Source organism: Zingiber officinale, chromosome 7A, assembly GCF_018446385.1.
Source record: "Zingiber officinale cultivar Zhangliang chromosome 7A, Zo_v1.1, whole genome shotgun sequence".
NCBI classification, from domain to species: domain Eukaryota; kingdom Viridiplantae; phylum Streptophyta; class Magnoliopsida; order Zingiberales; family Zingiberaceae; genus Zingiber; species Zingiber officinale.
The window spans coordinates 107,182,808-107,254,896 of record NC_055998.1 but is presented as its reverse complement, the minus strand read 5'-3'; the positions used below and the strand labels follow the sequence as shown (position 1 = coordinate 107,254,896).

At 40.4% G+C, this 72,089-nt stretch overlaps 2 non-coding genes across 2 annotated transcripts; both read right to left on the bottom strand.

Moving 5' to 3' along the window:
- Positions 1 to 26,595: 26,595 nt before the first annotated feature.
- LOC122003231 lies at positions 26,596 to 26,701 on the bottom strand. The gene has a single exon (XR_006117884.1). It is a non-coding gene; the product is annotated as a small nucleolar RNA R71 (small nucleolar RNA).
- A 24,071-nt stretch (positions 26,702 to 50,772) lies between these two features.
- On the bottom strand, positions 50,773 to 50,878 carry LOC122003130. Its single transcript, XR_006117803.1, has one exon. It is a non-coding gene; the product is annotated as a small nucleolar RNA R71 (small nucleolar RNA).
- Between the last annotated feature and the right edge of the window lie 21,211 nt (positions 50,879 to 72,089).

The window sequence follows — 72,089 nt, the reverse complement described above, 5'->3', positions numbered from 1 at the left end:
GTGACCGAGTGGACGGGAAGCAGTCGGAGTACTCCAGTCCTTTGACCCCAAATCATAAATGGGTGAGCTCGATGCTCCCATCTCCCGGTACACGATGACGGGGAAGTATCTCTGCCAGCTACCACGTTGAGTCACCTGACCAACGGAGCCAAATAGAGTCCACCGTCTGCCGGCTACTACGCTGCTACACTAAATGCCAGCGGAGCCAAATAGAGCAGAACTGTCTGCCGGCTACCACGCTGAGTCCTCAGACCAACGGAGCCAAACAGCAGAACCGCCACACACCTGTCTGATATACCACTAATCCATGAGTGGTGGTATGTGCAGTATATGTATCTGTCGATGCGCTCTACCATAGTGGAGTCGACAATCGCACAGCATGCAATCATGATGCATGACACTAAGCATAACAATAAACTGATCAGCATAACCATATCTATATATATATAACATGAGTATTGTAGTATCGATGGTCAAATACGAAGAACTAAAGTACACAGGTCAGATAGGATATCAAAAACCTAAGCCCTGAACATAACAAGCATGATATATCACTACCTCACTGAGCATATAAATAATCATATGGATACTAGCATAAAATGTATAATAGGTGAGCAAACAAGCATGTAACGAGTATCCGGTAGTGACGTACCGAAATAAGGACGAACATAATTATTACTAAAGGCTATAACCTACTAGACATATCAACAAGACATATCAAAAAGATAAGTCAAGGTACCCGCCTCCAATAGAAGGGTCCAATCCGATCCAAATCCGACGTCGAGATGCTCGTCTCGCGTTAAAGTCCTGTAAATCATTTAATGTACAGTTTAGCTAATCTTATAAGCAACAACTAGATAAACTAAAAACTCAATCCTAATTCGGTTAGGTATTCTCGTTTAATTCCACTTAACAATCCAAATCAAATTAGATAATTGATCCATCCTTAATCCATCGAATAATTCCTTAACTTTCTCAAATTAATCACTAAATCAAATCTCAACATTCTATCACATACTCCAATTGAATTAATATAGAAGTAAACTAATAACCCAAATGGAAATATGTAAGGAACATATCACCCTCAATAGGAATTCAAAGAGAGATCACAGAAACAAACTCACCTGAATTTTTAAACCAGTATCGGATATCACACCTCAACAACAGCTTAGTCTCATAGATATCAAAACCTAGAAATCAAGCAACCATATCCATGACCTGCTTCCACATCTAAATAAGCGTAATTAAATTTATAAATCTTGGAAATCATAAACACAACCTACCCAATTCAGTGCGCTCTATTATTGACTTTTGGCTGGAACAATAGTTGCTGTAAACTCTGTGCCAAAGCTGTGGATCACCCACGTACAGAGATTGCCGAAGCTAGGTGAAAGTGATGCCCTCCTAATCAAATAACTCTAAACCCACATTGATCATGGATCAACCACTCAAACAATCTACCAGGATTAGTTGATTACCTCCAACATGACCGCAAGGTAGTGGATGCCTGGCCAAAGCTAGGGCACAGCGACATCAACGATCAACCGATGGGGAAGAGGGCTCCAACAACCAACTAGAGAGGCAAGTAGTCGACGGCGATGCCAAACCAGGGCACGAACACAAGAAGGGAACTCGGTAGCTAGGGCACAAGCGCTATGCAAAAGAGAGGTGCTCGGCTGCCGGCGCTAGGGCTGAGGAACCACGGCGGCGTTGCTCAGGTCCAGTGTCGGCGGCGGCATCGACACACAAGGGTGATAGTGGTCGGCGATGATGCTGCTCGGCGCTAGAGGGTGGCTCGGTTTCACAGAGAAGAGGAAAAGGGAGATAGCCGGCGCCGGTTAGATCGCGAGGAGAAGGAAGAGGCGTGAGGCTTGGCCACTGCTCTCGTACCGGAGGGGAAGGAGATGAAGGCTCGGCGCTGCACATTGGAGAGGATCGGAATGGAGAGGAAGGGAATAGGAAACTGCCGGTGTCGCATGGGTTAGGGCACGGGGTCGGGGGGAAATCGGGAGAGGGAAGCGGAGTGGGAGAGGAGAAGAAATTAAATAAAAAGAAAAAGGAAAAGTAAGGAAAAGGAAAAGAAAAAAATTAACTTTTCCTCACTTAAATGGGTAGCCTAAACAGGCTTTTCCCAGGACCCACTTTTATCCCCTTAACTCGTCCATACAAGCTCCGAAAATTTCCCAAAAAATTTCTAAAAATTCCAGAAATTTTCCTTTATCATTATTCGTCATTTTTTTTTGGTATTTTACATTTTCCCCCACTAATAAAAATTTGGTCCCCAAATTTCGTTATCTACCATCAGCAAGTGCTAGCAAAATCTAAACAGTATATATGCTGAACGGAACCATAACTTACATACACCAAGTGAAAAGATAGGGGTATCAAGCTCGGATCATATCTTCGAGCTCCCAAGTAACCTTCTCGTCCGAAAGATGTTGTCATCCAACTTTAACCAGCCGGATAGTCTTGTTCCGCAACTGACGCTCTTTCCGGTCCAGAATCCGTACCGGAATCTCCTCATAGGTGATGTCGGGCTATACGGAACTAAGATATCGATCAACACAAATGTCTAGTCAGATATATACCTCCTCAGCATAGACACATGAAATACGTCGTAAACACCTGCCAAAGCTGGTGGTAGTGCCGAACGATAAGCTACCGCTCCAACCCTCTCCAAGATCTGGAAAGGTCCAAAGTATCGCGGGGCTAGCTTACCTCTGAGGCCAAATCTCTTCACCCCATACGTGGGTGAAACTCGCAGAAATACATGATCGCCTGCAGAGAACTCTAAGAGTCTCCGACTACGGTCAGCATAACTCTTCTGGTAGCCCTGTGCCTCTGACACTCTCCGTCTAATAGTACGGACCAACTCTGCCTCATGCTGAGCTCTATGAGGTCCCAACAACTAGGCCTCCCCAACTACATCCCAGAGGATGGGTGTCCGACAAGACCTACCATACAACACTTCAAACGGTGCAATCTGGATAGCCGAATGCAAACCGTTGTTGTAGGCGAACTCTACCAATGGCAAATGGTCCTCCCAACTACATCCAAAATCCAATACACAAGACCTCAGCAAGTCCTTTAGAGTCTGAATGTCCGCTCTAACTGTCCATCTGTCTGCGGATGGAAAGTTGTACTAAAACAGAGCTGCATGCCCAAGGCCTGCTGCAGACTCTGTCAAAACGAGACGTGAACCGGGCCTCTATCCGGAATAATAGTCAATGGAACATCACGTGATCTGATGATCCCCCGGCAAAACATATCTACCAATCGATCCAGGAAATCCGTCTTCCGGATCGCTAACGAGTGCGCGGATTTGGGTTAAATAAATCAACAATTACCCAAATCGCGTTATAGCCTCGTCGTGTCCTAGGCAACCCCACCACAAAGTCCATAGTAATGTGTTCTCATTTCCACTCAGGAATAGGAATCTCCTGAAGTAAGCTAGCAGGTCTCTGATGCTCGACCTTCACTTGCTGACAAACAAGACATCTTGCTACAAAATCCGCGATGTATTCCTTTATATCGTTCCACCAATAGAAACACCTCAAATCTTGGTACCCACGGCTACCGCTTGGGTGGACAGCAAATCATGAGCGATGAGCCTCCAGAAGTAACTCCTATAAGACCGGATGAGACTGAAGTACGCATAATCTGCCTCGAAAGTGTATAACACCCTCCTCGTCTCGTGTGAACTCAGTCTGCTGCCCGGAAGTTACTGGCTACAAATAAACTGCAAATACTGATCAGCAGCCTAGGGCTCTCGGATCCTCGTCCTGATCGACGACCGAACTACCATGGTAACCAGATTACCCTGCTCTGTCTGTCCTATCCCCTCAAGGCCCAAATCGGAGAAACCTTGGATCAGGTCTGTGACCACAACTCAGTGGCAAGCTAAAGTCCCTCTGGACTTCCTGCTAAGTGCATCGGCAACCACATTAGCTCTCTCTGGGTAATAGCTAATTGTACAATCATAATCCTTCAGGAACTCCATCGATCTCGTCTGTCAGAAACAAAGTTCCTTCTAAATAAACAGATATTTAAGCTAAATAAACAGATATTTGAGACTCTTATGGTCATTAAGAATCTCAAATGTAATGCTATATAAATAATGTCGCCTAATCTTCATGGCAAAATAATGGTGACTAGCACCAGATCATGTACTGGGTAGTTCTTCTCATGCTCCTTCAACCGACGAGAAACATAAGAGACTACTCTATCGTGCTGCATCAGAACATCGCTCAAACCCTGAATAGACACGTTGGTGTAGAGCACGAATCCATCATCTCCAGAAGGTATAACCAATAATCGGAGCTGACACCAGTCTCCGCTTCAGCTCCTGGAAGCTGGTCTTGCAATCCCCAGTCCATGTGAACTTCACGCCTTTCCTGGTCAGGCGTGTAAGTAGCATAGCAATCCGTGAGAAACCCTCAACGTATCTCCGGAAATATCGAGCCAAACAAAGGAAGTTTCGAGTCTCCTGTATAGACTACGACTACTCCCAACGATAACAACCTCCATCTCCTATGGAACCACGGTACACTTCTACTGGTGCCCGTGTCTCAAACATCTCACAGGAGACTACCAAAATACGCACTACTGATCTTCACATATAGATGTTCCCATCGAAACATCTCTAGAACTATGCAAAGATGATGTGCGTGACTCACTGTGGATCCTAAATAGATCACAACATCGTCAACAAAGACAATAGAAACCGATCCAAACATCCTCGAAATACCAGAATCATCGAGCCCCTGAAACATCTAAGGCTCCGCAAGCCCTAATGGTAAAACCAAGACACATAATGTCCGTATCACAGACATTCCTAACCATATGATCCTCAACAATAAATAGATCTGATCACCAACGATATAAATCACCAAAGAATATATCCTCCAGTGTGAGAGCAACGCTCCATCACATGAAATACCATATATGTAGGAGCTACGCTCTACCACAAGAAATCCTCCATATGTGGGAGCAACGCTCCACCACAAATAATCCAAAATATATATCTACAATAAACATGAGAGCAATACTCCGCTACAAGCAATTCGCAATATGTGGAAGCAACGCTCCACCACAAAACAATCCCTAAATATGTGGGAGCTACGCTCTACCACAACAATCCAGAACACGTGAGAGTTACGCTCTACCACAACAATACATAAGTGCCCAAAGCACCTAACTATCTAGCTAGAGACTGCACGAGATCTCTCTACCACAGATCACTGTGGGTAGCCTAGGGTATAACCACACAGTAAGCAAATCAAATCCACAGTCAACTCAATCATCCTCCTAGTGGGTCGGTCACCCACTAATGGGTATATTAGTTGACAGGGTAAAACAACCAATATCATAATGTAGACATTTAACATTCAACATGTAACATAGGTAGAATCATCATGATGCTACCAACCATACATCTGACACACATGCACACACAACATATGTATGATTGACATAATCCTCCAATTAGTACACACCAAATATAATCACATCATAAGTATAAATCACCGTGATACCTCCAACAATGTATATCGAACCCGTGTGCATATATCATCGTAGGTAAAATCAACAATACCCCTCAAACAACACTCACATGACAAATATACACATATGCCAAGAGTATAATCAACATATACTTCCAACAAATCATAATAGACACTGGTGTACACTCAGAACAATCATATAATAAACAAGATACCTCAAATATTATATCAAACACATTTGCACATTTCACAACTCAGATTAAGTCGATAAGATACTTCCAACATGACACTCACACCCATGTGCACATACCACGACACAGATTTAAATCGATAAGATACCTCCAATATATCAATCAGACACGTACAACTATCTAAATAGCTATAATCCACAAGGAACCTACAATAACCATATATAGATGGGAATACTCACACTACCTGCAAATAAACTATCCATCATAGAACTCCTTCAACTCATAACAATCATATATACACGAAACAAAGATAGGAATAATCAACATAATTGACCCAATCAACCTGACATTCAGAAACGGTAGGGTCACCATCTAAGTTATCCAACTAGATACATACCGTCAAAAATTAAAGTACCCATAGAATAGGATACATCGATCCTCTATAGTCTGACCAAAATCGACAATGATATACGATCAACTCAATCTTTTCCACGTCAGTACGAAACATGTATTCATATGTGCTCTATATACCAAACTAAGTACAAACAACCCAAAGATTCAGATCGGACCAATAAAGTTAATCGGTCATCTACTAACTAATCAAGAATACCTTAATCCTCCACAAACCACTAAGGTATATCAATCCACGACTACCCAAGTCGACAAACGTAAATCAATCTTCTATTGACCGATCTAACAAGAGTAAATCAATATTTACTGATAAAATTACTAAGATAAAATGGTATACTACTGGCTAGGTCAACATGAAGATATAGATACTATCCACTACACAGCTAATAATAACAGAGGCTGGTATATGCCTCGATCTTCTAACCAACTAACCATGACAGAAGCTAAAACTACTAGGGTATGATATGAAAAATCACCAGAGACTGTAATCCTTGATCTCTATTCCGGTCTACCATGATCAGTGGTTTACGTAACACATAAAATATATGATATAACAACTAGACAGGCAGCAATAAATAATGCTAATACAGGTCATAAACTGTAATAGTGAACAGGGCATATACTAACAAAAAGGTAGGACATCAGTATACCAACCAACATACCTCCTATAGCTCGGAGATGTCCTACCGCCGCCAGGTCCCAAAACCCGAAAAGTCACATCAAGAAGACCAAATCACGAAATCCGAAACATCGAAAATAAGACTCATAAACCGTGCTCTGATACCAATAAATTGGTATCAGATAAATCTCGAAAATCCAAAACACATAACAAGTATCGTATACCTGCTCTGATACCACTTAAATTGTCACGCCCCGAGGGAGTCCATGTCTGAAGAAATTTCGGCAGCACCTCCCCTGTACGGCGGACAATCTGAAACTTTCTACATCCACAATATACATCAGCCACAGGCAGCTGGAATATACACACAACCACGCAGTTATATATATATTATCAGCCCACACGGCTGGAACGAAATATAAAACACAGCAGAAAAATGATAGAAATCCAAAATACATGATTGCTAGCCGGCTAGGCTTACACCACACAGCAACACAATACTCCGGAAACAAAACTGTAACACAAAGTCAAATACACACATACCATATACCACGATAAACATAAACAAAATTCGAAGACTGATCTTCTAATGTTATGTGGGGACCGGCAGTCAGGATACTCCAAGAGACTCCATAAACAACCTGCTACCTGAAAAAAAAATAGTGTCCACGGGGGTGAGTTCAACAACTCAGCGAATACCTACTTGACATGTATAGTAAACTATAACAAATAGTAATAACAATGGAGTACAGTCCCTTGAACAAAAGAAGGTAATGCATAATAGAAAAGGCTAAAGAGTACTGTACTCACCAAGGCCACCTATCAAAATAATTAGGTCGTCAGATCGGAAGTGTCATAAATCCTGTATGCATGTCAAACATATGCATCCATCCAAATGCAGCATATAGGTGCAGCAAACACAAGCAGTAAATGCATAAATGCGTGTGATGCCAATGATGCGTCCTGGTCACCCCTAAGTCGATCATCTCACACATAATAGTGAGGCGGTGGGTAGGGTGACAACCGCACTCTGCGTCACTACTCCGATGGTGACCGAGTGGACGGATCTTGCCGCGGTACTCTTGTCCTTTGACCCCAAATCATAAATGGGGAGTTCAATGCTCTCATCTCCCGATTACGATGACGCGGGAGGTATCTCTGCCGGCTACCACGTTGAGTCACCTAACCAGAGCAAGCGAGTCCACCGTCTGCCACGCTGTTGCTACACTAAATGCCGGTGAGCCAAACAGGAGAATCTTCACGCGCTACCACGCTGAGTCCTAAGACCAACGGAGCCAAACAGCAGAACCGCCACACACCTGTTTGATATACCACTAATCCATGAGTGGTGGTGTGTGCAGTATATGTAACTGGCGATGCGCTCTACCATAGTGGAGTCGACAATCGCACAGTATGCAATCATGATGCATGACACTAAGCATAACAATAAACTGATCAGCATAACCATATCCATATATATATAACATGAGTATCGTAGTATCGATGGTCAAATACGAAGAACTAAAGTACACAGGTCAGATAGGATATCAAAAACCTAAGTCCTGAACATAACAAGCATGGTATGTCACTACCTCACTGAGCATATAAATAATCATATGGATACTAGCATAAAATGTATAACAGGTGAGCAAACAAGCATGTAACGAGTATCCGGTAGTGACGTACCGAAATAAGGACAAACATAATTATTACTAAAGGCTATAACCTACTAGACATATCAACAAGACATATCAAAAAGATAAGTCAAGGTACCCGCCTCCAATAGAAGGGTCCAATCCGATCCAAATATGACGTCGAGATGCTCGTCTTGCGTTAAAGTCCTGTAAATCATTTAATGTAAAGTTTAGCTAATCTTATAAGCAACAACTAGCTAAACTAAAAACTCAATCCTAATTCGGTTAGGTATTCTCGTTTAATTTCACCTAACAATCCAAATCAAATTAGATAATTGATCCATCCTTAATCCATCGAACAATTCCTTAACTTTCTCAAATTAATCACTAAATCAAATCTCATCATTCTATCACATACTCCAATTGAATTAATATAGAAGTAAACTAATAACCCAAATGGAAATATGTAAGGAACATATCACCCTCAATAGGAATTCAAAGAGAGATCACATAAACATACTCACCTGAATTTTTGAACCATGATCGGATATCACACCTCAGTAATAGCTTAGTCTCATAGATATCAAAACCTAGAAATCAAGCAACTATATCCATGACCTGCTTCCACATCTAAATCAACTTAATAAAATTTATAAATCTTGGAAATCATAAACACTACCTACCCAATTCAGTGCGCTCTATTATTGACTTTTGGCTGGAACAATAGTTGCTGGAAACTCTGTGCCAAAGCTGTGGATCACCCACGTACAGAGATTGCCGAAGCTAGGTGAAAGTGATGCCCTCCTAATCAAATAACTCTAAACCCACATTGATCATGGATCAGCCACTCAAACAATCTACCAGGATTAGTTGATTACCTCCAACATGACCGCAAGGTAGTGGATGCCTGGCCAAAGCTAGGGCACAGCGACACCAACGATCAACCGATGGGGAAGAGGGCTCCAACAACCGACTAGAGAGGCAAGTAGTCGACGGCGATGCCAAACCAGGGCACGAACACAAGAAGGGAACTCGGTAGCTAGGGCACAAGCGCTATGCAAAAGAGAGGTGCTCGGCTGCCGGCGCTAGGGCTGAGGAACCGCGGTGGCATTGCTCGGGTCTAGTGTCGGCGGCGGCATCGACACACAAGGGTGATAGTCGTCGGCGATGATGCTGCTCGGCACTAGAGGGTGGCTCGGTTTCACAGAGAAGAGGAAAAGGGAGATAGCCGGCGCCGGTTAGATCGTGAGGAGAAGGAAGAGGCGTGAGGCTTGGCCACTGCTCGCGTACCGGAGGGGAAGGAGATGAAGGCTCGGCGCTGCACATTGGAGAGGATCAGAAAGGAGAGGAAGGGAAAAGGAAACTGCCGGTGTCGCATGGGTTAGGGTACGGGGTCGGGGGGAAATCGGGAGAGGGAAGCGGAGTGGGAGAGGAGAAGAAATTAAATAAAAAGAAAAAGGAAAAGTAAGGAAAAGGAAAAGAAAAAATTAACTTTTCTTCACTTAAATGGGTAGCCTAAACAGGCTTTTCCCAGGACCCACTTTTATCCCCTTAACTCGTCCATACAAGCTCCGAAAAATTCCCAAAAAATTTCTTAAAATTCCAGAAATTTTCCGTTATCATTATTCGTCATTTTTTTCCAGTATTTTACATGTGGAGCATCATCATTGGTCCACTTAATGTCAACTCACCAATGAGGTGGCATAAAGTCAAGTCAAACTTGACTTAATCTCTCTCATGGTTGATCTAATCCAACCATTTAATTTAAGGCAATTTAATATAATGAATCTAATTCATTTAATTAAATTGATTCAATGAGTCATAATCTAAATTAGACTCATTGAACACATGAATCAACTTGAGTCCAACTCAATTAGCCCAATTAGGATTACTCTTAATCCAATTTGATTCATCAAATGAATCTAATCCTCTTGGTTCATCATATGAACCTAATCTCCATCCACTTGTTCTTTGTGTGTGACCCAATAGGTTCTTGTAACGTTGGCAATGCCCCTAAACTCATTTAGAAACATAAGTAATGAGCGGTATCTAGCAATACATCATTACTACCCAAGTTACAAGAATGTTGAGATCCAATATCACCTTGTGACTACTAATTGTGACTCCTCACAATTTATGACAAGTGTCCTTCTATCCTAGACATCTAGATTGATCAATGTGAGGCATAGACCGTGTCATCCTCTAATCAATCTAAATCTTGAACTCCAAGTAGACTCACTCAATCTAATGAGCTCAATATCTCATATTGACTCATTTGGGCATGGCCATGCACTTCGTGGTCTCACTCTATCAAGAATACCGATGTCTCTCCCGTCATATAAGAGGGATAGATCCCATCTACATCACTCACATCCCGCCTTTATAGTTCACCCGTCACGGGTGACGTTTGACGAAACTAAAGTACATAACTCCTTATGTAGGGAACCATGGTGACTTCAGGTCTAAGGACTAATAGTCATACTAATAGCCACATGAGAAAGTATATGACACTCATATAACGATCCATGATACTTTCTCATGGCGGGTCATTCACTATACATTCTCCAATGCATACCCATGTGTCAACTTGATATCTCTATATCCATGACTTGTGAGATCAAGTCATCGAGTTGACCTACATGCTAGTCTAATTGCATTAACATTGTCCCTGAATGTTAATACTCGACTAGGAATGATTAAGAGTAGTGTTCCCTATATCATCTCACTATCGGTTCAACTAACCGATTGATATAGGTGAGAACCTTCTACTCAAGGACGTTATTATACTTAATTTATTTGGCACCAATACAAGTAAGTATAATAACTAAAAATCAAATGCCTTTATTTATATAGAATATGATACAACTAGTCCAAAATACAATCATCAAATGATTGGCTCTAGGGCTCTAGCTAACAATCTCCCACTAGCACTAGTGCCAATCAGTGTTGGTTCTAAGCCCCAATGACCTAGTGTGACCATCATGCTTCCTCTGTGCCAAAGCCTTGGTCAAGGGATCTGCGATGTTAGCCTCTGTAGGTACTCTGCAAATCTTCACATCTCCTCTCTAGATGATCTCTCGAATGAGATGGAAGCGCCGTAGTATGTGTTTGGTCCGCTGGTGTGAGCGAGGTTCTTTCGCCTGTGCTATAGCTCCATTGTTGTCACAATAGAGCTCAATGGGGTCAGCAATACTAGGAACCACCCCAAGTTCAGTGATGAACTTGCGGATCCAAACTGTCTCCTTCGCTGCCTCTGATGCAGCAATGTACTCGTCCTCTGTTGTAGAATCAGCTACTGTGTCCTGCTTCGAACTCTTCCTGCTCACAGCACCACCATTAATGCAAAACATGAACCCCGACTGCTATCTATAGTCATCCTGGTCGGTCTGGAAGCTAGCATCACTGTAACCCTTTACAGCTAGCTCATCATTGCCTCCATATATCAAGAAATATTCTTTAGTCCTTCTTAAGTACTTAAGAATATTCTTGACCGCTATCCAAAGAGGATCTGACTGGTATCTGCTCGTCATGCTCAAAGCATACGAGACATCAGGTCGACTACATAGCATGACGTACATGATAGATCCTATGGCTGAGGCATAAGGGATCTGATCCATGCGGTCTCTCTCCTCTCTAGAAGAGGGACCTTGAGTCTTCGAAAGACTCACTCCATGTGACATCGGCAGAAATCCCTTCTTGGAGTTCTGCATGGCAAACCGAAGGAGTACCTTGTCAATGTATGTACTCTGACTTAGGCCAAGCAATCTCTTACATCTATCTCTATAGATCTGTATCGCTAGAATTCGAAATGCCTCACCTAAGTCCTTCATTGAGAAGCAACTCCCTAGCCAGGCCTTGACAGACTGAAGCAAAGGGATGTCCTTCCCAATGAGTAGTATGTCATCCACATACAATATAAGGAAGACAACTATGTTCCCTACAACCTTCTTGTAGACACAAGGCTCATCTTCGTTCTTGATGAAACCAAACTATATGATTGCATCATCGAATCGAAGATTCCAGCTCCGAGAAGCTTGCTTTAGTCCATAAATGGACCTATGCAACTTGCATACTCTGCTAGTATGCTGTGGATCTATAAAACCCTCAGGTTGTGTCATGTACACATCCTCTAGTAGGTTTCCATTCAGAAACGCGGTTTTGACATCCATCTGCCATATCTCATAGTCATGGTAGGCTGCAATAGCAAGCATGATCCGAATGGACTTAAACATCGCTACTGGAGAAAAGGTTTCATCATAGTCAATACCATGAATCTGCTTGAAACCTTAAGCTACCAAGCGACCCTTATAGATAAGTCCATCCATGTCAGTCTTTCTCTTAAAGACCCACTTGCACCCAATGGGTTTTACCCCTTCATGTAGATCAACCAAAGTCCATACTTGGTTGGTGAACATGGATTCCATCTCGGATCTCATGGCCTCTAGCCATTTCTCGGAATCTGGTGTCATCACAGCTTCCTGATAGGTGGTAGGCTTATCCTCTATGAGCATAATGTCATCATGGTCAAACAAGAGAAATGAGTATCTCTCAGGCTGACGACGTACCCTATCAGATCTGCGAAGAGGTATGTCAACTTGAACTGGTTGTTGTTCCTCAACTCCCTGTGGAACAACATCATCCACAACACTTTGTGGTTCCAGTTCAACTTCCATCGAGGCTTCAGTGCTATTGTTCACATCTTGAACTTCTTCAAGATTGAACGTGCTCCCACTAGTCTTTCTAGAAACAAAGTCCCTTTCTAGAAAGACCCCAGTCTTTGCCACAACTACCTTGTGCTTACTGGGAATGTAGAAGTAATATCCCTTAGTTTCCTTGGGATATCCAATAAAATAGCACTCGTCGGATTTGGGTCCTAACTTGTCTGAGACTTGACGTCTAACGTAAGCTTCACAACCCCAAATCCTCATGAAAGACACCTGGGCATCTCTCCCAGTCCATATGTTATATGGTGTCTTTATCACGGCCTTGGATGGAACTCGGTTGAGTATAAAAGCTGCCGTGTCTAGAGCATAACCCCGAAGATATGTCGGAAGATCTGTGTGACTCATCATAGATCGCACCATATCTAATAGGGTACGATTCCTCCTTTCGGATACACCATTCCACTGTGGTGTTCCAGGAAGAGTGAGTTGGGATAGGATCCCACACTCTGCTAGATAGTCATGAAACTCATGGCTAAGGTATTCTCCACCTCGATCGGATCGAAGTATCTTAATACTCTTGCCAAGCTGGTTCTGTACTTCATTCTTGAATTCTTTGAACTTTTCAAAGGATTCAGACTTATGTGTCATCAAATACACATAACCATATCTACTGAAGTTATCAGTAAATGTGATGAAGTATCTATAACCGCCTCTAGCAGCAACATTGAAAGGGCCACATACATCACTATGTATGAGTCCTAACAAATCAGTTGCTCTCTCGCTGTGCCCACTAAAGGGAGTCTTGGTCATCTTGCCTCGTACGCATGACTCGCATATCTCATATGATTCAAAATCAAATGAGTCCAACAAACCATCCTTATGGAGTTGGGATAAGCGCTTGTCATTTATATGACCTAAGCGACAGTGCCAGATGTAGGTTTGGTTCATGTCATTTGACTTGAACCTCTTGGTATTTATGTTATAGATAGGGCTCTCAAGGTCTAGAATATAGAGTCCGTTTAGATGGAACAACATTTGTTCTTTATTATAAATGAAAATCATTTCTTGTCCAAACAAGAAACTGAAATTATGTTCTTAGTCAAGGCAGGCACATAACAATAATAATCTAATTCTAGTACAAGCCCAGAAGGCAGAGATAGATAGTAAGTTCCTATAGCAATAGCAGCAACCCGTGCTCCATTGCCTACTCGTAGGTCTAGCTCACCCTTCGTCAATGCCCTGCTATTTCTCAGCGCTTGTACATTAGTACAAATGTGCGAAGCACATCCGGTATCTAATACCCACGATGAAGAAATAGAGAGGTTGACTTCTATAACATGTATACCTGAAGTAGAAATCTTATTTCTCTTCTTCGTAAGATCTTCCAGGTATTCTTTGGAGTTCCTCTTCCAGTGCCTCGCTTGTCCTTGATATAGGTGACAAAGATGTTCAACCATATCGTAAGTGCCCATCAACTCATGTTGCTTCTGAAGCTCAAAGTTCATGGTCGCGAGCATAAGATAAGACACATCTAATGCGTCATCTTGATGCTTCTTGTAAGCATCTCGGTCTGCTCGCGTGGCAGTGGCAGGCGGGGCTGCTCCAGAACGTACAGTTTACGTTCTTGGGTGAGAACTATTCTCAGGTTCCTGTACCAGTCCAGGAAATTTGCTCCGTTGAGCTTGTCCTTCTTAAGGACAGAACGCAGAGAGAAGTTGTTCGTGTTTAACGTCATGGAAATTCTACAACAGAAATAAATACAGAAATAAATATCATATTCTTTAAATCATTTAATTAGGCCTTCAACAAAATGATGCTCCCACTGAATTCTATAATTCATGTGGGACAAGATCCACATTATACTAACTCTTGAGTTAGCTTTGGCTAATACGCCCAAGACTTAGTATGATCGGTAGGTAACGATTACCAATTACATCTCTATGAAACTCTTGTTTATAGGATCAAAATCCGCATTTATATTAAAACTCAAGTTAGCTTTGGCTAATACGCCCGAGAGTTAATATATATGTGATTTTGACCTATCTTTCCAACCGTTGGAAGAATGCCTATAGTTATACTCGATCCAACCAAGTTAACTAGGAATACTCAATCTAATTGAATTGTACTCACCCATGCGTTGATAGGCGGGACCAAGATTGTCCCTCCGTACCCTACCAAGATAATATCTGTTGCTCTGCTTTGGCAGATTCAACAACACATGTGATCGAGGTAGTAGTAGGTATCACGGCACGGTAGGCATTAGAGTTGACGTGATTTAGATCTAATCTAAATGATGATGCGTATCAAAGACTTGATTTAGATCTAATCTAATCGTGGGGTGCATCATGTGCACGATTTAGATCTAATCTAATCGCTAGGCATTAATTAACTACTTAATTAAACATGCATCACATACATATAAGCAATTAATTAAATTATTTTGTGATTGTGTCATGGCCCTACTATGATCTTCTCAAGCCAATGAGAAGATCGGATGGTCAACCTAAGGTCAACAGCTTCTCAAGCTTCTTCCTTTGAACACCTTGTGTTGTTCGCGCCCTCCTCGTAACTCCGTCTCGTGTGGACCTTCCACCGCTTCAAAATTACATTACAATTTTGAAACTCGAGTTACATTCGAGTCTAAATCTAATTTATAACCAGAATATAAGAGAAAGGCACGACGCGTAGGCCGTGAAAATAAAATAAAAATAAAATAAATACAGCACGCACATCACATAACGGCACGCAGGCCGTATTATAAATTACAACACATTTCCAAATCCAATTTGGGTCGTTTGGGCCATGACTATCACAAAATTAATATATAATTCAAAATTATATATTTATATAATTTTATGTAATTTTTTATATAATTTTACAGATTTTATGAGTAAATTTTTCCCGGCAGTCCCGATTAGCGATTTCGTGCGCAATCGCGGAGCAAATCCCCTTGCGGGGTTAGGGGCAGTACCCCTACCCGCGATCTAACCATCGAGAGTTGATCCTAAGCGATCCAAGAGCGCCTTAGCCCGCTGTCCCAAAAATTTTGGGGTGAAACTTTGCCGTTTTAAAAAATTCTTCTCGGTAGTCGAAGCCTACAACTGCCGAAACACTTGTGCTTCGCTTCTACGAGAAAAATACCCTTAAAAACTCTAAAAACTAAAAAATTAAAGAATATCACAGAACTGAATTTTTGTCATAAAAACAAAAACTAAACTCGTACAAGCTTCGCACGTGGCTCTGATACCACTGTTGGATTTTTCAGGCCACGAAAACTGCTTTTCGCGTCGCGGAAACCCCGAATCACCCATGCCACTGGATCTCGTGCGAAGGATAGATTTCAAAATCATGAGTACGAGTTTCAAACTATGATCTACAGTAGATCCACAAGGGTAAAACATTTTATACCTTTGAAGCGTGCCCTCGCAAATCCCGCTCGTCCAACGGTACGCCGGATCTCGAAGTTGTCAACGTAGACAACTCTCTAGTGATATCCACACGAACAAGAAGTGTTCTCTAACACTCAAGGATGGAGAAGAGAGCACCACAAGTGTGCTAGCACTCTCTAGGGCTGTCGGGTAGGATTGGAAGAAGAAGAAAGGAAAAGAAGAGAACACACTCCTCTAAAATCTCTATGTGACTTTTACTAACCTTTCTTCTTGGATTAGATTCACTCTCCTTTCTTCTCCCTTTCTTGAAACCCACGACCAAGAGAAGAGAAGGAGCAAGAAGAGAGCTTAGGAGGAGGAAGATCACTTGAATGAGAGTTACTCTTGCAAAATGAAACTCTTTTTCATCTAATTAAGTGGTTTGTAACCTCCATGGGATACCAAGAGTCACAACTCTTGGTAACTCCCATGAGGTGGCACTTCACTTAAGTAACCATGATGATGTGGAGCATCATCATTGGTCCACTTAATGCCAACTCACCAATGAGGTGGCATAAAGTCAAGTCAAACTTGACTCTTCATCTTCCTCTCAAGTCAAGTCAAACTTGACTTAATCTCTCTCATGGTTGATCTAATCCAACCATTTAATTCAAGCCAATTTAATATAATGAATCTAATTCATTTAATTAAATTGATTCAATGAGTCATAATCTAAATTAGACTCATTGAACACATGAATCAACTTGAGTCCAACTCAATTAGCCCAATTAGGATTACTCTTAATCCAATTTGATTCATCAAATGAATCTAATCCTCTTGGTTCATCATATGAACCTAATCTCCATCCACTTGTTCTTTGTGTGTGACCCAATAGGTTCTTGTAACGTTGGCAATGCCCCTAAACTCATTTAGAAACATAAGTAATGAGCGGTATCTAGCAATACATCATTACTACCCAAGTTACAAGAATGTTGAGATCCAACATCACCTTGTGACTACTAATTGTGACACCTCACACTATATGACAAGTGTCCTTCTATCCTAGACATCTAGATTGATCAATGTGAGGCATAGACCGTGTCATCCTCTAATCAATCTAAATCTTGAACTCCAAGTAGACTCACTCAATCAAATGAGCTCAATATCTCATATTGACTCATTTGGGCATGGCCATGCACTTCGTGGTCTCACTCTATCAAGAATACCGATGTCTCTCCCGTCATATAGGAGGGATAGATCCCATCTACATCACTAACATCCCTCCGCATAATTTGTTACATACCCAGTATTCGCCTTTATAGTCCACCCAGTTACGGGTGACGTTTGACGAAACTAAAGTACATAACTCCTTATGTAGGGAACCATGGTGACTTCAGGTCTAAGGACTAGTAGTCATACTAATAGCCACATGAGAAAGTATATGACACTCATATAATGATCCATGATACTTTCTCATGGCGGGTCATTCAGTATACATTCTCCAATGCCTACCCATGTGTCAACTTGATATCTCTATATCCATGACTTGTGAGATCAAGTCATCGAGTTGACCTACATGCTAGTCTTGTTACATTAACATTGTCCCTGAATGTTAATACTCGACTAGGAATGATTAAGAGTAGTGTTCCCTATACCATCTCACTATCGGTTCAACTAACCGATTGATATAGGTGAGAACCTTCTACTCAAGGGCGTTATTATACTTAATTTATTTGGCACCAATACAAGTAAGTATAATAACCAAAAACCAAATGCCTTTATTTATATAGAATATGATACAACAAGTCCAAAATACAATCATCAAATGATTGGCTCTAGGGCTCTAGCTAACAGAATGATTAAGAGTAGTGTTCCTATATCATCTCACTATCGGTTCAACTAACCGATTGATATAGGTGAGAACTATCTACTCTAGGACGTTATTATACTTAGTTTATTTGGCACCAATACAAGTAAGTATAATAACCAAAAACTAAATGTCTTTATTTATATAGAATATGATACAACAAGTCCAAAATACAATCATCAAATGATTGGCTCTAGGGCTCTAGCTAACACATAGAGGATGAGCCTACCACCTATCAGGAAGCTGTGATGAGACCAGATTCCGAGAAATGGCTAGAGGCCATGAGATCCGAGATGGAATCCATGTACACCAACCACGTATGGACTTTGGTTGATCCACCTGAAGGGGTAAAACCCATTGGGTGTAAGTTGGTTTTTAAGAGAAAGACTGACATGGATGGACTTATATATAAGGGTCGCTTGGTATCTAAAGGTTTCAAGAAGATTCATGGTATTGACTATGATGAAACCTTTTCTCCAGTAGCGATGTTTAAGTCCATTCGGATCATGCTTGCTATTGCAGCTTACCATGACTATGAGATATGGCAGATGGATGTTAAAAGTGCGTTTCTGAATGGAAACCTATTCGAGGATGTGTACATGACTCAACCTGAGGGTTTTGTTGATCCAGAGCATACTAGCAGAGTATGCAAGCTGCATAAGTCCATTTATGGACTAAAGCAAGCTTCTTGGAGCTGAAATCTTCGATTCGATGATGCTATCAAATAGTTTGATTTCATCAAGAATGAAGATGAGCCTTGTGTCTACAAGAAGGTTGTAGGGGATATAGTTGTCTTCCTCATATTGTATGTGGATGACATACTGCTCATTGGGAAGGACATCCCTATGCTTCAGTCTGTCAAGACCTGGCTAGGGAGTTGCTTCTTAATGAAGGACTTAGGTGAGGCATCCCACATTCTAGGGATACAGATCTATAGAGATAGATCTAAGAGATTGCTTGGCCTAAGTCAAAGTACATATATTGACAAGGTACTCCTTCGGTTTGCCATGCAGAAATCCAAGAAGGGATTTCTGCCGATGTCACATGGCGTGAGTCTTTCGAATACTCAAGGTCCCTCTTCTAGAGAGGAGAGAGACCACATGGATCAGATCCCTTATGCCTCAGCCATAGGATCTATCATGTACGCCATGCTTTGTACTCGACCTGATGTCTCGTATGCTTTAAGCATGACGAGCAGATACCAGTCAGATCCAGGTGAAAGTCACTGGATAGCGGTCAAGAATATTCTTAAGTACTTAAGAAGGACTAAAGAATATTTCTTGATATATGGAGGTAATGATGAGCTAGCTGTAAAGGGTTACAATGATGCTAGCTTCCAAACCGATCAGGATGATTACCGATCGCAGTCAGGGTTCGTATTTTGCATTAATGGTGGTGTTTTGAGCTGGAAGAGTTCGAAGCAGGACACAGTAGCTGATTTTACGACAGAGGCCGAGTACATTGCTGCATCAGAGGCAGCAAAGGAGGCAGTTTGGATCCGCAAGTTCATCATTGAACTTGGGGTGGTTCCCAGTATCGCTGACCCTATTGAGCTCTATTGTGACAACAATGGAGCTATAGCACAGGCGAAGGAACCTCGCTCACACCAGCGGACCAAACACATACTACGGTGCTTCTATCTCATTCGAGAGATTATCGAGAGAGGAGATGTGAAGATATGCAGAGTACCTACAGAGGCTAACATCTCAGATCCCTTGACCAAGGCTTTGGCACAGAGGAAGCATGATGGTCACACTAGGTCATTGGGGCTTAAAGCCTACACTGATTGGCACTAGTGTTGGTGGGAGATTGTTAGTTAGAGCCCTAGAGCCAATCATTTGATGATTGTATTATGGACTTGTTATATCATATTCTTATATAAATAAAGGCATTTATTGTTTAGGTTATTATACTTACTTGTATTGGTGCCAAATAAACTAAGTATAATAGCGTCCTTGAGTAGAAGGTTCTCACCTATATCAATCGGTTAGTTGAACCGATAGTGAGATGATATAGGGAACACTACTCTTAATTATTCCTAGTCGAGTATTAACATTCAGGGACAATGTTAATGCATTAAGACTAGCATGTAGGTCAACTCGATGACTTGATCTCACAAGTCATGGATTTAGAGATATCAAGTTGACACATGGGTATGTTGGAGTGTATACTGAAAGCCTAAGCTTTGTAAACATTCATTATGAATAAAGAATCACATTTGGTCAAATTGTCTACATTTAGTTGTAGTTGTTCAATTAATTTATACTGTAGATAACATAGTATGTGGTGCCACATGCAGAAGATGATGTTATCAGTACCTTATAAATTATAAACAGTAGCTCACGACCAAAATGGAAAGGAACAAACCATTAGAAGGTCGTAGTGTAATTAGGTATCAGTTTATCTTGACTGTATAATTACACTAGTACACTTAGAGTGTATTGAGTAGGACCATTTGAGGTCATTTCTTTTATACTGATTTTATAAAGAAACAAAGACCTCGGTTATTATGGAAGTGTGTGCTCTTAATCCTGATATAATAACAAGCACATATATTTGATACTTATTTCTTTAATTTATCAATGGGTGAGATTTAGTTCGATGAATCAATAAGCCCGATAAGTTGGGAAATGGTATCACTTATAGTGTGTGTTGTTGATTATAGAAGGAAACTGTGTTCTAGAGATACTAGGTTGATAATGTCCCCAAGAGGAGCTCATAAGGATTGTCATGTTAAACCCTGCAGGTGGACTTAGTCCAACATGACGATAAGGTTGAGTGGTACTACTCTTGGACTAAGATATTAATTAAATGAGTTGTCAGTAACTCACTTAATTAGTAGACATTCGATATCTTAAACACAGGGAGACTAACACACTCATAATAAGAAGGAGCCCAAAAATATAATTTGGGATTTGTGCGGTAGTTCAATAATAGTTCTCTAGTGGAATGAATTATTATTGATAAAATTAAGTTGTGTGTTCGGGGCGAACACGGGATGCTTAATTTTATCGGGAGACCAAAACCAATTCCTCCTCTCGGTCCCTATCGTAGCCTCTTATTTATAGAATACTATACCCACCTATACCCACCTTCTATACCCACCAATAGGGGGCCGGCCAAGCTAGCTTGGGAACCAAGCTAGGGCCGGCCTAGGTATAAGATTAGGTTGCCGGCCCTAGATTGAACCCAAGCTAGTTGGGGCCGGCCAAATTAAATTAAAAAAGAAATTTAATTTAATTTTTTATTATGTGGAAGATATAATTTATTAAAGAGAATTAAAATTAAAATATCTCTCTTGTAAAAGATCTACAATAGATTAAAGAAAGAGATTAGATCTCTTTAAAAATTATTCACATGTTGTAAAATTAAAATTATAGAAATTTCTTTTTATCAACCATGAAGAGATTTTTGAAAAGAAATTTTAATTTTAAAATTTCCGGAAACAAATTAGGAAGTTTTAATTGTTGATTGAAACTTGTCCAATTTGTTCTTCATGATGTGGCCGACCACTTGAATTTAATTGGGGAAATTTTATTTTATTTTTCTCAATTAAATCATGTCAAGGAAATTAAGGAAATTTTATTGTAATTAAATTTCCTAATTTGCCTAGGCTAAGGAATATAAAAGAAGGGGTGAGGGTGCCTTCATGAGATACAACCTCTATTATTTCTCTCCCTCTTTTGTTCCTTGGTGTGGTCGGCCATCCTTTCCCTCTCTTCCTCTTGTGGTGGCCGAACCCCTCTCTTTCCTTGGAGCTCTTGTGGTGGCCGGATACTACTTGGAGAAGAAGAAGAAGAAGGAGAGGAAGCGAGCATCTCTTGGAGCTTGGTTAGTGTTTTGATTTTCTTGCTTGGTGAAGCTTCTTTCTTTGTGGCCGAACCTAGCTAGGAGGAGAAGAAGGTGGTTGGTGGTTTCTCATCTCGGAAGATCGTTGCCCACACAACATCCGAGGTTAGAAGAGGAATACGGTAGAAGATCAAGAGGTTATTCTACAAGGTATAACTAGTAATTTTTCTTTCCGCATCATACTAGTTATTTATGGAAATAATACCAAATACAAGAGGCTTACGTTCTAGTATTTCGAATATGTTTTTCGAAGTTGTGTTCTTTTGTTTTGTTTTTTTTCCTTGTGATTTGATTGTTCTTTTCGGTTAACCTAAAGTTATTTTAGGAAATTAAATATTAGATTTCTATAAAATGTTTTGTCTAGTCGGTGGTGGTTGCTGTTGGGTTTTTCGGGCCGTGAAAACCGCTTTTCGCGTCGCGGAAACCCCGAATCACCCAAGGCCAACGGATTCGTGCAAGGAAAAACAAAAATAAATACGAGTACGAGTTTGAAAAACCTTTTAGATCTACATGTTAAGAACTTTACCCTTGTTGCGTGCCTTTCGCGTTCCCGCTCGTCCAAGGAGTTGCCAGATCTCTAGACCGTCAAGCGTCGGTCCTCTAGAAGTATCCACACGGACACGTAGGTGGAGAAAACCTTACACAAAGGTGTGCTAGCACCTTGGTAAGATTCGGCCAAGGCAAGGAGGAGAGGGAGAGGGAGAGCTTGAGAGGAAGAAGAAGAAGATATACCACTTGAATGGAAAAATGAATTCCCAATTCAAACCAAAGTGGCCGGCCACTCTTCATTGTGTAACTCCCCATTAAATGCAATTAATGTGAAGTTATTATGAAAATGGCTTTGTAACTTCCATGAGGTGGCACCCATGATGATGTGGAACATCATTATTGGTCCACCTAATGCCAACTCACCAATGAGGTGGAAAAAGGTCAAGTCAAAATTGACCTTTGGTCTTCCTTCTTAAGTCAAGTCAAACTTGACACAATCTCTTCCATGGTTGATCTAATCTAACCGTTTTGATTCAAGCCAACTTAATATAATGAATCTAATTCATTTAATTAAATTGATTCAATGAGTCAAAATCTAAATTAGACTCATCGAACACATGAATCAACTTGAGTCGAACTCAAGTTAGCCCAATTAGGATTACTCTTAATCCAATTTGATTCATCAAATGAATCTAATCCTCTTGGTTCATCATATGAACCTAATCTCCATCTAATTGTCCTAAGTGTGTGACTCTATAGGTTCTTGTAACGTTGGCAATGCCCTAAACCCATTTAGGAGCATAAGTAATGAGAGGTATCTAGCAACACATCATTACTACCCAAGTTACAAGAATGTCGAGATCCGACATCACCTTGTGACTACTAATTGTGACTCCTCACAATATGTGACATTGTCCTTCTATCCTAGACATCTAGATTGATCAATATGAGGCATAGACCGTGTCATCCTCTAATCAATCTAAATCTTGAACTCCAAGTAGACTCACTCGATCAAATGAGCTCAAAATCTAATGTTGACTCATTAGGGCATGGCCATGCACTTAGTGGCTCACTCTATCAAGAATACCAATGTCGCTCCCGTCATATGGGAGGGATAGATCCCATCTACATCACTCACATCCCTCTACATAATTCGTTATATACCCAGTAATCGCCTTTATAGTCCACCCAGTTACGGGTGACGTTTGACGAAACCAAAGTACATAACTCCTTATGTAGGGATCCATAGTGACTTCAGGTCTAAGGACTAATCGTCATACTAATAGCCACATCAGAAAGTATATGACACTCATATAACGATCCATGATACTTTCTCATGGCGGGTCATTCAGTATACATTCTCCAAGGTATACCCATGTGTCAGCTTGATATCTCTATATCCATGACTTATGAGATCAAGTCATCGAGCTGACCTACATGCTAGTCTTATTGCATTAACATTGTCCCTGAATGTTAATACTCGACTAGGAATGATTTAGAGTAGTGTTCCCTATATCATCTCACTATCGATTCAACTAATCAATTGATATAGGTATGAACTTTCTACTCAAGGACGCTATTATACTTAGTCTATTTGGCACTATGATGTGCGTAGATTATATACTCTTTTATGCATGTTTTTACGCACATTTACATACTTTGAGCATGCTTGATCTATGCATTTTTATACTTCCAGCTTTCCTTTTAGCATATTTACTCTTTTGGTTCGGAGATCTGCTTTTTGTGCATTTTTTGTACACAGGAGTCGAAATTGGTGAAGATTATGCGTCCTCGGGCAAGCTTGGAAGTAATTGAAGGGAGAGATCATCAGGCCGTGTACCACACATGGCCGTGTAGTCTTAACAGGAAGGGAAGAGGACATGGCCGTGTGAATCTCACATGGCCGTGTCTTGATTTGAAGAAATCAGAGCAGATGCCTTACATGGCCGTGTGGATCTACACGGCCGAGTGAGGTTTCCAGAGGCCAAGCAGGTGGTGGCCGTGTGCTCTACATGGCCGTGTGAGGTTTCCAGAGGCCAAGCAGGTGGTGGCCGTGTGCACCACACGGCCGTGTAGCATTTCCAGAGAGCAGAAGGGTCCTGGCCGTCTGGAGTCACACGGCCGTGCAGCTTTGGTAGAGAAGGAACTGGACATGGCCGTGTGAATCTCACACGGCCGTGTCGAGGGGCCGTGTGGCGCCCGATTGCCTCCTCTATTTAAACCTTCCTTCATGAATTGAAAGGGGAGCTCTCCCCCTTTGGGAGAAGGCAAGATTTGGTGGTTTCCTCCCATTCTTGGGAGGATTTCTGGGCGATTCTAAGGGAGATCTTGACGATTTCGACTCCGGAGCGAGGATTGGATCCGAAGACGAGGCTTCTTCGTAGATAAGTTTTCTCTTTCTCCCTCTTCTTGGTTTCTTGGATTGGGGATTTAAGAAATGCTTGTAATCTTGATTTCTTGGGATTTTCTTCCTCGATTCATGGAGTAGATCTTGTATTCTAGGATTAAGGAAGTATTTGTATGATGGATTGATGTAATCTCTTATGGATTTGCCATTTGTCTTGTTTCAATGACATTGTCTTGCTTGTATCAATTAGATCTTGAATGATTAATGATGATTTCTGCTTAATTCTCATTCTTGATTGATTGTTTGGATTTCTTGTGGACTTCGTAGAGATAAACTCTCACTCGATCATCCGAGGGATCCACGTGACAGGTGCAAGCCCGTGTAAGGACGTTTGAGAGATAATTTTGAAGAGGAAATAGGATTATTCAAGAGAGTAGGATGGATTTCGTGATTAGTTTCTTGTATCTTGATAGATTAATAAGTTGTGGGCTTCTATGTTGATATCCGAGGAAGGCATAGTAATAGGTGCGCTTCTGTGTAAGGACAACGTAGGTTCACATCTAATTGATCATATTTAGATACATTTCTCGGTCCTTAGCTGGTTATCTATTGCAAGAGAGAACCGGCAACTTTCTACAAGTGTTTGACAATTGAGGGAAAAGAATTGGTGAACCATTTACATTCAAGAAATCTTACAAAGAAACCGAAGCTCCTAGAATCTCCTTTATCATAACCCAAAACACTAAACTCTTGTTTGTTAATCTTTAATATTAGATTTGTTTACCCTTACTTTGCATTTGAAACAATTGGATAGTTGTTTAGCTAATTCGCATTGAGACATTTCTAGTGCTTATTCCAGTCTCTGTGGATACGATAATCTTTTATATTACTTGCGACATTTCCGTACACTTGCGGAGCGTAACAAGTTTTTGGCGCCGTTGCCGGGGACTGCGCTATAACATTAGGAATTATCAATTGAGTTAGACTAAACTTAACATTTGTTTTCCTTTCATATTGCATAGTTGTAACTAATCATTAGATTTCTGTTTTTACTTTCTTGTATAACTTTTACTTCTTGTTAATTCTTTTTACAAATTCAATTCTGCATTTTTGATCCTTTTATTTTTCTTTTTCTGTTGAATTTTCATCTTCCATCTTGTTCTTGTGTATGCGAAGATCTAACTTTGCAGGGAAATTCTTTCCTTTTGACCCTGAGATTGACAGAACTTTCCATAAAAGAAGAATTCTGCAAAGGCAAATTGAAGAACAGGAACATTTGAACATGGCGAATAGACCACTCAAGAATTATGCAGCACCTTATGCAAGAGGTTTTCGATCTAGTATTTCAAGACCTTCAGTGGAAGCTAATAACTTTGAGATCAAACCCACAATTATATCTATGGTGCAGCAGAACCAATTTGGTGGAGGACCTCATGAAGACCCCAATCAACACTTAGAGGTCTTTTATGAAATATGTGGTACCATGAAAATGAATGGAGTTCCTTCATATGCAGTTAGATTATTATTATTTGGGTTTTCTCTAAGAGATAGGGCAAAGCAATGGCTGAATTCTTTGGCCCCTAATAGCATCACCACTTGGGAGCAGTGTGAGCAACAGTTTCTTGATAAATTCTATCCACCAAGCAAAACAGTTCATATGAGGAATTTAATTGCAAGCTTCAAGCAGACTGACTCAGAATCTCTTTTTGAAGCATGGGATAGATATAATAGTATGCTCAGACAATGCCCGCATCATGGGTTGGAAAGATGGTTAGTGTTGCACACTTTTTATAATGGTATCAACTATCATACCAAAGTGTCCCTTGATTCAGCTGCTGGAGGGGCACTTATGAACAAAAGTTTAGATGAAGCTGAAGAAATTATTGACAGTGTAGCACAAAATCATCATCAATGGGCAAATGAAAGAAGTGGTGGCTATTCTTCTGTAAAACCGACAATTAAAGCATCAGGGAAGTTTGATGTAGATGCAGTTACTCTTTTGTCTGCAAAATTGGACGCTCTTACAAAGAAATTTGAGAATATGGGGACTAGTGCTAATATGGTCAATGCTATTGGTACATCTTGTGAAGTATGTGGGAGTTCAGAGCACTCAAATGACTCATGTCCATTGGGAACTATCACTGCACAAATCAATCAACTGGAACAATGTGATGCAATCATGAGTTACAATCAAAGGCAGAACAACCCATACTCAAATACTTATAACCCTGGATGGAAGAGCCATCCCAATTTTTCTTACAGAAATAATCAAGATCAAGGACCATCTATGGGTGCATGACCAAATTTTCAAGCTGGGCAACAAAATTTTCAACATCCATCTTCTCAAGGCTTACCAAAGTCAAATATTGAAAAGATGCTTGAAGAAATTATCTCAAGTCAGAATGAAATGAAGCAAGATTTAGCAAAGCTCATTCAGAGAATGGATAATTCTGAAAAGCATCAAAAGATCCAGGATAGTCAAATTGCCCAAATAGCTTCCTCATCATCCAGAGCACCAGGACAACTTCCAGGAAAACTTGATGTGAATCCTATGGAGCATTGCAATAGAATTGAGCTTAGGAGCGGACGGACCTTGGGAGACCCCCAAGTGACTGCTCCAAAAGGGAAACAAAAAGAAGAAGAGCTCTCTCCTCTTATATCAAATCAGATTCAAGCTAATGAGGAGAGTACCATTGAGGTTGAAGAAACTCTTCCACTGAACTATCAGAGCAAAGCTGTCCCTTTTCCTCAGAGACTTACAATGCTCAAGAAAGATGAAGAATTTGGCAAGATTTTAGAAAAGGTTAAGAAAATTTGTGTAGAGGTACCTCTTATTGATGCTATTCTTCAAATGCCTAGATTTGCCAAATTCCTGAAGGATCTCATGTCAAACAAGAGAAGAAGAGGAGACGTTGAGACCATTGCGCTTAGTGAGGAATGTAGCGCTATTTTTGAGAAGAACACTTCCCCAAAACTAAAGGACCCAGGGAGCTTTTATATTCCTTGCAGCATAGGAAAAGAATTTTTTGAAAAAGCTTTTTGTGATTTGGGGGCAAGTGTTAGCCTCATTCCCTATTCAATTTGTAATAAATTAGGTCTCAAAAACATTAAACTTACTACTATGGCACTTCAACTTGCCGATCATTCCTGCAGGTACCCTTTGGGTATTATAGAAGATGTGCCAGTAGAGGTGGATGGGAATGTTATTCCCACAGCTTTTGTCGTGTTGGACATGGAAGAGGACCCTAGGATTCCTATCATATTAGGAAGACCTTTCCTTGCTACAGCTGGAGCTATAATTGATGTCAAAAATCATAAGCTTTCTTTGGTAATTGGTAAGGAAAGGTTGGAATATGATTTGTCTAATATCTCTAACCATGTCTCGTCTCTTTTAAGTGCTTGTAGCAGGACAAGCATTTATAAAATTGAGGAATGGAATTTCCATCCTCATGGAAGGCCACCAAACGAAGGAGACAATGTGGTGGAAGATGTTGGGAGAAGATCTCCCAACAAAAACGAAAAGTATATCTGTCCTCCAAGGGCGAGGAAAAGAAGTGAATGATCAAGTTTGGTCGAGCTAAAGACCTTAAACAAGCGCTTCTTGGGAGGCAACCCAAGGGTTCTTTTAGTCAGTTTTGATTTGTATTTTAATTTCTTTTAGTTTGATGCATTCTTTTGATTTTGTTTTTAGGTTAGGTGCAAAACAGAGCCCGGCCGTGTGCTATATACGGCCAGGCAAAAGTTGCAGAGAAGGGAAGTGCTTGGGCCGTGTCATCCAGACACGGCCGTGTAGGATTTCCCGAGGAGAAAAGGGCTTAGGCCATGTCTTAGACACGGCCCGTGTAAAGAATCCCGAGAAGAAAGATGGGGAGGTCGTGTCCCAGACACGGCCCGTGTCTGGAATCCAGAGAAGGAAGAGGGGGAGGCCGTGTGGATCTGCACGGCCCGTGTAGGGGAGCTATTAAAGTCTTCCTTCTACCTCACACGGCCAGATCTTGGCCGTGTCCTGCACATCCCCAACTCTCCAAAACATCTTTTTCTCTCCCAATCTCTTAAAAACTCCTCTCTAATCTCTCAAGATCTCTTAGATCCGGATTCTCCTCCTCACTTTTCATTCTCCTAACCTAAGAGCTTTGCTCTTTGAAGTTTTGTTCTTTGAGTTTCATTCTTCCAACCCTAGATAATTCTTCCCCTGTCTAAACTCATTAAGATGTCCAACATTTTGAAGAAACTTCGTAAAAGAGGTGGTGGATCCAGTGGGGAGAAAGAGGAGGAGCCATCAAGGGACAAAGGAAAACAACCAGTGAAAGGAAAAGGCAAAAGGACTTCACGCAACGATGGTAATGACAATGAATTCAATATTGTGTTTAGAAATGATGATCAAGTAACTAGATTTGCAATTCTTGTCAATAGAAAGATAGTGTGTACTAGATATATGGACCCAACTGTTCTTGATATGCTTGGAATTAGGGAAGATGTAGATTTGATGATTGGGTTTTTGGATTGGAGTGATATTATGTACACACATTTGCCTACATATCCTCGTCTTGTTTTGGAATTTTTAAGTTCATTGGATGTCCATTTTACTAATGAAGATGATTATTTTGGAAAAATCTCATTTAGACTAATGAATCAAGAATTTCTATGGACATTTAGTGACTTTAATTATTGTTTTGGATTAACCACCGGGAGCCCTCGTAGGTTTGATCCAAGGTTTAATTGGAATCATTTTTGGAATGTAATAACTGGATTAGATCAACCATATGAGCCTTCAAGAGCTAAGGCCTCCAATATGCAAAACCCCATCTTTAGGTATCTACATAGAGTCATGAGTAAAACTATTTTTGGTAGGGGAGAGAGTGATGGGGTAGTTAAAAAGGTAGAGCTTTATGCTTTATGGGCTATGTTTTATAAGGTTGAATTTGATTCTGGTTTTCATTTTGTTCAAACCTTATTAAGATCTGCTAGGGCATCATTGAGATCAATTGTTTTTGGTGGTTTGATTACCCGAATAGCTTATAATTTAAATCTTGATGTTGATGGGTTGGAAATAATTCATGGTAATGACATGATTGACATTGATGCATGTCTTGCTATGAAAATAATCGTTCGGGATGAGAATGGTTTCGCGTTTCCTAGGAGGAGTGGTTCTCCTTTACCCCTTCCTTTTCCTGAACGAACTACTATTCGTAACCCGGCTAATTGGGTAATTTCTAAGTTAGATTTTGAGGATAATCCTTCTATACCTGGAGACACTGAGCCACATCATGAGCCCTCGTCATTTGGACACCCGCAGCCTTCTAGTTTTATGGAGCCTGCTAGGCATTCTTTTGCATATGGCACGGGATCTTCTAGGTTTGATTTTTCAGATTTTCGTACGTCTCTAGAATCACTTCATGAGAAGCAAGATGCCCAACGAAAAATGTTGGAGGGTCGCTTCTCTTTATCTGATGATCAGTTTAGGGAGGTAGAAAATTATTTTCAGTTTACGAGGAATTTTCAAGGTCAAGTGGCTGAGTTTGTGCAGGATTATGATACTGATCAGGCTAGGATGAGAGATTTTATGCAGAGCATGACACTTACTAGCCAACAAGTAGATGCTTTATATGAGTATCATAGATCCTTGGGTGAGATTCCAGGTTTTCCTAGTTTTCCTATTGGCCAACCACGTCGTAGACCCCCTTTTCCTCGTCCACCGCCACCTCCTCCACCATATTGATTTCATCGGGACGATGAAAAGTTTAAGTCTGGGGGGGGTGTCATGTACTGTTTAGTTTGGTTTTCAGTTTTTAGTTTTTGCTAGTTTTTCATGTTGGTTCTTATTTTCATTGCTTGTTGCTTTATTTTGCTTGTTTTTGAAAGAATCATGGCAAAAAAAATTTTTTTGAGAACATCAAATCTTCACTTATATGCTTTCTTGGATTTAAGTGAAATGTTAGCACGATTATTGTCTTGATTCATGATGTTCGAATGATGCTAGTAGTAAACTTTGTGTAGTTCTTTTTTCTATCTTGGGAAGCATTAATAAGCTAAGAATCTTATGGTGATGAGTTCTAGTTTTGGTTCAACCTTAAGGATTTTATCTTCACTACACTTGTGCTTGATGCTTGAATAGTTGATGTCATTGAAATAGTCATGATTCATCTTGTTTGCTTAGTACTTTGTTTCCATGGTGATTTATCAACTTTCATTTTGGTTACTGGATGAGGCTCAAATCATTAAAGCTCATTTGGAAAAATCAAAATATCCCAACATGTGTGCTAAAAGTACATTTGTGAATAAGTTTTGCACAATGCAAACGCTTATAAAAAAAAAAAAAAAGGATATAAAAAACAGTTGTCATGAGTGGAATCTAGCAAGTCACCCCTTTGAGACCGAGTTAGGTTACTGGGGAAATGACTGCTTAGCTTCCCTTGAGATTGAGCACACCTTTGAGACCTTGGGTTAGTTGAGAAATATGAACCAAGTGAATGGTGAGTAAGTGCCTATCACTGGTTACTTGTCTTTCACTGGAAACATTAGGAATTCAAATTTGATGACGACTTGACTAGGACATGGATTGAAACTTGAAGGGTGTTGAGTTACTTTTACACTATGCACAAGATTCTTATGCTTGAACCATACTTTACTTGTTTCCATGATCATGCTTGTTAATAAAACTTTTTGATAGAATTAGGAAAGTGCACTAGGTTTTATGAATGTGTTGGAGAACATATGAATTTAGACTGCAGCATTTTGCTTGAGGACAAGCAAAGGTTTAAGTCTGGGGGTGTGATGTGTGTAGATTATATACTCTTTTATGCATGTTTTTACGCACATTTACATACTTTGACCATGCTTAATCTATGCATTTTTATACTTCCAGCTTTCCTTTTAGCATATTTACACTTTTGGTTCGGAAATCTGCTTTTTGTGCATTTTCTGTACACAGGAGTCGAAATTGGTGAAGATTATGCGTCCTCGGGCAAGCTTGGAAGTAATTGAAGGGAGAGATCATCAGGCCGTGTACCACACATGGACGTGTAGTCTTAACAGGAAGGGAAGAGGATATGGCCGTGTGAATCTCACATGGCCGTGTCTTGATTTGAAGAAATCAGAGCAGATGCCTTACATGGCCGTGTGGATCTACACGGCCGTGTGAGGTTTCCAGAGGCCAAGCAGGTGGTGGCCGTGTGCTCTACACGGCCGTGTGAGGTTTCCAGAGGCCAAGCAGGAGGTGGCCGTGTGCACCACACGGCCGTGTAGCATTTCTAGAGAGCAGAAGGGTCCTGGCCGTGTGGAGTCACACGGCCGTGCAGCTTTGGCAAAGAAGGAACTGGACATGGCCGTGTGAATCTCACACGGCCGTGTCAAGGGGCCGTGTGGCGCCCGATTGCCTCCTCTATTTAAACCTTCCTTCATGAATTGAAAGGGGAGCTCTCCCCCTTTGGGAGAAGGCAAGATTTGGTGGTTTCCTCCCATTCTTGGGAGGATTTCTGGGCGATTCTAAGGGAGATCTTGACGATTTCGACTCCGGAGCGAGGATTGGATCCGAAGACGAGGCTTCTTAGTAGATAAGTTTTCTCTTTCCCCCTCTTCTTGGTTTCTTGGATTGGGGATTTAAGAAATGCTTGTAATCTTGATTTCTTGGGATTTTCTTCCTCGATTCATGGAGTAGATCTTGTATTCTAGGATTAAGGGAGTATTTGTATGATGGATTGATGTAATCTCTTATGGATTTTCCATTTGTCTTGTTCAATGACATTGTCTTGCTTGTATCAATTAGATCTTGAATGATTAATGGTGATTTGTGCTTAATTCTCATTCTTGATTGATTGTTTGGATTTCTTGTGGACTTCGTAGAGATAAACTCTCACTCGATCATCCGAGGGATCCACGTGACAGGTGCAAGCCCGTGTAAGGACGTTTGAGAGATAATCTTGAAGAGGAAATAGGAATATTCAAGAGAGTAGGATGGATTTCGTGATTAGTTTCTTGTATCTTGATAGATTAATAAGTTGTGGGCTTCTATGTTGATATCCGAGGAAGGCATAGTAATAGGTGCGCTTCTGTGTAAGGACAATGTAGGTTCACATCTAATTGATCATATTTAGATACATTTCTCGGTCCTTAGCCGGTTATCCATTGCAAGAGAGAACCGGCAACTTTCTACAAGTGTTTGACAATTGAGGGAAAAGAATTGGTGAACCATTTACATTCAAGAAATCTTACAAAGAAACCGAAGCTCCTAGAATCTCCTTTATCATAACCCAAAACACTAAACTCTTGTTTGTTGATCTTTAATATTAGATTTGTTTACCCTTACTTTGCATTTGAAACAATTGGATAGTTGTTTAGCTAATTCGCATTGAGACATTTCTAGTGCTTATTCCAGTCTCTGTGGATACGATAATCTTTTATATTACTTGCGACATTTCCGTACACTTGCGGAGCGTAACACACTAATACAAATAAGTATAATAACCAAACAAATGCCTTTATTAATATACAAGAATATGATACAATGAGTCCATACAATCATCAAATGATTGGCTCTAGGGCTCTAACTAACAGTTGCTCCCATATCCAAGAAGGTCATGTGCCTCGCCACGTCAGTACTAGGAACCAATTATGGAAATTAATATTTAATGGAATTAATAACTTAAGGTGATTTGGGTCGAACGTGTTAAGTTCCGCAGGAGATCCAAGTCAAAACCTAAAAGAACAAATAGATTAAGTTTTGGATCAAACGTGTTAAGTTCCGCAGACGATCCAAAATTTAATTTAAAAGAACACATGGTAGCTAGGAAAAGGTTCAGACCTTTGTACAAAATTTTTGTACAGTGGAACCTCTAGGTTTTCCGAGTAGCAACCAATAGGGTATGCATTGGAGAATGTATATTGAATGACCCACCATGAGAAAGTATCATGGATCGTTATATGAGTGTCATATACTTTCTCATCTGGCTATTAGTATGACTACTAGTCCTTAGACCTGAAGTCACCATGATTCCCTACATAAGGAGTTATGTACTTTGGTTTCGTCAAATGTCACCCGTAACTGGGTGGACTATAAAGGCGATTACTAGGTATGTAACGAATTATGCAGAGGGATGTGAGAGATGTAGATGGGATCTATCCCTCGTATATGATGGGAGAGACATCAATATTCTTGATAGAGTGAGACCACGAAGTGCATGGCCATGCCCAAATGAGTCAATAAGAGATATTGAGCTCATTTGATTTAGTGTGTCTACTTGGAGTTTAACTTGACTTGAGAGGAAGATGAAGAGTCAAGTTTGACTTGACTTTATGTCACCTCATTGGTTAGTTGGCAAGATGTGGACCAATGATGATATTCCACATCATCATGGTTACTTAAGTGTGTGCCACATCATGGAGGTTACAAGCCTCCTTTCCTTTTAATGTGGCTGACCACATTAATTTTAAAGGAGTTACAATTGTGGCCGGCCACACATAGAGAAGGGAATCCATTTTTCCTCATTCAAGGCTATTCACTTCTTCTTCCTCCTTGAGCTCTCTCTTCTTGCTCTCCCTCTCCTATCTTGGCCGAACACCCTAGGTGCTAGCACACCTTGTTTGGTCCTTCTCCATCTAGTGTGTTCGTGTGGATACGTGTAGAGGATTGTCTACGTTGACAATCTTGAGATCCGGCAAGTCGTTAGACTAGCGAGATAGCGAAGGGCATCGCATCGAGGGTAATACTCTTATCTACTGTAGATCTAGAGTTTGTAAACTCGTACTCGTATTTTATTTTCTTTTTCTTTGCACTGATCCGGTGGCTGGGGCTTTCGGGGTTTCCGCGACGCGAAAATGCGGTTTTCGCGGCCCGAAAAATCCAACAAAATGTGGTGATATTTCTTGCACTATACGTAGATGACATTTTGCTCATTGGCAACAATGTCAGAGTATTATGAGACGTAAGGGTATGGTTGTCCAAGCAATTCGATATGAAGGACTTAGGAGAATGCGGACATATTCTTGGGATCAAAGTAATAAGAGATCGCAAGAAAAGAATGTTGTGCTTATCCCAAGCTTCATACATCGATACTATCCTAGCTTGTTTTAGCATGTAAAAATCCAAGAAAGGATTTCTATGTTTTCGGCATAGAGTACCTTTATCTAAAGAGATGTGTCCTAAAACATCAAAGGAGATAGAGGACATGAAGGCAGTTCCTTATGCTTCGACTGTAGGAAGCCTAATGTATGCAATTCTATGTACGAGACCAGATATCTATTTTGCAATGGGCATAGTTAGCAGATATCAAAGTAACCTAGGACAAGGACATTGGACTATCATAAAGTATATATTAAAGTATCTAAGAAGGACTAGAGATTATATGCTAGTTTACCAGGCAGATGATTTGCTTCCTGTGAGTTACACAGATTCAGACTTCCAATCAGATGTAACACCTGCCCTCCCTGCTAACCCTAAGGGACGGGGCTACGATACTCTACGTACGTACTACAGCGGAAGACTTAAAATTTATTTTTCTTAACTTAATTAAAACCGAACTACACTAACATGGTTTCATAACATGATAACGAAATAAATAAAAACTTAGTATCAAGTCACTCATATTGTATTACATTTCACAAAACCAAAGCATAGTTCTTAAAGGTTTTAAAGCAGGTTCTTAATTAGTTGCCTAGCCACCGCCACATACATCTTTGTTGCCCCTCCTGCTACTCCTTTAACTCATCCAGCTTTTTTCTTTATCTGTGGTACAAGGAAAGTAAGCTATGAGCACTCATGGCTCAGTAAGTTCCTTTCCTACTCACTAAAGCCAACAATCAGCACATAATCAAGAATGTATCAACAAGTCATAATCTCAGCTAATCATGGCATAACATAGCATTCTATTCAAACTTATCATGCATCATAATATAATCACAACTAGTCATGGAATATCAAACATCATCATGGCCGAAACATATACATAGTGCATTGCATAAAACATAGCTAGACATAGCATAACAAACAAGTATCATGGTATATCAAAGCATGGCCGAAACATGTATATCAAAGCATCATAACTATGGCCGAATATGTACATCAAGGCATCATCAAATCCATGGCCGAATCTATATATATCAAGCATCAACATATACATGGCCGAAACATGTCTATTAGGTATAGCATGAACATAACATAAACATACCTTATCATGGCATATCATAATCAAAAGCATAGCATGAAACATAGCAAAATCAAAAGGTGTATGCAGTATGATTTTGGACAACATGTATCCGAAAAACATGTGTATGTCTCATGATCTTTAAAACCATTCTCTTTTATATGTATATATACTTGAAAATAATCTCAACATAAGGGGGATCCCGGCTATGTACCACTTACATATTGCGCGCAACCTTGTAGGTCCAAGGTAGCAAGTCTTGAACCCTACGAGGCAAACATACTAGGCCCTTAGTCCTAGGGGCACTTAGGAGCTCATCCCTAACGAGGTCCTTAGTCCCCGGGGCGCTTATGGAGGCCACCCTTGGTACAAGCCACTCACACATAAAGTAAAGTACATGTCATACATATCATGTATCATAAAAGCATGCATCACTTAGGCACACATCATAAAAGTATGCATCACTTAGGCATACATCATGTCATAAAAGTATGCATCACTTAGGCATACATCATATCATAAAGGTATGCATCACTTATGCATACATCATGTCATAAAGGTATGCATCACTTAGGCATACATCATATCATAAAGGTATGCATCACTTAGGCATACATCATGTCATAACAATATGCATCACTTAGGCATAGATCATAAAAACATGCATATCTTAAGCATAAAGCATATCATCAAGCATGCATATTTTATCCACATAACTTATCATAAAAGCATGCATATTTTAAGCACAAAGCATATCATATCATAAAAGCATGCATATCATATCATAAGTCATAAATCACAAGCATACATATTAAGCATAAGGGTGTATCTTGTGATTATCCTATCATAGGAAACATGGTATCATATTTATCTTGGTTCTAAGCTTTCTAAACCCTTGTGGCCGAAACCCCTTTAGAGCTCAATTTAGGCTAAACACAACATCCAAGCATGTGGTACCTAAATTATCATCATAACATTTTCATAGGAAGCATTATAAACATGATTAACTTAGTTTCTATGTTCTTCAAGTCCCTAATTTCAGGTGGCCGAAACCTTAAGGTGTGAAACAAGGTTCCATATGACATAAAAACATAGACAACTTGAAATCATATCTATAACATTTTTACCAAGAAATAAGGTAAACACATTTGACATATTTGAATTAGTTCCTAAGTTCTTTAAGCCCTTAACATATGTCATGGCCGAAATTTAACATGTTCTCATTAGGGCTACAAACAAGCATACAAGCATGTGAACTTGGACTAACATTATGTATAAATTCATACAAAGCATCATACAATAGTTATGGACGAAACATACCCTAGCATCATTTTAGGTCATAAAACAACATATAGCAATTGAACCTTGGCTTTCTACTTATCACATTTCATGTAGGGTGACATGAGCATATTTAATTTAAGTCCTAGGGTCCCTAGGGCATCTAACCCTCCATGGCCGAGACTTACAATAGTCCTTTTAGATCATAGAAAAATTATACAAGCATGTGACACAATCAATAGGTTATCATATTTTCATAAGAAGCATTTTAACACCTTTGGTTTAAATTCTAAGGCCTCTAGGTCATTTAAACCCTACTTGGCCGAAACTCATCAGTGCTTAAACTTGCTTCAATAACATAAAAAAAACATGTGAAGTCATACGAGTTTCATAGCATGTGTAAAGACAAGCCTAATGAGTATACATATGAATTGTGTCTTAGGCTTTCTAGGTTTCTTTTTCTCTTTTTCTTTTATTTTTTTCCCATGGCCGAAACCTACCATTCTTTAGCTAGGTTTTTAAGTGGCCTAAAGCATGAAAAATCTAAGTAAGTTTCACGGCAAAAGTTACTAAGAAACATATATACAAATTGGTTCATGAGTAAACTAGGACCCCTTGTGGTCATACATGATATATGTTATGCTACTAATTTTTCTACACCCTAATTAAGCATGAGGGCATTAAACAACTTTCATATCTAAACAGCACAGAGGTCTTGAGCATTTTAAAAATTTGTTTAAGCTTTCTAAGCTATCCATCTCATCATGGCCGAAAAACACTAAGAAGGAGTTCATGAAATTCTAGCAATATTCAAGCATACAAATCCTGTAAGATCTTTGTATTCTATAGCATGAGCATGGTTATTTAAATTTAAAGGCCTTCCTAATCCTAAACCCTTCCTTGGCCGAAACATATGAGTGGGTTTTCTTTTAGTTTCAAATATCTTCTAAGGAAGAAAAACTAATACATAATCCTTAATATTTCATAGGGGGAACCTTGTACTAGTTGGGTAAAATAATAAATTTCCCTAGCCTCTTAAGAATATTTTTGGCCAAAATTCAAGGGTTCAGTATTCCTCTGATCAAGAATCATATAGGTATAAAAGCATGAAGAAAAAAACTCCTCTACATAGCATAGAAAAATCTATCATATAGTGAAGACGAGTTAAACATCATTAGATTTTGAAAGCTCTTCTTGGCCGAATTTTCTCAAACTTGTTTCTAGGTTTTAAAATCCTCATAAAATCCGAAAAGTACATAAAACACCTTGTACCACAGGTGAGGGGAAGCTTACATCCTTTTCGCTTGTGGATCTAAGGTATGGTGAAGAAGAAATAGTCTCTTCTTCTAGTTCCTTTCCCTTGATTCCTTTGCTAAGTCCTCCTTGTATCTTAGGCTTTCTAAAGGACAAACTTGGCTTTGGGGCCGAAGATGGAGGAGAGGGAACTGTGGTGTTCTCGGTGAGGGAGAGGATGAGTGAAAGAAAATGAAAGAAAAATAATTTTCTCTTTTCTTGCTCCCTTTTATGTTAAGGGGGAAGAGGTAGCAAACTTGATTTTTGCTTTCCTTCTCCCTTAGCCTTTTTCTCTATTTTTTTATTTTATTTATCTTATTTTCCATTTATTCTCACCATTCATGATAAAATAAGGGGGAATGAATCCCCTTAACTCCTCTTTAAAATTTCGGCAAGATCAAAGAGGAAGAGGGAGAGAAAGGGAGGAAGGCAAGTTGCCTTTCTCTTGCTCTTTTCTTGTTTTCTTTTGGCTATCTTTTATTCTCACCTTTATCATGAGTTTCCCTCCTTTGCTATCAATATCTTCTCTCTATCCCAATTGGTTTCTACTAATTAATTCTATGAATTATAATATAAGAGGTTCAAGGTTCAATCCTTGACCATCACTTCTTTTTATTTCATTTTATTTCTTTTTACTTCAACTCACTTCTTATTATTTTTCTAAGGCAAATTCATCATTCTCATATTTATTCTTAAAAGCTTAGTGGGTGTTACAGTACCCCGTACCTCATAAAAAGTTCGTCCTCGAAATTTAAAATAGTTGCTTTAGGTGACACTGAACTTTCGGCTGAGTGCATCAGCCACTTTGTTCGCCTTTCCTGGGTGATAAAGGATCTCGCAGTCATAATCTTTAACTAATTCGAGCCATCGGCGTTGCCTCATATTCAGGTCTTTCTGCGTGAAGAAATATTTCAGACTCTGATGGTCAGTATAAATCTTACACTGAGCTCCATATAGATAATGTCTCCATATTTTTAGAGCGAAGACCACGACTGCTAGTTCTAAGTCGTGAATAGGATAATTCTTCTCATGTTCTTTAAGTTGTCTAGAAGCGTAGGCAATGACTTTGCCATCTTGCATAAGTACAGCTCCAAGTCCTATGATGGAAGCATCGCTGTACATATCGAAGCCTCTGTTGGTTTCCGGAAGAGTAAGAATCGGAGCACTGGTCAGTCTCCTTTTTAATTCCGCGAAACTCTTCTCGCAAGCTTCTGTCCATTCATACTTTGTATTTTTCTTGGTGAGGGCTGTCATAGGAGCTGCGATTTTGGAGAAATTCTCTACGAATTTCCTGTAATAACCTGCTAGTCCGAGAAAACTCCTGACTTCGCTGGCATTCTTTGGTCGATTCCAGTTATTTACAGCTTTGATTTTACTTGGATCCACCATAACTCCATCTTTGGAGATGACATGACCTAAAAATATTACCCGGTCAAGCCAAAACTCGCATTTGGAGAATTTTGCATATAGTTGTTTCTCTTGAAGGATCTATAGTACAGTATTCAGGTGTTCGGCATGTTCTTCTGGAGTTCTCGAGTAGATAAGTATATCATCAATGAAGACGATCACAAATTTATCAAGATATGCCGTAAATACTCGATTCATCAGGTCCATAAATACTGCAGGAGCGTTGGTTACTCCGAAAGGCATAAGTATGAACTCATAGTGTCCATATCGGGTTCGAAATGCTGTTTTTGGTATATCATCTGGTTTCACTTTCACCTGATGATATCCGAATCGTAGATCTATCTTTGAGAAAATAGTCGCACCCTTCAGTTGATCGAACAGATCATCGATCCGCGGGAGTGGGTACCGATTCTTGATCGTCACATTATTCAGCGCTCGGTAGTCTATACACATTCGCATAGACCCATCCTTCTTCTTTACGAATAGCACTGGAGCTCCCCAAGGAGAGTGACTAGGACGAATAAGTCCCTTGCCGAGTAATTCGGATAACAGTTCATGAAGCTCCTTTAATTCAGCCAGAGCCATACGATAAGGTGCTTTCGAGATCGGCTGAGTACCAGGAATCAATTCGATTCCGAATTCTATCTCCCTGTCAGGGGCCAACCCTGGTAGTTCATCAGGAAATACCTTTGGATAATTGCATACTACTCTGACGTCTTCTAACTTCGGGTCTTTGACTTGATTGGTATCAACCACGTGTGCTAGAAACCCCATACATCCTTTATCTAACATCTTTTGTGCTTTAATAGATGACAATAGCTTCTCCGTTCCTTTTGACTCTCCGTAAAATTCAAACTCTGGTTCATTTTCGGGTCGAAAAATCACTTTTCTTTTGCGGCACTCGATTGAAGTGCCGTACTTACTAAAGAAATCCATGCCCAAAATTATGTCATAATCCTGCATATCAAGTACTATCAGATTGCAGTAAAGTTCTCTGTTTGCGATCCGAATAAGTACTGCTTGCAGCATATAGTCCGATGGCATAATCTCCCCGGATGGTAAGGTTGTTAAGAACGTGTCCTCTAGAGTTCGGAGTGGTATATCTAGCTTCTTCATAAAAGGCGTTGAGACGAACGAGTGTGTTGCCCCGGTATCAAATAATACTACAGCATACTGATTGTAAATAAGTAGCTGACTTGTGACAATAGTAGAAGCATTCGCCATGTCTTCCTTGGTAAGAGAGTAGACTCTGGCATTGGTCATAGTGGGAGGGGCCTCAAATCTTCCTTGGCTGATTAAAGTCCCTTCTATGGCAGCTTGCATCTGGTGAAGCTGTGCGGGGGCACTCCTGTTCTGGAAGTTCTGCGAAGGTAGTGCCTGAGACTGAGTAGGGCAATTTCTCGCCAAATGACCTTCCCCTCCGCAGTTGTAGCACTTTTTGGTGCTCAGAAGACATACTCCAGAATGCATCTTCCCACATGTGGCACACTGAGGGTACTTGGTCTGCTTATTGGCTGGGCCACCTTTTGTTTTATTCCACTGCTTCCTCTTTCCACTTGAGTTTCCTTTCCAGTCAGTTCTGGTACTGTGCGATTTTTGTCCTCCGGTCAGTGCTTGGTTCTTGCCCTTATTCATTGCTTCCTGATAGTGCTCGGTAATCAGGGCGCTGCTGACCAGCTCCTCTGCAGTCTGCGGTCTATTAACTCCGCCGGCTACGTTCAGAGCTATCTCGGGTCGGAGCATCTTTAACATCAACCGGACCCTTTCTTTTTCAGTTCGGACCAGTTCTGGGCATAATCGAGCTAGGCGGTTGAACCTCTTGACGGCTTCATTGACTGAGCCCCTTGCCGGAACTCAGTGAACTCGTCATAGTGCTTGTTGGTCACTTGCATATGGAAAAATTCCTCTAAGAACTCTGTCTCAAAATCTGCCCACTGCATTTGGTTTATTTGCCTTTTCGCCTTTACTCTGTCCCACCACATCCGGGCATCTCCGGTAAGACAGAACGACGCGCACTTGACCTTCTCGTGTTCAGGCCAATCCAATAGTTCCATTATGTTCTCCATGGTTTTGAGCCAGGCTTGTGCGTCCCATGGTTCACAGTTTCCCAAGAATGCTTCTGGCTTAAGCCTTTGCCATTGCATCAGGTAGGCCTCTTGTCGGACCATCGGAGTAGGGGCTGCCGGGGGCACTGGTGCGGCTGTAGGTATGACAGGTAGTGGATTCACCGGTGGGGTAACTGGGTTGCCTTGCTGACCCATTAAGGTAGTGATCAGCTGTTGTTGTTCTGCGATCTGATGCTGGAGGTTTACGACTACCTGCGTCAGATCTGGTGGAGTCACTGTTCCTCCGGTTCGGGCATTGCGTGTCCTAACCATGTTTATCTAAAAGAAATAGACTAGTGTAAATGGTTATCGATTTTAGCCATTCTAACGTACTGGTTTGTTCCTATCTATTTGTTATGGTATTATTTCTAACCTACCAATATGTACTCCTAATCTAATTTATAACTAAAAGCATAGAATAAAGCATCAAATATAAGCAAGTAAAACATGAATCTAAAGCATAAACAACATAAGGAAAAATAAGGAATATAATGACAACCAATGTAACATAAGGAAATAAAGTATAAGCAATGTAGTAAAGAAATAAAACATAGACAATATAACAAGAAAGAAAAATAAAGCATAAGTTATATAACATGAAACTAAACATAAGCATATGACAAGAAATTAAGCATAAACATATGACAAGAAAATTAAACTTAAGCATATGACAAGTAAATTTAGCTTAAACATTCTTACTTGGAGCGGCAGGTAGGAGGCTTGATGTGTGTGTAGTGAGCTGGCAATAACCTCGCTCTGATACCAACCTGTAACGCCCGCCCTCCCTGCTAACCCTAAGGGATGGGGCTACGATACTCTACGTACGTACTACAGCGAAAGACTTAAAATTTATTTTTCTTAACTTAATTAAAACCGAACTACACTAACATGGTTTCATAACATGATAACGAAATAAATAAAAACTTAGTATCAAGTCACTCATATTGTATTACATTTCACAAAACCAAAGCATAGTTCTTAAAGGTTTTAAAGCAGGTTCTTAATTAGTTGCCTAGCCACCGCCACACACATCTTTGTTGCCCCTCCTGCTGCTCTTTTAACTCATCCAGCTTTTTCCTTTATCTGTGGTACAAGGAAAGTAATCTATGAGCACTCATGGCTCAGTAAGTTCCTTTCCTACTCACTAAAGCCAACAATCAGCACATAATCAAGAATGTATCAACAAGTCATAATCTCAGCTAATCATGGAATAACATAGCATTCTATTCAAGCTTATCATGCATCATAATATAATCAAAACTAGTCATGGCATATCAAACATCATCATGGCCGAAACATATACATAGTGCATTGCATAAAACATAGCTAGACATAGCATAACAAACAAGTATCATGGTATATCAAAGCATGGCCGAAACATGTATATCAAAGCATCATAACTATGGCCGAATATGTACATCAAGGCATCATCAAATCCATGGCCGAATCTATATATATCAAGCATCAACATATCCATGGCCGAAACATGTCTATAAGGTATAGCATGAACATAACATAAACATACCTTATCATGGCATATCATAATCAAGAGCATAGCATGAAACATAGCAAAATCAAAAGGTGTATGCAATATGATTTTGGAAAACATGTATCCGAAAAACATGTGTATGTCTCATGATCTTTAAAACCATTCTCTTTTATATGTATATATACTTGAAAATAATCTCAACATAAGGGGGATCCCGGCTTTGTACCACTTACATATTGCGCGCAACCTTGTAGGTCCAAGGTATGAGTTCTTAAGTTTGGGCTTCCGAAAGGAAGGTGCACCTTGGTGATATGGATAGTATCATCTAACCTTTTAAGTCATACTTAACGAGAATCTCAGAACCATCCCCACTTAAAGACACAATGTCCTCGTTGTGTAACACAAATCACACCACAAATCCCGAATCTCCCCGCTAGATGGTATCGAGGCGACCTTGCGCCGTGAGTGCGCTGTGGTAGGAGCACCGGGCACCACCCAGCGAGGGAGATTCCGGGATTTGTTTGTGATGTGATTACACAACGAGGACGCTGTGTCTTTAAGTGGGGTGATTGTAATATCAAAGGTTTGATGGTACTATCCATATCACCAGGTGCACCTTCCTTAAACTTAAGAACCCAAAGTGCGTTGGCTGAGAAACTGAGGATGGTGACCTCTGAAGTTTGATGAGGAGCATGCATCAACCGATAGGTAATTCGTGTCGCTTCCGGCGTCTGAGGATCCCGGCTATGTATCACTTACATATTGCGCGCAACCTTGTAGGTCCAAGGTAGCAAGTCTTGAACCCTACGAGGCAAACATACTAGGCCCTTAGTCCTAGGGGCACTTAGGAGCCCATCCCTAACGAGGTCCTTAGTCCCTGGGGCGCTTATGGAGCCCACCCTTGGTACAAGCCACTCACACATAAAGTAAAGTACATGTCATGCATATCATGTATCATAAAAGCATGCATCACTTAGGCACACATCATAAAAGTATGCATCACTTAGGCATACATCATGTCATAAAAGTATGCATCACTTAGGCATACATCATATCATAAAGGTGTGCATCACTTAGGCATACATCATGTCATAAAGGTATGCATCACTTAGGCATACATCATATCATAAAGGTATGCATCACTTAGGCATACATCATGTCATAACAATATGCATCACTTAGGCATAAATCATAAAAACATGCATATCTTAAGCATAAAGCATATCATCAAGCATGCATATTTTATCCACATAACTTATCATAAAAGCATGCATATTTTAAGCACAAAGCATATCATATCATAAAAGCATGCATATCATATCATAAGTCATAAATCACAAGCATACATATTAAGCATAAGGGTGTATCTTGTGATTATCCTATCATAGGAAACATGGTATCATATTTATCTTGGTTCTAAGCTTCCTAAACCCTTGTGGCCGAAACCCCTTTAGAGCTCAATTTAGGCTAAACACAACATCCAAGCATGTGGTACCTAAATTATCATCATAACATTTTCATAGGAAGCATTATAAACATGATTAACTTAGTTTTTAAGTTCTTCAATTCCCTAATTTCATGTGGCCGAAACCTTAACGTGTGAAACAAGGTTCCATATGACATAAAAACATAGACAACTTGAAATCATATCTATAACATTTTTACCAAGAAATAAGGTAAACACATTTGACATATTTGAATTAGTTCCTAAGTTCATTAAGCCCTTAACATATGTCATGGCCGAAATTTAACAAGTTCTCATTAGGGCTACAAACAAGCATACAAGCATGTGAACTTGGACTAACATTATGTATAAATTCATGCAAAGCATCATACAATAGTTATGGCCGAAACATACCCTAGCATCATTTTAGGTCATAAAACAACATATAGCAATTGAACCTTGGCTTTCTACTTATCACATTTCATGTAGGGTGACATGAGCATATTTAATTTAAGTCCTAGGGTCCCTAGGGAGTCTAACCCTCCATGGCCGAGACTTACAATAGTCCTTTTAGATCATAGAAAAATTATACAAGCATGTGACACAATCAATAGGTTATCATATTTTCATAAGAAGCATTTTAACACCTTTGGTTTAAATTCTAAGGCCTCTAGGTCATTTAAACCCTACTTGGCCGAAACTCATCAGTGCTTAAACTTGCTTCAATAACATAAAAAAAACATGTGAAGTCATACGAGTTTCATAGCATGTGTAAAGACAAGCCTAATGAGTATACATATGAATTGTGTCTTAGGCTTTCTAGGTTTCTTTTTCTCTTTTTCTTTTATTTTTTTCCCATGGCCGAAACCTACCATTCTTTAGCTAGGTTTTTAAGTGTCCTAAAGCATGAAAAATCTAAGTAAGTTTCATGGCAAAAGTTACTAAGAAACATATATAAAAATTGGTTCATGAGTAAACTAGGACCCCTTGTGGTCATACATGATATATGTTATGCTACTAATTTTTCTACACCCTAATTAAGCATGAGGACATTAAACAACTTTCATATCTAAACAGCACAGAGGTCTTGAGCATTTTAAAAATTTGTTTAAGCTTTCTAAGCTATCCATCTCATCATGGCCGAAAAACACTAAGAAGGAGTTCATGAAATTCTAGCAATATTCAAGCATACAAATCCTTTAAGATCTTTGTATTCTATAGCATGAGCAAGGTTATTTAAATTTAAAGGCCTTCCTAATCCTAAACCCTTCCTTGGCCGAAACATATGAGTGGGTTTTCTTTTAGTTTCAAATATCTTCTAAGGAAGAAAAACTAATACATAATCCTTAATAATTCATAGGGAGAACCTTGTACTAGTTGGGTAAAACAATAAATTTCCCTAGCTTCTTAAGAATATTTTTGGCCGAAATTCTAGGGTTCAGTATTCCTCTGATCAAGCATCATATAGGTATAAAAGCATGAAGAAAAAAACTCCTCTACATAGCATAGAAAAATCTATCATATAGTGAAGACTAGTTAAACATCATTACATTTTGAAAGCTCTTCTTGGCCGAATTTTCTCAAACTTGTTTCTAGGTTTTAAAATCCTCATAAAATCTGAAAAGTACATAAAATGCCTTGTACCACAGGTGAGGGGAAGCTTACATCCTTTTCGCTTGTGGATCTAAGGTATGGTGAAGAAGAAATAGTCTCTTCTTCTAGTTCCTTTCCCTTGATTCCTTTGCTAAGTCCTCCATGTATCTTAGGCTTTCTAAGGGACAAACTTGGCTTTGGGGCTGAAGATGGAGGAGAGGGAACTGTGGTGTTCTCGGTGAGGGAGAGGATGAGTGAAAGAAAATGAAAGAAAAATAATTTTCTCTTTTCTTGCTCCCTTTTATGTTAAGGGGGAAGAGGTAGCAAACTTGATTTTTGCTTTCCTTCTCCCTTAGCCTTTTTCTCTATTTTTTTATTTTATTTATCTTATTTTCCATTTATTCTCACCATTCATGATAAAATAAGGGGGAATGAATCCCCTTAACTCCTCTTTAAAATTTCGGCAAGATCAAAGAGGAAGAGGGAGAGAAAGGGAGGAAGGCAAGTTGCCTTTCTCTTGCTCTTTTCTTGTTTTCTTTTGGCTATCTTTTATTCTCACCTTTATCATGAGTTTCCCTCCTTTGCTATCAATATCTTCTCTCTATCCCAATTGGTTTCTACTAATTAATTCTATGAATTATAATATAAGAGGTTCAAGGTTCAATCCTTGACCATCACTTCTTTTTATTTCATTTTATTTCTTTTTACTTCAACTCACTTCTTATTATTTTTCTAAGGCAAATTCATCATTCTCATATTTATTCTTAAAAGCTTAGTAGGTGTTACATCAGATAGGGACAGTAGTAAGTCAACCTCGGGGTAAGTGTTTACTTTGGGAGGTGGAGCTATAACATGGAGGAGTGTTAAGCAGAAATGTCTTTCAAACTCCACCATGGAAGCCGTATATGTGGCAACCTCTGAGGCAACCAAAGAAGTGGTATGGCTCAGAAACTTCTTGATGGACTTAAATGTGATTCCTAGTTTGCCCAAAATTATCACAATTTATTGTGATAATAGTGGTGCAGTAGCAAATTTGATGGAACCACGAGCACATAAGGCAAGTAAACACATTGAGCACAAGTACCACCTGATACGAGACATCGTAAAGCGAGGAGAAGTTGTTGTCACCAAGATTGCATCAGCAGATAACCTGGCAAATCCTTTCACTAAGGCCCTTCTAGCGAGAGCTTTTGATGGCCATGTTGAGAGGATGGGAATCAGATGTATGGCAACATATATAACATCATAGTCTTTTAGTATAAATGGGAGATTGTTAGGATGTATACTAAAAGCCTATCTTTTTGTTTGAATATTTATATTTTGAAATGTCAATCACTTTGGTCAAATGTTACATTTTATATGTTAATGCATTTGTCCATTTAATTTATATTGTAGATAACTTGGTGTGTGGTGCCACACAGAAGATCATGTTTTCAGTTCTTAATAAATTATAAATAGTAGCTCCGACCGAGATGGATAGGGACAAATCATTGGAGCAGTTGTAGTGTAATTTGGTATTAGTCTGTCTTGACTATAAAATTACACTAGTACACTGATGTGAGTAGATTGTATACACTTCTTTAGCATGTTTTGATGTACATTCACATATTTTGTGCATGCTTTATCTATGCATTTTCATATTTCCAGCTTTGCTTTTAGCATATTTACTCTTTTTGTTTGGAGATCTGGTATTATGCATTTTCTATACTCAAGAGTCGTATTTGGAGAAAAATTTATGATCGAGGCCAAATCTGCAAGTTATCGAAAGGAGGAAGACACCGTCTGGGAGTGCCACACGACCATGTCTGGGAGAGTGACCAAGGTCGTGTGGTGATGCTCAACCATGCAGCATTGTTAGAGCAGGGCAATGTCCTGGTCGTGTGGTGATGCTCAACCATGCAGCATTGTTAGAGCAGGGCAATGTCCTGGTCGTGTGGTGATGATCACCCATGTAGTTTCTGCAGAAATGGAGATGGTCACGGCCGTGTGTGCATCACACGGCCGTGCTAATTTTGAATCCTTCCAAAGCCAAAGGAGAACACTACCGTTTAGATCTACATGACCGTGTAATTTTTCCAGAAGCCAAACAAGCCTTGGTCGTGTCCCAGACACGGTCGTGCATGAGTTCCAGAGCTGGAGGCAACACAGGCCGTGTAGATCTACACGGTCGTGCAAGGATGGCAGTGGCAGAACATGTCAAGGGCGTGTGCATCACTCGGCCGTGTGAGATAGGTAGTGAAGAAAATGACCTAGGCCGTGTCTCACACACGGCAGGGTCTCGGGGCCTGTGACGCCCAAAATCTCTACTCTATATAAGGGTTTCTTTCATCATTTGAAAGGGGAGTTCTCCCTTTTGGGAGAGAGCAAGATTTGGGCGATTCCTCACCTTCTTGGAGGGATTTTTCGGTGATCTAAGGGCAGATCTTCAACGAATCGACTCCGAGATCGAGGATTGGATCCGAAGATCGTTCTTCATCGTAGATATGATTTTCTTCCCTTTCTCTTCTTGGATTTTAGGATCAAGATGCTTGAAATCTTCTTGTCTTTGGATTTCTTTTCTTGTTCTATGGATTAGATCTCCTTATTCTAGGATGGAGGGAGTATTTGTAATATGATTTGATGTAAACTCTTGTGGATTTGCCAATTTCCTATTTCTATGATTTTGTCTTGTTTGTATCTATTTGATGTTGTGTGGATTGTTGTGATTGGACTTAATTACCATACTTGATTGACTGTTTGAGTATCTTATGGATCTTGTACAGGTAATTCCTCATTCGATTATCGAGGGACGTACGTGACAAATAAGCCTGTGTATGGACGATTGAGGGATAATCTTGAAGGTGAAATAAGGTCATTCAAGGGGATATGATAGATTGTATGAATTAATCTTTTATATCTTGATATGGTTGAGAAGTAATGAATTTCTATGTTGATTATCCGAGGGATGCACATGACATGCAAACCCGTGTAAGGACATCATAGGAATCATTCATAATTGATCACATTAGATATAGATTTTAGTCCTAGGCCGGTTGTCTATTGCAAGAGAGAATCGGCAATCTTCTACAAATGATGAACAATTGAGGAATAAGATTTGGTAGATCATTTACATTGAATAATATTACAAAGGAACCAAAATTCCTAGAACATCCTTTTATCATAGCCCTTATTCCTATTTCTATGCTTTTACTTCTTGGCTTTACTTTTCATAGTTGCACCTAGCTTTTATAAATCAATTGATTAGTTGTTTAGCTAATTCGTGTTGAGATATCTTAAGTGGTTATAACTAGTCCCTGTGCATTCTAGTCTAGCTTTTCTCGGTTTTTCTTTTGATTTAAATTTTTATCTACTTTTCTTTTGTAAATATATCTTGCAATCTTGTTCTTGTGTATGCGAAGATCTAACTTTGTAGGAGAACTTCTTCCTCTAGATCCCGAAATTGACAGAACATTTCACAGAAGAAGAACTTCACAAAGACATCAAGAATAACAAGAACCTATAAACATATTAGTTGATTAGCATATGAATTATTCTAGACATTTCTCTTTTTCCTTTTGTCTTTTCTTTCTTATTTTCATTATGTACTTTCTGTCCTGCAATTTAAATTCTACATTTTCTTTCTTGCTTTCCATATTGCATTTTATTTCTTGTCTTTGATTCTTCAATTTTTTTTCTTCTAATAATTTTTTCTTGAATATCCATAAGCACTAACATGTCAAGCAGGCCCATGAGAAATTTTTCTACATCCTTTTCTGCAAGATTTTTATCTCCCATTGTGCAACCTCAAATTCAAGCAGAAAGTTTCCAACTAGACCTAAAGTTAATTTCCATGATACAATGTCACAATTTTAGAGGAGAAGTATCAGAAAGTCGTTATCTGCATCTTGAAACATTTTTAGAGATTTGTGATATGGTGAAATGTGAATGAGTGTCAACAGATGCAGTTCGATTGATGGCATTTCCTTTGAGTATCAAGGATAAAGCAAGGACTTGGTTATATTCTCTCCATCCTCAAACTATCACAAGTTGGGAGCAATTGGAGAAGCAATTTCTGAATCATTTTTTCCCTCTAAGAAGAACAATGTATATGAGAAATTGCATAACAAATTTTGCTCAGGCATATGGAGAATCATTATTTGAAGCATGGAATAGATTCAAGAGTCTTCAAAGACAGTGCCCTCATCATGGTCTTGAAAAATGGTTGATTCTGCACATATTCTATAGGGGAATTTCTTTCTCAGACAAGAGTTTATTGGATTCATCAGCTGGGGGATCTTTTATAGACAAAAGTGTAGATGAAGCATATATGTTAATTGATCAAGTGACATTGAACCTCCATGAATGGTCGAACATAAGTTGGATGAAATTTCCCTCAAACATTCATGAAGTGCAAGCCATAAATGCTATAGAGCCTGTAAAACAAATTGTAGCTCAACCATCTATGAGTCTTGAGAATCACAAGTCACAGAACGGGGAGTTCAAACATTTAGGGGCAAAGATTGAAAGTATTGTTTCAAAATGGTTTAAAGGAGATCTCCCTCTTTCGCAGACAAGATCTAGTGAAAAGTGTGACAATGTTGGGTTATTGATCACACCAATACTAGATAAGCAAGTTGGACCTCCTCCAAATGATCAAAGGGAATTTGGGAAAAAGGAAGTTCAATCTTTCCCAGGACCTTCACTAAGGGTTCCTTTTCCACAAAGGTTAGTAGGGGTCAATGAAAATAAAGACTTCGGCAAATCCTGTGACACTAATATGGTTGAGTGCAGATTTTTGAATGTATATGAAGATGAGGACTCTTCAGATGAGGATTTTATTGATAATGCAGTGGTATATAAGTTTTCAGATTTGCCTTCAAATTTTATAGGGTGTTATAGTGACATTAAATTTTCATATGATGAATGTGATGTGGTAGATCAATTTAAAACTGCAAGTGAAGTTATTGATCCTCTTATTATTGATTCTCCTATTGAGGATATAGATGTTGGTTTATTTTTTTATGTATGTGTTGATGATGATGATATGGAAGAATATGTAGGGAGCTGTGTTGTGGAAGCAACATCTCAAGGATCACCACCTTTGTCCACAAAACCCTTAGAGGTTGTAAGAATTGATCATGTTGTTGAACAATGTGTATGGACTTTTGCAGAGCTAGCAGAGTCTCAAGAATCACCATCATTGATATCATTAACACTTGAGCCAAAGCTAGAACCATCATTTGATTCAGAGGAAGTCACATCAATATGTTTAGAAATTTCAGGTATCTCTCAGCAAAGAAAGATTAGTATTTCTTGTGATCTTTTGAAAAATTTTATAGAGGTACCTATCATTGACTTTGTTGGATGTGATTTAGTTTTTATTTCTTATTCTGCTTATCTTAATATGGTTATGGCTCTATCTTATCTAATATGTTTGTGGGAGATTTGTTTTTTCATTGCATTTGCAGATTTCACTTGGGCTAATAATTAGAAGCTCTCACTGAACCGTCTTCGACCACCTGAGAGAACTTCAAAGAAGACGAAGATGGAGAGAGCAATACTTCATTTTACAATTTCTATATTGGAAGCTCCCTCTATAATAAGAGCCCTTGGTAGGAGGGTGTTGAAATATCTTACCCCTCCAAGAGCGAGATTTAGATGAATCTAATGAGGTGGTCGAGCTAATGACCTTAAACAAGCGCTTCTTGGGAGGCAACCTAAGTTCATTTTCATTGTTTTCATTCATGTCTTTAATTCTTTCTAGTTTTATTTCTTTCATTATAATAAACTTGTATCCTCTACTGAATTTTTGTTGTCTATCTTCTTTTATAGGATTCTAAGGTAAGGAGGAGTGTACCAACATGATGGAGAAGTTAATGACATGGGCATTTGACATGCATCATTTGGTAACTTCTCTTACTTTTAATCTCCTTCACATTGTTTTAGTTTTCATTGGAACAATGAAAAGTTTAAGTCTGGGGGGATGTGTTAGATGTATTTGATTTGCTTTGTTTGTTTTTCTTTTTGCTTATGTCTTGCATTTTGTTTTGATTTTTTGTGGCATATATCTTGAGAACATCAAACTTCACTTATATGGTTTCTTGTCTTTTAGTAAAAATGTTAGCACATTTATTATCTTGATTCATGATGTTTTAAATGATGCTAGTAGTATGCTTAGTGTATTTCTTTTCTCTATCTTGAGTAGCTTGAAATAAGCTAAGTATCATATGGATATAAGTTTGAGATTTGGCTTGACCTTAAGGATCTTACCTTCACTATACTTGAGCTTGGATAGTTGATATCATTGAAATAGTCATAATTTATCTTGTTTGTTTAGTACTTGATTTCCATGGTGATTTCTCAAACTTCTTTTTGGTTACTGGATGATGCTCAAATCATGTAAGCTCATTTGGAAAAATCAAAATATCACATCATTTGTGCTAAAAGTACATTTGTAAATAAGTTTTGCACAATACAAATAATTATATAAAAAAAAGTGAATAAGGGATATAAAAAACAGTTGTCGTGAGTGGAATCTGGCAAGTCACCCCTTTGAGACCGAGTTAGGTTACTGGGAAAATGACTACCTACCTTCTCTTGAGATTGAGCACGCCTTTTAGATCCTGGGTTGATTGAGAAATATGAACCGAGTGTGTGGTAGGTAAGTACCTATGTAACGACCCACCTTCTACTAACTAGGCTGTGAGGCCAATCATCACATTAATCTGTGCTAACTAATCCATGACCATCATTAAATACTAAGTGCGGAAGCTGTACTAACTGAAATCTTGCTAAACTACTAACATTTCTTAGTACTATACATGCTAAGGGGTGTAAACTAACTATTCATGACATGTTTTACCTTCCCCATGGTCAAGGAACTGAACTTAAACATTTTTCCGCTGATATCAGACCTCCTAATCGATCCATTGATTGATTGGAATGTCGGATCGATCCGGTGATCGATCCAGCACGCTACTGTGCTCAGGCAATATTCTGGATCGATCGGCTGATCGATCCAGACTGGTCAATCGATCCAGTGATCGATCCCAGAGCCTTCTGTTCGCGACGGAATTGGCTGGATCGATCTGTTGATCAATCCAGACGCCTACTGTTCACGAGACGAGTTGCCAAGTCGATCCATCGATCGACTAGAAACTCTCAAATCGATCAGCTGATCGATTCGAGTTTCTGATTTCGTGCCAATGATCTGATTTCAGCACTATTTCGTGCCTCAATCTCATTACAGGTTCTAAAATGATTAAGAAACGCTCTAACAATAACAACTAACATTCTAACATTATAAAAACCGTGTTCTAAGCATAATAAAGTGCAAATGATAAAATACTGAAAGGTTTTAATGCTTAAACCAAGCTTGCTAAAATTCCTTAGATCTCTATCCCAAGTTCTTGCCCACACACATCTTCGTAGCATTGTCCTCCAGCCTCCGCTAGTCCATCTTTCCTTTACCTTAATCTGCAGTATAAGGAAAAGAAAGTATCTATAAGCTTTCGCTTAGTAAGAAGCCATCTACCTCACTAAAACATGCATACGATGCATTCATGTTTTTTTTAAAACATGCTATCAACACATATGATGAACTTGTTAACACATGGCATACTGAAATCACTGAACATGAACACTAAAGCATGGCATACGAGCCAATCATAAACTATCATGAGTATCAATAAAGGAAACTGAACTGAACATGAACTGAGCTAAGCTAGAACTGAATTCAAACTCAACTATCATAACTGTCCCTTGTGAGTTTTGAAAAAAAACTATAATATAATAGATTAAAATACATAATCATACTGCTAATGGGCCCGGGAACTGTACATGCTATGCGCGCATCCATAACTAAACCCGGAGTTGCAAATCCCAAATTTAGTAAGGTTTACTAGGTTATCTAAACCTAGGGACCGACTATGAGAGCCCAGCCCAATGGATATCTAATCCTGTACAGTGCCCCTACTGAAAATAAAATACTGAATCATAGCTAACTAACTTATCTTGCTTTTACTAGGTTATCTGAACCTAGAGGCGACTGTGAGTGCCCACCCATTGGACCGTAGTCTCATATAAGCTGTAGCAAGACTAACTAAACTATTTAAATGCTTCTATTGCATTTACTGAGCTATTAAAAATTATCTACTGTAGTATTGCCCTGAGCTAAGCATTTTATCGAACACTTAGTGTGCTCCAACTCTCCTTTCTATTAGGGAGACCACCTCTAGGCACCCGACAACGTCTAGAATCTCCAACTGAAAGGAGGAAACGTGTCTGGCCCATCTAGAGGTGCTCACCTAAATTCCTAAACCTGCGAGAAGGGTTAAATACACCCTATGTGTCGAAAAGTCTGCATATAACTAATTTAAAAACATAGAATCGTATGAAAAGCTACTTATACTGCAGGTGAGGGGTTTCTTACCTCCTGCTCGAAGTTTCTTACAATTCTAATCGCTAGATTTCCGAAGGAGACGATCCTTTCGATGATCTTCTCGCGTCTAAGCGTTCCTCTCGCGGAGGGGAGCGTCCATGTGTCGAAGTCGTCACCGGAATTTGCCCTTGGAACCCTTGGGACGGAACCCTTGCTTGTTCTTGTGGTTGGCGCCGAGAGGAAGAGAGGAGAGGGAGGCGGTGTGAGGTTACGGTGAGGAGAAGAGGTAAGTCACGGTAAAAATTAAAACTCCTCACTTAATTTCCTATTTATATTAAGGGATTAATTAACCCAACTCCAACTTAAATAAAATTGTTTCCCTTTCCTTTCAGCACGGCCCTGCTGGGTTCACTTGGTTACTAGAGTCCACTATAAGTCGTAGGACCCAATAGGTCACGGGTTCAATTCCTGCGTAGGCTATTTCGTTTTCTATATATTTTTGCTACTTCCGCTATTCTAAAAATTACATAAAAATATTCTAAAATTCAGAAAAATCGTAGAATATTTCTAAAAATAGTTTTGAGAATTTTCGGGCGTTACAATCCCCCATACCTTATAAAAAGTTCGTCCTCGAACTTAGAATAACTCTGGGTACTTCTGTCTCATACTAGCTTCTGTCTCCCAAGTTGCCTCTTCTGTTGTGTGACTGTGCCACATGACTTTGACTAATGGTACTTCCTTATTCCGCAATTTCTTAACTGCTCGGTCTATTATCTGAATAGGCCGACTGTCATAGCTGAGGTCTTCGTGGATCTGTACCGACTGAGGCTCAATCACCTGGTTGGCATCTGGGGTATGCTTCTTCAGCATAGAGACATGAAATACATTGTGGACAGCTGACATTTCCTGGGGTAGCTCTAGCTCATATGCTACCTTGCCCACTCTTCTGCTATTGAGGTATGGTCCCACATATCTGGGACTTAGCTTGCCCTTCTTCCCAAAACGCATTACTCCCTTCATGTGAGCTACTCTGAGGAACACTGAATCCCCAACTGAAAACTCTAAAGGTCTACGCCGTGTATCAGCATAGCTTTTCTGGCGGCTCTCAGCTGTCTCTATCCTCTGGCGGATCTGCAGTATAGCTGCTGTGGTATCTGCCACTAGATCTGTCTGAAGTTCTAGTTCTTTCTGTTCACCACTCTCATACCAGCAGATTGGAGATCTACACCTCCGCCCATAGAGAGCCTCATAAGGTGCCATACCGATAGTGGCCTGATAGCTGTTGTTGTATGCAAATTCTGCTAGACTCAGATATTTGCACCAACTTCCTTTGAAATCTAGGGCACATGCTCGGAGCATATCTTTGAGTACCTGATTTACCCGCTCCGTCTGTCCATCTGTCTGAGGATGGAAGGCTGTGCTAAACTTCAACTTCGTGCCCAAAGCTGACTGTACACACTCCCAGAAGTGTGATGTGAATCTGCTATCTCTGTCTGATATAATGGTTCGTGGGACTCCATGTAGTCTAATGATCTCCTTGAGATACAACTGAGCTAGCTGTTCCATGGAGTAGGAGATCCTGATAGCTAAGAAGTGGGCTGATTTAGTCAATCTGTCGACTATTACCCAGATGGTATCAAAACCATTCGTGGTTCTGGGTAATCCCACAATGAAATCCATAGAAATGTCTTCCCACTTCCATTCTGGGATCTGAATATGCTGCAAAACTCCTCCTGGTCTCTGATGTTCTGCCTTGACCCTTTGACAAGTTAGACAGGTGCTAACATATCTAGCGATGTCTCTCTTCATCCCAGACCACCAAAAACGTTTCTTCAAGTCCTGATACATCTTGGTGGAGCCAGGATGCATCGCATAGGGAGTCTTGTGAGCCTCATCTAAAATCTTTCTCCGTGGTTCCTCCTGATCTGGAACACATAATCTGTCACCGAAGTACAATACTCCACTATCGGACACTCTGAATTCTCTACTTTCTGATCCTGCTATCCCTTGCTTGATTCTCTGAATTTCAGGATCCTGCTCCTGAGCTATCTGGATGTCACCAAGCAAGGTAGACTCTAATGTCATAGTAGAGAGCTATCCGACTATGAGTTCGAGATCGAAATCTGTGATCTCTTTCTGTAGGGGTGGTGACATGGCTGCTAGAGATAATAGGGCAGCACTGGACTTCCTGCTAAGTGCATCTGCTACCCTATTTGCTTTTCCGGGGTGGTAGAGGATGTCTATATCGTAGTCTTTGACCAGCTCTAGCCATCTGCGCTGTCGCATATTCAGATCCTTCTAAGTGAAGAAGTATTTCAGACTCTGATGATCTGTATATACTCTGCACTGAGCTCCATACAAGTAATGTCTCCAAATCTTGAGAGCGAACACTACTGCTACCAGCTCAAGGTCATGAGTAGGATAATTCCTCTCATAATCCTTGAGTTGTCTGGAGGCGTAGGCGATTACCTTACCGTCTTGCATCAGCACCGCTCCTAGTCCCAACTTAGAGGCATCACTATATATATCAAAGCTGTCTATGTTTTCTGGTAGAGTCAGAATAAGTGCACTGGTCAATCTCCTTTTTAGCTCGCTGAAGCTATTCTCATAGTCCTCTGTCCACTGAAATTTTCTGTTCTTCCTGGTGAGAGCTGTCAGTGGGGAGGCTATCCTGGAGAAGTCCTCTACAAATCTTCTGTAATAACCTTCTAATCCCAGAAATCTTCTGATTTCACTGGCGTTCTTGGGTCTTTTCCAATTACTCACAGCTTCTATCTTACTGGGGTCTACCATAATACCATCCTTTGAAATGATGTTGCTAGTTAGAGGCCTAGAGCCAATCATTTGATGATTGTATGGACTCATGTATATCATATTTTTGTATATTAATAAAGGCATTGGTTTTTGGTTATTATGCTTATTTGTATTAGTGTCAGATAAAATAAGTATAGTAACGTCCTTGAGTAGAACGTTCATACCTATATCAATCGATTAGTTGAATCGATAGTGAGATGATATAGGGAACACTACTCTAAATCATTCCTAGTCGAGTATTAACATTCAGGGACAATGTTAATACAATAAGACTAGCATGTAGGTCAGCTCGATGACTTGATCTCATAAGTCATGGATATAGAGATATCAAGCTGACACATGGGTATGCATTAGAAAATGTATACTGAATGACCCGCCATGAGAAAGTATCATGGATCATTATATGAGTGTCATATACTTTCTCATATGGCTATTAGTATGACTATTAGTCCTTAGACCTGAAGTCACCATGGATCCCTACATAAGGAGTTATGTACTTTAGTTTCGTCAAACGTCACCCGTAACTGGGTGGACTATAAAGGTGATTACTAGGTATATAACAAATTATGTAGAGAGATGTGAGTGATGTAGATGGGATCTATCCCTCCTATATGATGGGAGAGACATCGATATTCTTGATAGAGTGAGACCACGAAGTGTATGGCCATACCCAAATGAGTTAATATGAGATATTGAGCTCATTTGATTGAGTGAGTCTACTCGGAGTTCAAGATTTAGATTGGTCAGAGGATGACACGGTCTATGCCTCACATTGATCAATCTAGATGTCTAGGATAGAAGGACACTTGTCACATATTGTGAGGAGTCACAATTAGTAGTCACAAGGTGATGTTGGATCTCAACATTTCTTGTAACTTGGGTAGCAATGATGTATTGCTAGGTGTCGCTCATTGCTTATGTTTCTAAATGAGTTTATAACATTGTCAACGTTACAAGAACCTATTGGGTCACACACAAAGAACATGTGCATGGAGATTAGGTTCATATGATGAACCAATAGGATTAGATTCATATGATGAATCAAAGATTGGATTCAAATTCGACTTATTGAGTTAGACTCAATTAGATTCAATTGTTGAATGAGTCTAATTTAAATTTGATTCATGAGTCAATTTATATTAATGAATTGAGATTCATTAAATTAAAATTGACTTGAATCAAAGCTTGGATTTAACTCAACAAGGAAGAGCATTGGTCAAGTTTGACTTGACCAAATAGAGGTTGACACATCAAGTTTTGACTTGATGAATTGCCACATCATGAGGATGACTAATCCTACATGGCATGCCACATCATCCCCTTATATAATGGTGTGCCACCTCATGGAGGTGACACACCATTAATCCTCTTAATGTGGCCGGCCACATTAATGTGGGGGTTACACCTGTGGTGGCCGGCCACACTAAGTGATGAGATGTTTTCATTTGGTGAAATTGAATTGTGTTCAATGCTTCTTCTTCCTTGGGTGCTTCTCCCTCTCGCTAGCTTGCTGATGGTCGTGGCTTCATAGTGGAGAAGAAGTGAGAGTTGATTCTAAGCAACTAGGTGGTGTGAAGGTCACAAAAGGAGAGTAACTAGAGGAGTGTGTGAGTTCCTTTTCCCTTCTCTCCTTTCTCACCTTTTTAGATCCAATCTGAGAGCCCTAGAAAGTGCTAGCACACTTGTGGGTTCTCCTCTCCATCTTTGAGTGGTAGAAGACCACTCCTTGTTCGTGTGGATACCGCTAGAGGACCATTCGCTTGACGGTTACGAGATCCGGCTACCTTTGGACGTTGCGGGATTGCGAAGGGCACGCATCAAGGGTAAATATTTTTCCCTCATAGATCTAAGAGTTGATCGTGTTTTAAACTCGTACTCGTATTTTTTGAAAGTTTTACCTTGCACGAGATCCGTGGCTTGGGCGATTCGGGGTTTCCGCGACGCGAAAAGCGGTTTTCACGGCCCGAAAAACCCAACAGTGGTATCAGAGCCACGTGCAAGGCTTGTACGAGTTTGTTTTTATTTTTATGAAAAATAAAAACCTTCTGTGATTTTCTGTAAAAATTAGTTTTTTATGATTTTATGGGTAATTTTTCCGTAGAAGCGAAGCACAAGTGTCTCGGCACTTGTAGGCTTCGGCTACCGGAAAGATCTTTCAAAACCGGCTTCGTTTCGCCCCAAATCCGTTTGGGACAGCGGGCTTGGGTGTCATTAGATCGCAAAGGAGCAACTCATGATGGTTAGATCGTGGGTAGGGGTACTTCCCCTAACCCCGCAAGGGGATTTGCTCCGCGATCACACCCGAAATCGCTTAAAACGAACCCGTCGGGAAGATTTTTCCGAAACGGCAATGTCTCGGCCCAAATCGTTTTGGGACAGCGGGTTTAGGCATTGTTGGATCACAAACGAACCCTAGCGATGGTTAGATCGCGGGTAGGGGCGCTGCCCCTGGGCTCCGCAAGGGGATCCGTTCCGCGATTGCGCCCGAAACCGCTAAACGGGACCGCCGGGAAATTTTACTCGTAAAAATTTTAATAAAAAAAATTATTTTAAAATTATAGAAAATTATAAAAATATATAATTTTGAATTATATATTAATTTTGTGATAGTCATGGCCCAAAAACCCAATATGATTGGATTGTGTTGTAATTCATAATACGGCCTGCGTGCCGTTATGTGTTTGCGCGTGTTGTATGTTTTTATTTTTCCGCGACCTGCGCGTCGTGCCTTTCTCTTATATTCTTGTTGTAAATTAGATTTAGACTCGAATGTAACTCGAGTTTCAAATTGTAATGTACAAATTGGAGCGGTGGAGGGTCCACACGAGACGGAGTTCCGAGGCGGGCACGAGCAACACAAGGTGGTCAAAGGGAGGAGCTTGGAGAAGCTGTTGACCAATCGGTCTTCTCATTGGCTTGAGAAGATCGTAGTAGGGCCATGACTAAATCACAAATAAGTTAATTAATTGCTTGTGTATGTGATGCATGTTTAATAAGTAATTAATTAATTAGTGCCTTACGATTAGATTAGATCTAAGTCGTGCACATGATGCACCCTTGCGATTAGATTAGATCTAAGTCGTGCACAAGATGCATCCTTTTCGATTATATTAGATCTCGATCGAACCAACTCTAAATGCCTAACCGTGCCGTGATACCTATCACTACCTCGATCACATGTATTGTTGAATCTGCCAAAGCAGAGCAATACATATTATCTTGGTAGGGTACGGAGGGACAATCTTGGTCCCACCTATCAACGCATGGGTGAATACAAGCTCAATTAGATTGAGTATTCCTAGTTACTCGGTTGGATCGAGGCAACTATAGGCATTATTCCAACGGTTGGAAAAGATAGATCAAAATCACATCTATATTAACTCTCAAGCCTATTAGCCAAAGCTAACTCGAGTTTTAATATAAATGCGGATATTGATTTTATAAACAAGAGTTGCATAGAGATGTAATTGGTAATCGTTACCTACCGATCATACTAAGCCTTGGGCGTATTAGCCAAAGCTAACTCAAGGGTTAGTATGATGTGGATCTTGTCCCACAAGAATTATAGAATTCAGTGGGAGCATCATTTAATTAAAGGTCTAATTAAATGATTTTAAAGAATATGATATTTATTTCTGCAAATTTTCTGTTGTAGATAACCATGACGTCAAATACGAACATTTTCTCTCTGCGATCTGTCCTTGAGAAGGACAAGCTCAACGGAGCAAATTTCCTGGACTGGTACAGGAACCTGAGAATAGTTCTCACTCAGGAACGTAAACTGTACGTTCTGGAGCAGCCCATTCTGGAGGCTCCTCCTGCCACTGCCACGCGAGCTGACCCGGATGCTTACAAGAAGCATCAAGATGACGCATTAGATGTGTCATGTCTTATGCTCGCAACCATGAACTCTGAGCTTCAGAAGCAACATGAGTTGATGAGCGCTTACGATATGGTTGAACATCTTTGTCACCTATATCAAGGACAAGTAAGGCACTGGAAGAGGAACTCCAAAGAATACCTGGAAGATCTTACGAAGAAGAGAAATAAGATTTCTACTTCAGGTATACATGTTATAGAAGTCAACCTCTCTATTTCTTCATCGTGGGTATTAGATACCGGATGTGCTTCGCACATTTGTACTAATGTACAAGCGCTGAGAAATAGCAGGGCATTGACGAAGGGTGAGATAGACCTACGAGTAGGCAATGGAGCAATTTTTGTCTATTGCTGTAGGAACTTATCATCTATCTCTTCCCTCTGGGCTTGTACTAGAATTAGATGATTGTTGTTATGTGCCTGCCTTGACTAAGAACATAATTTCAGTTTCTTGTTTGGACAAGAAAGGATTCTCGTTTATAATAAAGAACAAATGTTGTTCTGTCTATTTAAACGATATGTTCTATTGTAGTGCACCTCTAATAAACGGACTCTATATTCTAGACCTTGAGAGCCCTATCTATAATGTAAATACCAAGAGGTTCAAGTCAAATGACATGAACCAAACATACCTCTGGCACTGTCGCTTAGGTCATATAAATGACAAGCGCTTATCCCAGCTCCATAAGGATTGTTTGCTGGACTCATTTGATTTTGAATCATATGAGATATGCGAGTCATGCCTACGAGGCAAGATGACCAAGACTCCCTTTAGTGGGCACAGCGAGAGAGCAACTGATTTATTAGGACTCATACATAGTGATGTATGTGGCCCTTTCAATGTTGCTGCTAGAGGCGGTTATAGATACTTCATCACATTTACTGATGACTTTAGTAGATATGGTTATGTGTACTTGATGACACATAAGTCTGAATCCTTTGAAAAGTTCAAAGAATTCAAGAATGAAGTACAGAACCAGCTTGGCAAGAGTATTAAGATACTTCGATCAGATCGAGGTGGTGAATACTTAAGCCATGAGTTTCGTGACTATTTAGCTGAGTGTGGGATTCTGTCCCAACTCACTCCTCCTGAAACACCACAGTGGAATGGTGTATCCGAAAGGAGGAATCGTACCTTATTAGATATGGTACGGTCTATGATGAGTCACACAGATCTTCCAACATATCTATGGGGATATGCTCTAGACACGGCACCTTTCATACTCAACCGAGTTCCATCAAAGGTCGTGATAAAGACACTATATAGGATATGGACTGGGAGAGATGCCCAGGTGTCTTTCATGAGGATTTGGGGTTGTGAGGCTTACGTTAGACGTCAAGTCTCAGACAAATTAGGACCCAAATCTGACAAGTGCTATTTCATCGGATATCCTTAGGAAACTAAGGGATATTACTTCTACATTCCCAGTCAGCACAAGGTAGTTGTGGCAAAGACTGGGGTCTTTCTAGAAAGGGACTTTGTTTCTAGAAAGACTAGTGGGAGCGCGTTCGATCTTGAAGAAGTTCAAGATGCGAACAATAGCACTGATGCCTCGATGGAAATTGAACTGGAACCACAAAGTGTTGTGGATGATGTTCCACAAGGAGTTGAGGAACAACAACCAGTTCAAGTAGACATTCCTCTTCGCAGGTCTGATAGGGTGCGTCGTCAGCCTGAGAGATACGACGCAGCCTGAGAGATACTCATTTCTCTTGTCTGACCATGATGACGTTATGCTCATAGAGGATGAGCCTATTACCTATCAGGAAGATGTGATGAGACCAGATTCCGAGAAATGGCTAGAGGCCTTGAGATCCGAAATGGAATCCATGTACACCGACCAAGTATGGACTTTGGTTGATCCACCTGAAGGGGTAAAACCTATTGGGTGTAAGTGGGTCTTTAAGAGAAAGACTGACATGGATGGACTTATCTATAAGGGTCGCTTAGTAGCTAAAGGTTTCAAGCAGATTCATGGTATTGACTATGATTAAACCTTTTCTCCAGTAGCGATGTTTAAGTCCATTCAGATCATGCTTGCTATTGCAGCCTACCATGACTATGAGATATGGCAGATGGATGTCAAAACCGCGTTTCTGAATGGAAACCTACTCGAGGATGTGTACATGACACAACCTGAGGGTTTTATAGATCCACAACATACTAGTAGAGTATGCAAGCTGCATAGGTCCATTTATGGATTAAAGCAAGCTTCTCGGAGCTGGAATCTTCGATTCGATGATGCGATCAAACAGTTTGGTTTCATCAAGAACGAAGATGAGCCTTGTGTCTACAAGAAAGTTGTAGGGGACATAGTTGTCTTCCTCATATTGTATGTGGATGACATACTACTCATTGGGAAGGACATCCCTATGCTTCAGTCTGTCAAGACCTGGCTAGGGAGTTGCTTCTCAATGAAGGACTTAGGTGAGGCATTCCGCATTCTAGGGATTCAGATCTATAGAGATAGATCTAAGAGATTGTTTGGCCTAAGTCAGAGTACATACATTGATAAGGTACTCCTTCGGTTTGCCATGCAGAACTCCAAGAAGGGATTTCTGCCGATGTCACATGGCGTGAGTCTTTCGAAGACTCAAAGTCCCTCTTCTAGAGAGGAGAGAGACCGCATGGATCAGATCCCTTATGCCTCAGCCATAAGATCGATCATGTACGCCATGCTATGTACTCGACCTGATGTCTCGTATGCTTTGAGCATGACGAGCAGATACCAGTCTGATCCAGGTGAAAGTCACTGGATAGCGGTCAAGAATATTCTTTAGTACTTAAGAAGGACTAAAGAATATTTCTTGATATATGGAGGCAATGATGAGCTAGCTGTAAAGGGTTACAGTGATGCTAGCTTCCAGACCGACCAGGATGACTATAGATCGCAGTCGGGGTTCGTATTTTGCATTAATGGTGGTGTTGTCAGCTGGAAGAGTTCGAAGCAGGATACAGTAGCTGATTCTACAACATAAGTCGAGTACATTGCTGCATCAGAGGCAGCAAAGGAGGCAGTTTGGATCCGCAAGTTCATCACTGAACTTGGGGTGGTTCCTAGCATCGCTGACCCAGTTGAGCTCTATTGTGACAACAATGGAGCTATAGCACAGGCGAAGGAACCTCGCTCACACCAGCGGACCAAGCACATACTACGGCGCTTCCATCTCATTCGGGAGATTATCGATAGAGGAGATGTGAAGATTTGCAGAGTACCTACAGAGGCTAACATCGCAGATCCCTTGACCAAGGCTTTGGCACAGAGAAAGCATGATGGTCACACTAGGTCATTAGGCCTTAGAGCCTATACTGATTGGCACTAGTGCTAGTGGGAGATTGTTAGTTAGAGCCCTAGAGCCAATCATTTGATGATTGTATGGACTCATGTATATCATATTTTTGTATATTAATAAAGGCATTGGTTTTTGGTTATTATGCTTATTTGTATTAGTGTCAGATAAAATAAGTATAGTAACGTCCTTGAGTAGAACGTTCATACCTATATCAATCGATTAGTTGAATCGATAGTGAGATGATATAGGGAACACTACTCTAAATCATTCCTAGTCGAGTATTAACATTCAGGGACAATGTTAATACAATAAGACTAGCATGTAGGTCAGCTCGATGACTTGATCTCACAAGTCATGGATATAGAGATATCAAGTTGACACATGGGTATGCATTAGAAAATGTATACTGAATGACCCGCCATGAGAAAGTATCATGGATCGTTATATGAGTGTCATATACTTTCTCATGTGGCTATTAGTATGACTATTAGTCCTTAGACCTGAAGTCACCATGGATCCCTACATAAGGAGTTATGTACTTTAGTTTCATCAAACGTCACCCGTAACTGGGTGGACTATAAAGGCGATTACTGGGTATATAACAAATTATGCAGAGGGATGTGAGTGATGTAGATGGGATCTATCCCTCCTATATGATGGGAGAGACATCGATATTCTTGATAGAGTGAGACCACGAAGTGTATGGCCATACCCAAATGAGTCAATATGAGATATTGAGCTCATTTGATTGAGTGAGTCTACTCGGAGTTCAAGATTTAGATTGGTCAGAGGATGACACGGTCTATGCCTCACATTGATCAATCTAGATGTCTAGGATAGAAGGACACTTGTCACATATTGTGAGGAGTCACAATTAGTAGTCACAAGGTGATGTTGGATCTCAACATTTCTTGTAACTTGGGTAGCAATGATGTATTGCTAGGTGCCGCTCATTGCTTATGTTTCTAAAAGAGTTTATAACATTGCCAACGTTACAAGAACCTATTGGGTCACACACAAAGAACATGTGCATGGAGATTAGGTTCATATGATGAACCAATAGGATTAGATTCATATGATGAATCAAAGATTGGATTCAAATTAGACTTATTGAGTTAGACTCAATTAGATTCAATTGTTGAATGAGTCTAATTTAAATTTGATTCATGAGTCAATTTATATTAATGAATTGAGATTCATTAAATTAAAATTGACTTGAATCAAAGCTTGGATTTAACTCAACAAGGAAGAGCATTGGTCAAGTTTGACTTGACCAACTAGAGGTTGACACATCAAGTTTTGACTTGATGAATTGCCACATCATGAGGATGACTCATCCTACATGGCATGCCACATCATCCCCTTATATAATGGTGTGCCACCTCATGGAGGTTACACACCATTAATCCTCTTAATGTGGCCGGCCACATTAATGTGGGGGTTACACATGTGTTTGCCGGCCACACTAAGTGATGAGATGTTTTCATTTGGTGAAATTGAATTGCGTTCAATGCTTCTTCTTCCTTGGGTGCTTCTCCCTCTCGCTAGCTTGCTGATGGTCGTGGCTTCATAGTGGAGAAGAAGTGAGAGTTGATTCTAAGCAACTAGGTGGTGTGAAGGTCACAAAAGGAGAGTAACTAGAGGAGTGTGTGAGTTCCTTTTCCCTTCTCTCCTTTCTCACCTTTTTAGATCCAATCCGAGAGCCCTAGAAAGTGCTAGCACACTTGTGGGTTCTCCTCTCCATCATTGAGTGGTAGAAGACCACTCCTTGTTCGTGTGGATACCGCTAGAGGACCGTTCGCTTGACGGTCTCGAGATCCGGCTACCTTTGGACGTTGCGGGATTGCGAAGGGCACGCATCAAGGGTAAATGTTTTTCCCTCGTAGATCTAAGAGTCGATTGTGTTTTAAACTCGTACTCGTATTTTTCGAAAGTTTTACCTTGCACGAGATTCGTGGCTTGGGCGATTCGGGGTTTCCGTGACGCGAAAAGCGGTTTTCACGGCCCGAAAAACCCAACAGATGTGACCCAGGAAGGACACCTGATCTAGCCAAAATTCACATTTTGTGAACTTGGCGTACAACTGGTTCGCTGAAGGGTCTGCAGTACTATTTTCAGGTGCTCTGCGTGTTCTTCCTGAGTCCTTGAATAGATAAGAATGTCATCGATGAATACGATAACGAACTTATCTAAGTATTCTCTGAATACCCTGTTCATGAGGTCCATGAAAGTAGTTAGAGCATTTGTCACGCCAAAGGGCATGACCACGAACTCGTAATGTCCGTATCTAGTCCTGAATGTTCTCTTGGGTAAATCCCCTTCCTTGACTTTCACCTGATGATATCCTGATCTGAGGTCTATCTTAGAGAACACTGCTGCTCCCTTTAGCTGATCGAACAGGTCATCTATTCTGGGAAGAGGATACCTATTCTTGATCGTGACTTGGTTCAGTGCCCGGTAGTCTATACACAGGCGCATGCTCCCGTCCTTCTTCTTCACGAACAATACAGGCGCTCCCCATGGTGAGTGACTAGGACGTATGAAGCCCTTGTCCAGCAGCTCCTGTAGTTGCTCATGAAGTTCCTTCAGTTCTGCTGGAGCCATGCGATAAGGCGCTTTGGAAATAGGATTGGTACCGGGAATGAGCTCTATCTCAAATTCAATCTCCCTGTCTGGTGCTAAGCCTGGTAATTCCTCAGGGAAGACTGCTGGGTAGTCACATACGACTCGAACCTCTGCTAGCTGTTGGTCCTTGTCCTGACTGGTACTGACCGTGTGTGCTAAAAATCCCGTACATCCCGAATCCATTAACCTCTGTGCCTTCATAGCTGAGAGAAGCTTCCTGGCCCTTCTCTTGGGTTCTCCGACGAACTTGAACGGTATTTCTGCTTCAGGTTGGAATATGACTTTCTGTTTACGACACAATATAGAAGCGCCGTATCTGATCAGGGAGTCCATTCCAAAGATGACATCGTAGTCAGTCATATTCAGCACTATCAGATCACAAAAGAGTTCTCTGTCTGCTATAATGACTAGCACTGCTCTGAGCAAGTGCGTGGATGCCATAATTTCTCCTGAAGGTAACGTCGTCAAAAACTGACTACTGAGTACCTCTGGAGGTATTGCTAACTTCTCGGCAAATGCCCTGGATATATATGAATGGGTTGCCCCAGTATCGAATAAGACAGTTGTACTTTGCTGTAAAATACTAATTTGACCTGTAACAACTGTCGAGGTATTTGCTACGTCCTCTCTGGTCAGTGAGTAGATCCTCGCATTGGTCGTAGCTGGAGGGGCTTCTAATCTGCCCTGGCTGATGTGTGGACCATCTAAGGCGGCCTGCATCTGATGCAACTGTGCTGGCTTGGCTTCGTACTGGATCGGCTGTGGTAGAGGAAGACTGGTCTTGTTCGGGCACTGCTTAGCCATATGCCCTTCCTGTCCGCATTCAAAGCATCCTCGTGTGCCCTTACGACAAACTCCAGGGTGGAATTTCCCACAAGTAGCACACTTTGGATAGCTGGGCTGTTTACTAGCCGGTCCTCCTTTTGGGTAACTCCCCGGTTTGCGCTTGTTGCTGTAGTTCCCTTTCCAGTTAGAGCTATGGGAGCTGTGACCCTGCTGTTTCTGAATACCTGAGCCTCCTTGACCTTTAGATTCTGAGAGGACTTGCTTCTGCTGCTTTATACTGTTCTGGTAGTGCTCGGTGGTCAGTGCACTGCTGACTAGTTCTTCGGTGGTTTGCGGCCTATGAACGCCACCAGCCACGTTCATTGCTATTTCCGACCTCAACATCTTGAGCATCAACCGGACTCGTTCTTTCTCTGTGCTGACTAGTTCAGGGCATAGACGAGCTAATCTGTTGAATTTCTTCACGGCTTCCTCCACTGAAAGGTTGCCATGACGAAACTCAGTGAACTCGTCGTAGTGGCGGTTTGTAACCCGCATGTGAAAGAATTCCTCAAAGAACTCCTTCTCGAAGTCATCCCATGTCATCTGGTTTACTGGGCGCTTCGCTCTAATTCTCTCCCACCACATACGTGCATCTCCTGTCAGACCGAAGGAGGCGCACTTCACCTTCTCATGTTCTGGCCAGTCCAGAAGCTCCATCGCACTCTCCAGTGTTTTGAACCAGGCCTGTGCATCCCATGGTTCACTGCTGCCTGAGAAGTTCTTTGGTTTGACTCTTTGCCACTAGATCAGATAGGCTTCTCTCTGGGTTCCTACTGCTGGGGCCACTGGTGTTGCAATTTGGACTGGTGGAACCTCTAAAACCACTAGTGTCGCTAAGTTAGGCTCCGGGGTGACAATGGGAGTGTTCTGCTGACTAGCCTTTAAGGTGGCTATTTCCTGTTGCTGTTCAGCTAGCTGCTGCTGTAACTGAGCCACTAATGCTGTAAGGACTGGGGGAGGCACTGAACTGCCTGCCTCATGCTGGGGCTCAGTGGCTGCTGCCCTTCTAGCTGGGCGTCCTCGTGCCATTTCTAAAGACATGAAGGACATACATGACTAACACAAGCATAATAGAGTAACTATTGTTATCATGTTAACTACTATCATAAACAAGCATGCTTTAGTTATATCTGAACATGAAAACAAGAAACATAACGAAATTGAGAGATGTTCTTACTTGGAAGCTGCAGGTTCAATGCTGATGTGTGTGTAGAAAGTATGGGAACTTGCTCTGATACCACTCTGTAACGACCCACCTTCTACTAACTAGGCTGTGAGGCCAATCGTTACATTAATCTGTGCTAACTAATCCATGACCATCATTAAATACTAAGTGCGGAAGCTGTACTAACTGAAATCTTGCTAAACTACTAACATTTCTTAGTACTATACATCCTAAGGGGTGTAAACTAATTATTCATGACATGTTTTACCTTCCCCATGGTCAAGGAACTGAACTTAAACATTTTTCCGCTGATATCAGACCTCCCAATCGATCCATTGATCGATTGGAATGTCGGATCGATCCGGTGATCGATCCAGCACGCTACTGTGCTCGGGCAATATTCTGGATCGATCGGCTGATCGATCCAGACTGGTCAATCGATCCAGTGATCGATCCCAGAGCCTTCTGTTCGCGACGGAATTGGCTGGATTGATCGGCTGATCGATCCATACGCCTACTGTTCACGAGACGAGTTGCCCAGTCGATCCATCGATCGACTGGAAACTCTCGAATCGATCAGCTGATCGATTCGAGTTTCTGATTTCGTGCCAATGATCTGATTTCAGCACTATTTCGTGCCTCAATCTCATTACAGGTTCTAAAATGATTAAGAAACACTCAAACAATAACAACTAACATTCTAACATTATAAAAACCGTGTTCTAAGCATAATAAAGTGCAAATGATAAAATACTGAAAGGTTTTAATGCTTAAACCAAGCTTGCTAAAATTCCTTAGATCTCTATCCCAAGTTCCTGCCCACACACATATTCGTAGCATTGTCCTCCATCCTCCGCTAGTCCATCTTTCCTTTACCTTAATCTACAGTATAAGGAAAAGAAAGTATCTAAAAGATTTCGCTTAGTAAGAAACCATCTACCTCACTAAAACATGCATACGATGCATTTATGTTTTTTTTAAAACATGCTATCAAACATATGATGAACTTGTTAACACATGGCATACTGAAATCACTGAACATGAACACGAAAGCATGGCATACGAGCTAATCATAAACTATCATGAGTATCAATAAAGGAAACTGAACTGAACATGAACTGAGCTAAGCTGGAACTGAATTCAAACTCAACTATCATAACTATCCCTTGTGAGTTTTGAAAAAAAACTATAATATAATAGATTAAAATACATAATCATACTGCTAATGGGCCCGGCAACTGTACGTGCTATGTGCGCATCCTTAACTAAACCCGGGGTTGCACATCCCAAATTTAGTAAGGTTTACTAGGTTATCTAAACCTAGGGATCGACTATGGGAGCCCAGCCCAATGGATATCTAATCCTGTACAGTGCCCCTACTGAAAATAAAATACTGAATCATAGCTAACTAACTTATCTTGCTTTTACTAGGTTATCTGGATCTAGAGGCGACTGTGGGTGCCCACCCATTGGACCGTAGTCTCATATAAGCTGTAGCAAGACTAACTAAACTATTTAAATGCTTCTATTGCATTTACTGAGCTATTAAAAATTATCTACTGTAGCATTTTACTGAGCTAAGCATTTTATCGAACACTTAGTGTGCTCCAACTCTCCTCTCTATTAGGAAGACCACCTCTAGGCACCCGACAACGTCTAGAATCTCCAACTGAAAGGAGGAAACGTGTCTGGCCCATCTAGAGGTGCTCAACTAAATCCCTAAACCTGCGAGAAGGGTTAAATACACCCTATGCGTCGAAAAGTCTGCATATAACTAATTTAAAAACATAGAATCGTATGAAAAGCTACTTATACTGCAGGTGAGGGGTTTCTTACCTCCTGCTCGAAGTTTCTTACGATTCTAATCGCTAGATTTCCGGAGGAGACGATCCTTTCGACGATCTTCTCACGTCTAAGCGTTCCTCTCGCGGAGGGGAGCATCCACGTGTCGAAGTCGTCGCCGGAATTTGCCCTTGGAACCCTTGGGATGGAACCCTTGCTTGTTCTTGTGGTTGGCGCCGAGAGGAAGAGAGGAGAGGGAGGCGGCGTGAGGTTAGGGTGAGGAGAAGAGGTATGTCACGGTAAAAATTAAAACTCCTCACTTAATTCCCTATTTATATTAAGGGATTAATTAACCCAACTCCAACTTAAATAAAATTGTTTTCCTTTCCTTTCAGCACGGCCCTGCTGGGTTCACTTGGTTACTAGAGTCCACTATAAGTCGTAGGACCCAATAGGTCTCGGGTTCAATTCCTGCGTAGGCTATTTCGTTTTCTATATATTTTTGCTACTTCCGCTACTCTAAAAATTCTATAAAAATATTCTAAAATTCCAGAAAAATCATAGAATATTTCTAAAAATAGTTTTGAGAATTTTCGGGCTTTACAACCTATCACTGGAAATATTAGGAATTCATCTGGATGACGACTTGACTAGGA